Source organism: Marmota flaviventris, chromosome 19 (genome assembly GCF_047511675.1).
Source record: "Marmota flaviventris isolate mMarFla1 chromosome 19, mMarFla1.hap1, whole genome shotgun sequence".
Lineage (NCBI taxonomy): Eukaryota > Metazoa > Chordata > Mammalia > Rodentia > Sciuridae > Marmota > Marmota flaviventris.
The window spans coordinates 38,560,496-38,629,597 of NC_092516.1; the positions used below are offsets into that span (position 1 = coordinate 38,560,496).

Consider the following 69,102-nt stretch of genomic DNA (forward strand, 5'->3'; position numbering starts at 1 on the left):
GGGCGGGGCCTCAGTGGGCGTGGTCTGCCTAGGGGCGGAGCGGGAGGCCCGGCCGGAGCCAGTACGGGAGTGGGGGTTGACCAAAGCGGGTGTGGCTTGCCGGGACGGGACCGACAGGAGGCGTGGCCTGCCGGGGGCGAGGCCTATCGGGGCGGGCCCTCGGGGTACTTGGCCCTTGGGGGCGGGGCCTCCGGGGGCGGGACAGGCGGCGGCGCGCGGGCTCAGGGTCCGGCAGCGGCGGCGGTGGTGGCCACGGCTCCTTATCCCTGCGGCTGCTTGCGTGCGGGCCAGCCGGTCCGCGCGTCCCTCGGTGTGTTTCCGCCGGCGGGCCGAGCGGGCCAAGCCCGCGTGGGGAGCACCCGCCGGCCGCATGGCCGCCATCAAAGCGCTGCAGCAGTGGTGCCGGCAGCAGTGCGAGGGGTACCGCGACGTGAACATCACCAACATGACCACGTCGTTCCGCGACGGCCTGGCCTTCTGCGCCATCCTGCACCGCCACAGACCTGACCTCATGTGAGTGAGGCTTGCCCTGGGCTGGGGCAAGGCGGGGGGAGTCAGAACTCAAGGGCATGCCCGGGAGATGGGCCACCTGGGACTGGGAAGGGCAGGCATCCACAGCACAGCCCACCCCCGCCGAGGCTGCACCCAGCGGCCTCAGTGCGCCGTCCATCAAGGGCAGCTGGGCCACGGCCAGAACAGCCGCCGGCTTAGTCAGTGGTGACTCAGGGCAGTGTCCTGGGCCCCATTTGCCACCCCCCTCCCTGGGAAAGACCCAGCAGAGCTACCCCTTTGGGCCCTCTGGGACTGGATACTCCCCTGGGGTCTGCAACAAGTCCCTGGCCCTTCCAGGCATCTAGTGCAGGTGCTGCCCCTGTCCCCAGCCTGCTCAGGCTCCTGGGAATACAGTCCAGCATCACCGCCCAGAGGGGCAATCAGAGCAGAAAGCCCTGAGACCCCACATCCTGTTGGCAGGCCTCTGCATCCTGGGGTGATGGGGACATGAGGAGACTGGGTCCCTGTTCCTGGGAACTACAGGAGGTGGGCAGGCCCTCTCTCCCAGGAGGGTCTTGGCATGGGTGGCTGGGAGTCTGGCCCTGCCTTGCTGTTGGATCTTGGCCCTCGCTGAATCTGTTCCATCAGTTATTCACTCAGCAAATGCTCTTTGGCTGAATGGCCGGGATGCGGGTGTGTTTGCCAGGGAGGTCTTGGGGGCTGGCTGAGGCCAGAGGCAGCACCTTCTGGACCCAGCCTCAGGCTCCCTGCTGTGCACACAGGGAAACTGAGGCGGAGGGAGGCGGGCCCTTGCCAGGGCACACAGCACACAGGCTGAGCCAGGGCTGGCACCCTGCTCTTCCCCTGTACCAAGCTTTGCTTTCCCCAGGAAGCTGGGAGTCTTGAGCAAGAGGCTGTGGCTCCTGCCCAAGGTTGTGATGTACTTTTGTGGAGCTGCCCAGGGGATCTCTGTGGGGCACGTTGCAGCCTCTGCTCCCTGCCCAGGCATGAGCCTCCTTGCCCTTGGAGGTGGAGATGTTTCCACGGTGTGGAGAGCCTGAGGCTGAGCTTTGATGGCCAGTGGGCCACGGGCATGGTGGCTGGGAGAGGGACCTGGAGTGGGGAGGCTGCAGGCTGAGCCCCACTGGGGGTCCAGGGTAAAGCTGGCTGGAGACTCACCCAGGCAGCCCAGATGGGCTAGGGGGCAAGTCCTGAAGCCTTCAAGTGGAGGGAAGATGGGCTACCTGCAGCCTTGGATGGGTGTCACTGGGTATCTGGGGCTTTTCTGACCCTGGAGAGCTTCTGCTCCCAGCTCTCTGGGGTCAGAGGCTGGATGTGCTTGTGCCCCTGGCCCAGCACACAGTGCCCACATGGAACAGAGGTGTGCACGTGATTATGTACACGCATGTGCACAAGCAGACACCACATACCTATTCATTTAACTGATGGCTGCTGAGCACCCGTGGTGTACCCAGCATTGTGTAAAGTCCCCAAAGACAGTGAGCCCCGCCGTCCTAGTCCCAGAGTCGAGCAGTGAGCAGGCCAATGACTCAAGGCTCAGAGTGACTTCAGAGAGTGGAGGCCACCACAGGCAGAGGAGGCTGGGTGCAGCGACTTGTGCACTGCTGGCTTGCTTGCTGTCTGTCCCCACTGGTCTGTCACTTGCAGCGGTGGGGGTATTCTTATTTACTGCGGTAGCCCCTATGCTTGGTGCCCTGTGAGGTGGATGTTGGCCATAGCTGGAGCCTCACGGGCAAGAGCGCACACCCGGGGTGCTGTGGATGTAGTGGGGGCCCGAGGAAGAGCCGAAGAGACAGATAAGGCGTGGTGGGGCTACGAGCCCAGGGGTGCTGGAGCCAGCAGGCCTGGCCTGGCCTTGAGGTTGCGCTTCTGGCCCCCTGGACTGAGGAAGTGCGCTCCTCAGTTTGTGGCTCTTTGTTACACAGACGTGGGTTACAACAGGGTTGGTGGCTATTGGCTAATGGGACACCAGAGGGGGGAGCACATGCCTGTCCCTATCTCCTGCCTTGCCTGGCCATGCCTCTGGGCCAGAGATGCCTGGGGCGAAGCACAGTGAAACCCTAAGCTGATCTTTCTGTCCCCAGTAGCTACCAGGAAAGGAGGCAACTTGTGAAGGACAGGTTCTTGGGGGAGCCCTGAAGTCAGAGTTCGGGTGAGACCTTGGTCTGGTGGGACCCAGCCCCCAGTACTCCTGTCTTCTTCTCCTTACATGAAGACCCTCTGGTAGCAGGAAGGTGGACATCCTGTCTTCATATCCCTAGTTTTGCCACCAGGAAGGCCTTCCTTTTGTCTGACCTCAGTCCTTCCTGCTGCATGCTGAGCATGTTTCCTTTGGCCCTCAGGGGAGAACAGCTGTGAGGGAGCAAGTATAGGGCACTGAGCCAGCCCAGGTGGGGCACCCGGCTCCTGGTTATGCCCGGCAGGTTGGGGGAGTTCACCTGAACTGTATCCCTGCTCCTCCCACCGGAAGGTGTGTGTGAATCTCCACTTGCGGATCCGGAAACAGGCAAGTGGGGCGGCTCCCTGCCCAGTCAGCTGCCCCGAGTGCCCCAGAGCTATAGAGTCTCTGCAGGCAGCTCTCTAGGGTGCGTGCAGACAGGGTCTGTTTCTACCATGAGCCACAGCTGCCAGCTGCCAGGTGACTCCAGAGCCACCCAGAGCAAACAGCCCCACCCTCCCCAAGCCTGAGAAGTGAACCTGTCAGGGCTGGCAGTGCTGCAGGGTGACCCCGGACCCCTTCCCCTTCTGGGCCTGACCAGGAGCCACCCCTGGGCTCTCTGAGGCAGGCGGGAGCTGGGTGGAGGGAGTGGGCAGCCACCCCGCACCTGCCCAGGGGCCCTTCCGGTGGTCAGGAAACCCTACAGCCCTCCTCTGGGGATCAAGGACGCAGGGTCCATTTTCAGAACTTGGGGGGCCCTGGGGTTGTGCAGATACCCCCTCCCCAGCCTCAGTCATGTGGTGGGGTGGCCTGAACATTCTCCAAGCCTCTCCAGCTCTAGAGGCTGGTGGCTGAGGCCAGAAGCAGCGGGTGACTGACCAAACCTTGGGTGGTGGCACCCTGTCTGGCGGGACTCCCCCAGGGTCCCCAAGGCTCTAACTCGCCTGTGGCAGGGTCCCCAGGGCTCTCACTCACATGGGAGGCCCTGCCTGGAAGCTTGAGAGGCTGCCCTCTCTCCCTCCCGGGTGCGGGCGCGCGGGGGTGGCTATCGTGGCTGGGTGACCTCCTCCCCCTCCCACACAGGCCCTGTGGTCACAGGAAGCTGCCTGGGGACAGAGGCCTTCTGTTCCAGGCCTGAGGGCCTGCTGCCCAAGCCCCTGCTGCTGCCTTCCTGCCCGGGCTCTTCAGAATGGCTCCCGCCCCTGGGGGCAGCCCTGGCCAGCGCTGGCCCTGAGGCCCAGCCCCGCTGCCGCCCAGTGCTGTTTGTCTCGGTGTCTCTCTGGGTTTTTGTTTCTGGATCCCGCGAGGTGGGGGCCTCTCCGTCTGTCTGTCTGTCTCCCTCTGCCCCCATCCTGGTAGGATTAACTCCAGATGTGCTGGAGGTTTCTGGAAGACACACAGCCGGGATCTTTCCCTCCCTGTCCACCCTGCATGGCTGCATTTGTCCTGGGAAACATGGGACCCGCCATCTGGGAGCGGGAAAGGGGGTTGACATTCCCAGAAGCCCTTCCCTCGGGTGCCGGAGTGGGAGCCATCGCCTTCCCTGGTTGAACTTAACACTCTGTGGGGCCTTGGTGGCCTGCGGGAGTCAGGGTTGTGCCTTGATCTGGCCAGGCTGGGCACACACGGGGCGTAGTTGGCAGACACGCGTGACTGGCCACTGTAGGCCCCGCGGACTCATCTGTCCTGCCAGTGTTCAAAGAACCGACGATGGCCGTGGAATCCCTACTCTGCAGACACGAGTGGACTCCTTCATCAGCAAGCATGAATAGAGCACCAACTGTATACCTGGCCCTGGGGTCCAGGTACCAGAAAAACCTGACTTTAAATGATGAGGGTTGATGCGACCACCTTTGTCAAGACGCTGTCCCCAAGCGAGGTCGTGTTTGGATGTCCCCGGGGTTTGCACGCCCACATAACTTTTTTGGAGGAAACAATTCAGCTCGTGACGTCAGGTGTCCTCCCCATGGGTCCTGGCCATGTGGACTTCCTGGAGGGATGGGTGGGGTTCCCACTCTGGGGGTTTCCGCCAGTGCACTGGCCTCTCAGTTCAGCCCCTTAGGGACTAAGGTGACGCCACCTGCACTTGCGCTGAGAGAGTGAGCTCAGGCCGCAGTGAGACACAGGCAGGAAGCAGCCTGGACGTGGTCCCGAGGGTCAGCAGTTCTCCTGTGCCCGACCTGTGCCTTGTGCCCTGCTCAGAGTGCCAGTCCCACCGTAGGGACCCTGGAGTGCCTGACCTGCCTGGAGCTGTGGCCGCTCACTCTGGGTCAGGGAGACAAGCTGGCCCTGCAGGAGGGAGCCTGGGCCCTGGTAGATGAAGGCAAATGCAGAAGGCTAGTGGCCTCCTGCTTTGTTTGGAGACTAAACAAATAGTTCTCCCGCCTGCCCCACAGTGAGTGGCCTCTGTGCTGGACTCCAGGCCTGCCCTTTGCAGTGACCTGGGGATCTGGAGAAGACTTGACTTCCAAGGGAATGTGGGGGGAGGGGGGACCGGGCCTCTGTCCCCAGATGCTGAAGAGAAGCGGGCAGGGTGGACCTGGGGAGCTGGGCCTCCACCCACATGCTCCTGGACATGCTTGGGGCCCACTGGGTGGGGATGGACCCCGTGGACAGTGCCCAGGCAGACTGGACAGAGGCCACCCAGCCTTGCAGGTGCTGAAACCCCCCCTCCTGCTGTCATCTGTCCAGCCGTCTCCTCACCGAAAGCCCCTGTGCTCGTGGGTGGTCTTGACATCTGGGACGCATCACCTGGGGGGTGGTCCTCGCCACAAGGGCTGGAGGCCTCCCCAGCGCTGGGCAGATTGATGGCTGGCTGGGACCCTGTGGTGTGGGTGGCCCGCGGCCTGCCTGGCCCGCTTGCTCATCCGAACAGTGGGCACAGCCTGGCTCTCTGAGGGTTAGCAGGGCCTGACCTCTGCTGCCGACTGGGCTGGGAGACAGGCTGTCCCAGCCAGGTGGCCCCAGGTGACCGGCGCCTCCCCTCCTCCACCTGACCTGCCAGCCTTGCTGTTACACGGCTCTTGTCTTCTTGGGGCCAGGGGAGCTGAGGGCCCCAGCGAGGAGGCCTTGCAGGTCAGGTGTGGGGCCTGAGCCTCTCTCATGTGCCAGGAGGCTTCTGGAACAATGCAGCTCCTGACAGTGGTCACTGACAGCCACTGGACGGGCCACAGTTTAACCAGATCACCCCGGCTCAGAGTGTCCCCCAGGCGTGGGGTGGGCCGTGGTGTGTGGTCCTGGGCATGTTGGGGAGGGCGCGTGCAGTCCTGGAGTTGGCCAGAGGTGTGCCTGTGTCCAGGCTGGCCAGGGCCTTGCCTCCAGGAGGCAGGAAGGGCTCTGATGGCCTCATTCCTGAGGGTCTGCCCTCCCTGGAAGAGTTGGAGCGCCTGGTGGGCACTTGGTCACGCCACTCCATCCTGGAAGAGGGAGCACCTAGACTCAGGAGCCGTGGCTTGGTCCACCTCCCACCTCCTGCTGTGTGATCTGAGCATGTCCTGCAGCCTCTCTGTGCCCAGTTTCCTCATCTGTGAGATGCAGACATGCCCAGGGTCCCCTCTGTAGGACAGGCGAGGGTGGGGAGAGCAGAACGGCACCCCTCTCGTGAAAACAGGAGCAAATGATGGGACTGACAGGCGGGCAGTGTGGCGGCCTGGCCTCCTGACTTTCCATCCCTCTCTTGTCTCGGTCCCTGGCCCTGGGACCTCTCATGTCCACCCCATCTTTCTGTCCTCTTGAGAACATTGTCCTCTCTGGCCCACCATGTCACCATGTCACTGAACTTGGTATTGGAAGCGACCTTATTCTGAGCTGTGTTTTTGGCTGGGCTGCCCTGGGCTGGTGGCTTTGCCTCTCTGGTCCTGTCTTCTGCCACCTCTGATTGGGGCAGGAGTGGTGGCAAAGGGCTCAGCCTCCCCAGGGACTGGAGGTGAAGGCTGAGCTGTAAAGACCACCCTGGGCTGTCTGCCCAGGTGAGGGGTGGCAGCAGTATCGTAGGTGCTGGGTAGCTTCACTGGCCAAAGCAGGCCGGTAGCCCAGCTTGGTGCCCCCTGCAGCCCCGAGTTCTGTCTGCTCTGGAGCCTGTGTTCCTGCCCCTCTCCTGGCCTTGGCTTCTGCATCTGGGGAAGCCCCGCTGGCCCCTGCCCTCCGGACTCTGAGCTGCTTTGGATACGAGGGTTTTTTTGTTTTTTCCAATCTTCCAGAAACTTCAGTGCCCTCCGGAAGGAGAACATATATGAGAACAACAAACTGGTGAGTCCCCCACCTTGTCCTGCCCTCCCAGCCCAGCCTCAAAGCTGGTCCTGACCCCAGCCAGTCTTCCCCTGGCTGCACGGGTCCCCTGAGGGCCCGACATAGCTGTCCAGCTCAGTGGCCAGCCCTCCGCTGGGTGACCCGGCATTCCAGGAGTGGCCTCTGATCTTGGAGCCCAACCTCTCTGGTCCTCTCTCTTCCTCAGTAGGGTGGTCAGGGGGCAGGGAGTGGCCAGGGGACCTGGTCCAGTCACCCAAGATGGAGAGGGGTCCCAGGAGGCTGTGGGAGGGCCAGGCCTGGTGGTCCTGGGTAGGCCTCGTGGAGGTCAGCAGGAAGGGCGTCCCAAGGCAAGGGACCAGAGGGGCAAAGGCCCTGAGCTGGAGGGCGCCTGGCTGGGCGGGCAGGCCGAGCAGGGTGTGGGAGGACCTGGGCCTCCCCTCCCAGCCAGATGGGACCCCGGGAGACGAGCTGGGAGCCGCTCCTGTGGGCTGCTGAGGAGGGGCAGGGATGGCCCATGGTGGTGGCCGCGGATGGGACTGGATCCTGGCCTGTTTGGAGGAGGGGTCAGAGGAGATGGGAGCCTCGGGTTTGAGGGCAGCAGGACGCCCTCACTGGGCAGCAGGTCTGCGAGGGGCAGGCGCCCTGTTTGGGGTTCGCATGGGGGTCGTGTAGGCAGTGGCAGATGGAGCCTGCCACACAGGGCGGCCGGGGACAGGGTCTGGGGCCTGTGGGTGGATCATCAGGGTAGACAGAGCCCTCCTGTCTGGGGCCCTGGCCTGGACTAAGTGAGGCCTGTGAGCCCAGAGGAGCTTTTGTGCGGCCACCTTTGGTGGGTTGGTGCTGGCCCTGGGGGTGGGAGCCACCTGCGGCCACGCCTGGGGGACTTGATTTCCAAGTGAGCCCAGGAGTTCGGGGTGGCGGTCAGCAGGTGCTTGGGGACAGCCCCTGGGGGGTTGTCTGCTGGAGGGAGGCAGTGGACGCTGCGGAGCTGGCCAGGGTGGCACTGAAGCTAAGATTGGCCCTGTTCAGTATGCTGCAGGTGGTCTACAATGCACATTTCCCGGCCCTCCCCAGTCCAGTTTCTTAGCCTCAAATGTCTCCTCCCCATGGTTCAGGCTGCTAGGACACAGGCTGCTCTTGTGTCCCTTCTTGGCCCTGGAGGCCCCGGATGGGTGTTGGCCGTGCCCACAGAGAGGCTCCTCCCCGACTGGACAGGGTCTGGCGTCACAGGGCCGAGGGGCCACAAGGCGCTCAGGGGAGGCTCCAGGAAGATGTGAGGTCCCCCAGCAGAGCCCACCAAGTCTGGTTCCCCTGAGCAGCTTCAGGAAGCTGGAATCCTGGTCCCTTACCCAGGTGGGCGGGCAGAGCCCCGGTCTCCCAGGCGGGCAGGGCTTTCTGGGCTCAAAGCCTGTGTCCTGCCTTGCTTGGGCCTTGGCTCCCGGGTGGACTGGGGCCAAGGACAGGGGCTCTCTTGGCCTGCTTCCTGCTGACCCCTGCCCACCTTCCAGGCCTTCCGTGTGGCTGAGGAGCAGCTGGGTATCCCAGCCTTGCTGGACGCTGAGGACATGGTGGCCCTGAAAGTGCCTGACCGGCTGAGCATCCTGACCTACGTGTCCCAGTACTACAACTATTTCCACGGCCGCTCCCCCAGTGAGTCCCTGCCCCCTGGCCTGGGCCTGGCCGCAGGAAGGAGACCAAGGTCTGGTCGGGCCTGGGCTCTCCCTGGGTCTCCTTGGGATGCCCTTCTTGGGGCCACCAGATCCATTTATGCTGTAGCCATGTGGCTGTCCCAGCCCCCCAGTGTCCTGACATCCCACATTGTCCCACTTTGGGTGGGGGGCTGTGTTATTGCCCTGACACAGGGAGGAGGCCTTTCTGGGGGTCACATTGTGTGGGGCCCCCGAGGCTGTGATTTCCTCTGAAGAGACTGTGGGCTTGTCCCAGTGGAGCGCCCTGGGTCCCCCAGTCCCCAACTGCTGTGCTGGGGGGGTGGCGTGGCTCCTGCTCACCCCTGTTCCCAGTTTGTCCTCCACCCCGGGCCACTCTGCCCATTCAGACCCCTGTGCTTCCATGCCCATGGTCCAGTGGCCCATCGGACCCCCCCCCCCGTGTCGTCCCGACTCCGGGGCCTGGGGAGGCTGGGCTGGCCCAGACAGGGTGGCAGGCCGGGCCTTTCCCCGGCCCTTCACATGTGGCGCTGCTCCGTCCTTCGCCCCACATTCCTCCTCTAGGCTCCAGAAATCCCCGGAATTGCTCTGGGCCCAGGGCCAGCCCTGCCTGGTGGAGAAAAGAAAAGTCCCTTTTGCCTGACCCCAAATTGAGCTCTCAGTGGGGACGGGGTGTGGGCCAGGCTGTCCTGGGAAGAATGTGCCCCAGGCCACCCCACCCAGCCAGGGCCCCAGGAGGTCCACCCCCCTCCTCCCTGGCACCCAGGCCTGTGCTGGACAGCAGAGCCTCTGGGGGACCCAGGACCTTTCAGAGCCAGGGTGGCAGCTGCTGGGAACCCCTGACCCCTGTGCGTCTCGTGTCAGTTGGGGGCATGGCTGGGGTGAAGAGGCCCTCGTCAGACTCCGAAGAGGAACCTTCTGGGAAGGCCCCATGCCAGCCGGCCAAGCTGCCCGCGCACGCCCCAGCCCGGGGGCCACCACTCTCTCCTGCTAGGACGAACCCCGTGGTCCAGAGGAAGGACAGGGGCTCCGAGGCCCCGTCCCCGAAGACTGTAAGCACCCAACCAGGCCTCCCTCTGGTTTCCCGCCAGCGCTTGTGGGGCTGTGTGTGGCCCAGAACCACAAGGCCCGTGGGGGGCGGCTCCCCGGGGTCCAGAGCATGGACAGCTGCTGCTGTGTCTGTGGCACCTCCTGGGGCTGGCTTCCTGTTCCCCGCCGCCCCCCTCCCCGACTCCTTTAAGTCTGCACAGCTGAGATGATCACCCCCATTATACAGACTGGTAAACTGAGGCCCAGAGAGGCCATGCAGGTGGAGCAGAGTCCAAATCCAGACCTTTCTGGGCTCACGCAGGCTTCTCGCTTCCCTGCGGGGATGGGAGGGGCCGGCTGGCCCTTCATTCCCAGGCCAGCTGGCCTCTGCGAATGGGCTCCACCCCCAAAGGTGGAGCCGAGGGGTGGGTGTGGGCGCCCCCTGCTGTCCCCGGGTGATCCCTCGGGCTCTGAAGAGCTGGAGCCCCACATGCTGGAAGTGGGCTTGGACCCCTGTGCCCCAGCTGGGAAAAGGAGGGACTGGCCTGGTCTGTGCCCTGGTCCCTGTCTCTTCCCCAGGACACTGAAGCCAGGCGTCCGCTCCCTCCCAGGGCTGGGCTGGAGGCCCTGAACTCGGATCCTTGGCCGGCCCCTTGCTGGCCGCTCTTCAGGGGCTTCCCTTTCTGCTCCGTAAATGGCATCTCCAGGTGCCAGGGGCGGCTGGCGCGGGGACGGGAGGGTCAACGTGCCCTGCTGGGTCGGGAGCCTGGAGAGACTCGGCCGAGGCTCAGCAGCTGCTGCACCTTCCCAGGGCCCCGCGGCGGCAGGGAGCTCGGTCAGCAGCACCTGTGGGGTCTGCGGCAAGCACGTGCACCTGGTGCAGCGGCACCTGGCTGACGGGCGGCTGTACCACCGCAGCTGCTTCAGGTAGGCCTGCCCCGTGCCCAGGTGCGCACCGCCCCCCTCCCACACCTCCCTGCCTCCTGTCCCTCCCACCCGGCCACACCCTCCTGCTCAGTCTCATCAGTGCCTGGTGGCCAGAGGCGCCCAACTGCTCCCGGGCACCCAGGGTCTGATGTAGTCCCCCCGTGTCCCCTGGGAGATAGCCTTTGACTGCCCTTGCAGACAGGCTGACTCCATCTGCCTAGACCCTCGCAGACCTTCACACTGGGCCTTTCTGCCATGTGGCCGTTGACAGCGCCCTCTGCAGCCACCCTGTGGCCCTCAGGCTAGGGACTCCCAGCAGGCAAGCCCCAGGGGCCTCCATCTGCAAGATTGGGGATGGGTCAGCCCCCAAAGTGGGGCATAGGGTGGCTTGTGTGTGTGCTGACAGGAACACTCTCTGGGGCTCCCACACGCCCCCAGGGAGATTCTCAGTGGAGCCTATGACTCACGGTGGTTACGGACATGAGAAGAGGGTTTGTTGAATGACTCAGTGACCTCATGTGTAGACATGTGGAGTACATCTGTGTGTGCTCTTGGGAAAGCATGAACAGTGAGCAGCTGAAGGAGTGATCAGAGCCCCTGTGACCTTCTCCTGCAGGTGCCAGCAGTGTTCCAACACACTGCACTCAGGGGCCTACCGAGCCACAGGGGAGCCGGGCGTCTTCGTCTGTACCAGCCACCTCCCCAGAGCCGCCTCTGCACAGCCCACGTTGCCAGGCCCAACCTCCAGACAAACGGGGGCCGTCCCTGGGCCCGCCTGGCCCCCCAGTGCCCCACAGAAGGCCCAGGAGACAAATGGGCTGAGAGAGGCAGCCCCAAAGGCCAGGCCAGTGGCCCAGGGGCCTGTAATAGGCAACGCGACTGCCAAAGGTTTTGTTCCCGCTGCACGGGACCCTCCAGCCACCTCCGCTCCCATCCATGGGAGGAGCCCAGCGGGGCCCAGGCTGTCCACGAGCCGAGTGACCTCCTCTGTGGACGGCAAAGTCAGCACATGTGTGACCAACAGCTCCCCAGTGGGGTGGTCGTCTCCTGCTCAGGGTGCAGTGGCAGCCAGCTCGCGTCCTACTGTGTCCCCAAGTGCCCCGGACCTTCGTCCTGCCACACCGCAAGGCCGGGGAAGCCCCCAAGTGGCATCAGCCCAGACCAAGCTGCTTTCGAGCTCAGGGTCCCCAGGCACAGTGGACGCTCCAGCCTGGACCCCCTCGGCCTCCAGGACCCAGCAGGCCCGGGAGAAGTTCCTCCAGACGCCAGTGTCCCCGAGCAGTGGCCCAGCAAGCAAGGGCCCCGCTGCAGCAGATGCCTCTCCCTGGGACAGCTGCAGAGAGCAGGCCCTGAGCTTCCTCAGGAAGGCCCTCCCGGGGCTGGAGCAGGCTGGCACCCAGGCACCCAGCAGGTAGGTGGAGGAGGGGACCTAGGGCACAGTCACTGCTGTCCATGGAGGCCAGAGGGGTTGGAGGGCCGCTGGGGGTTCTGGGCCCCGCCCTTCCTGGCCTTGTGATCACAACAGCTGCATTCCCCAGCCTCAGTTTTCTCTTCTGGGAAATGGGGAGAGAATTCCAGGAGCGGCTGGGCTTGGTGATGGGCTGTCATTGGCACATGCTCAGGGTCTTCCATGCGATGACATTGCCACCAGCGTCTGCTGTGGGGCACACACAGGTCGGTTCAGAGGACCCTGCACCTTTGTAGATGAGAAAACAGGTTGGGTCCAGGGTGTCCCACTGGCCGGTCTGAACTGGCCGTCTGACTGGCGCATGTGCAGTGCCTTCCCCAGGACCTTGAGCAGATGGCAGAATGTGGACGGTCACTGTTAGTGTCTGGAGTTGCTCACTGGGCAGCTTTAATGGCACAAGTGTCCTCTCAGTCCTGGAGGCCAGCAGCCTGGCTTTGGGCTGTCGGCAGGCTGCGGTCCCCGGGAGGCCCCAGGGCAGGAGCCTCTGGTCTTTGGGTGCAGGAGGCTCTCGGTGTGCCTGGGCCTGCGGCCACATCTCTCCATCCTGCCCGCATGTCTCCTCTGTCTCTCAAAGGACCCCACTCCCGCCAGACCATCTCGTAATGTGACCACATCCACAAGGCCCTTTGTGCACATAAGGTCCCCCTCTGAGCGTCCCTTTTGGACGTGAACTCCACCCAGCACAGTCTCCCAGTCAGTAAGGAGACCCCTCCCAGCTGGTGACATGCTGTGCCTGCCGCCTGTGTGACCCCTTTATGCATTTTTGGCCTCGACCTGCTTGGTTGCAGCCCACACTGGTGCCCAGACTCCCAGGGTGGTCACGGGGATGGGAGGAGGGTGGGTCCACCTGCCTTTCCTGGGGACACCTCAGCGGAATGGAGCTCCAGGCTCGGGGAGGTGCCTGTGTCCCCACCCTGGGCTCTGCATGCCAGCAGCCTGGGCTTCCTGCATGTGTCTGCGTCCGAGGCAGGGCACGGTGGCCCCAGGCCATGCAGCCCGTGTGAAGGCCTTGTGCCCCTCTGGCCCACGCAGCTCTGAGTGTGCAGCTGGGCAGCCCAGGCCAGCCGTGGCTCTGGGCAGGGCCTCCACAGGGCAGTCCCTGGTGCTCCTGGGTCCTGGCCTCCATGTGGGGTGTGTTTGGGAACATTTTCAATCTCAGCCAATGCTGGCTTTAGTGGCAGATCAGCCACCAATGTATACGAGTGCCCGAAATCGATGCCTGTGGCCCATCCTTTGCCGGGTGGACTGTGCTCTCGGGGGTGGACGTGGGAATTAGCTTTGGGAGAGGCTGTGCAGCTTCTGCCTGGGACACTGAGAGAGGATCCTGGATCCTCCCCTGCCTGAGGCCTAATCTCTTACCCACAGGCCGTCCCCAGTCACCACTCCTGCCTGCAATCCCCATCCCCAAACTGAAGGGCCACAAGCGATTCCCGCAGCCCGAGCCTCACATTCAGCGGCTCCCCAGGCTCGTAGCCCCCCTTCAAGGACGGAGCTGCCGCCCCCACTGAGTGTGGGCAGCACGTCAAGGCCATCGCCCCAGGCTGGCAGAAGGAACTTGACCGTATCCTCTGGGGTCAGCTGGACAAGTGCTGTCTCTAGGCCGAAGCCGGAGGCCCCACCTGCAAAGGGTAAGAGCCTTTTTAATGTGGGGTGCGGAGTCGAGGGGTGAGGGCTGCTGGACCCCCTGCCCTTCTCCCTGAGCTGCATCCTGTGTTTCTGCTGTTGCACAGCCCGGCCCTTGCTCTTGCTCCTGGACCCTGTGATTCTCTTGTGACACCAGCCTCATAGCTCCCCTGGGTCCTTGCTTGCTCCCATGTGGCTGTGACACGTGTCTGCAGGGCCTCACTGTCTGTCACCATGTGCCACCCAGTGTCTGCTGCTCCTTGCTGGTGCCCAGCCCAGTCCCCATGCTTCTGTCCTCAGTCGTGATTGTGGGTGGTGCCCAGTGCCGGCTCTGTCCCTAGTGTGAGGCTCGTACCTGTCCTGATGTCCCCCATGGAGATCTGCTGCCCCAGGCCCAGCCCTTCCTGGAGGCTCGGGGACACGCACTGCTTCCTGTCTCAGGGCCGTGAGACTCTGGTCCCGGAGCGTTTTCCAGACATCTGGGTGGATCTCGGAGGTTCCTGTGCCACCATCAGGCAGGCTCAGAGCTTTCGGATTGCACTGTGCAAATTGTTTTTCTGGATCTTTCCATCCCTTTGGCTGAGCCCCCCTGATAAAGCCACCGTCAGGTCAGAGCCAGGAGAGCCGATAGATGGACAGCTCAGCTCAGCTGTTCCCTTCCATGGGCACATGAGTGACCAGGGCTCCCCCCACACACCCCTGCCCCGATGGCAGAAGAGGAGGCGGGGCTCGGGGTGGCCAGGCTGGAGCCCCACTTCTAGATTCCAGCCCAGGGCTCTTCCTGAGTGCCCGGTGGCTCTGGGGGCCTTGGAGGGTGGGTGGCTGCAGGAAGACAGGAGGGGGAGGCCCTGTGTTCCCAGGACAGGGCAGACCCCTCTTATGAATTGTCTCCTTGGCCCTTGACCCCCTTTGTCTGCCCAGGCCCAGGTGCCAGCCCCCAGGAAGGCCAGGAGGACAGGCCAGAAGAATGGAGGGCCCGCCTGAAGCCTGTGGACAAGAAGACCCCCGCTAGCAGGTGAGGGGCTGGTGGGCGGGGCTCAGCCTGCCTGGACCCGCTCCTGTGCCCGGTGTCTGCAGCATGGGACCGAGTGGGCACAGGGTCTGGGCCAAGGTGCTTGAGGGCACACGCCAGCAGATGCACGCACCATGGCACCAACAAACACACGTCACTTGTGCCCCTCAGGTGTACGTAGCAAAAGCCGACTCACACCAGACAAATGACAGGCACCATTTCACACCACCTGAGTGACAGGGGAATATTCACACCACCTGAGCCACAGAGACCGCTCACACCAGTTGAGTGACAGGGAACAACTCACACCAGCTGAGTGACAGGGGTCTGTTCACACCAGCTGGCTTACACCTGCTGAGTGACAGGGGACAACTCATGCCATCTTGAGTGTCATAGAATAACTCACACCAGCAGAATGACATGGGGACACATCCCAGATATCAGGCAACGGGGCAGATGTCCACTCCTGGACATGGCAGCTCACGTGCGCGTGCACACGGGGTCCTGGGCTCGTGTCTGGTCCCCCGTGACTACCTGAGCCTGTGCTCACATCTGGGGGGTTCACAGGTGAGTGTGCCCCGAGGGGTCTTGAGGTGGGAGGCAGGTGATCACCCAGAACATTCCAGGCGCCCTCTCTCCAGGCTTCCTCCCTCTCTCCTGTCCGCCTGTCCTTTGGGAGGCTCTCCCAGGGGCCCAGGCCTGCGCTGATGGGGCGGTGGCTGACCCTGAGCCTTCTGCCCAGGTCTTTGGATCTGAGGGAGCCGCGGATCCCGACAGAGCTGAGGGTGGGAGAGGCCCTCAGGAAGGTCTCAGGCGACTCCACTGGGGGTGTCTGCATCACCCTGACCCCTGTGCGGCCTGAGGGGACACCAAGACCAGTCAGCCCCAGGTCTGGCATCTCAGGTAATGCCAGAGGGACCCCGGGGCTCCAGGCGCTTTGGGGGTGGGGTCCGTGGACTGTGGCGGGAAGGGCAATGGTGTCCTCAGCTGGAGGAGGGCAGGCACGGGCGTGTGTGTGTTCTAGATGGGACTCGGGTGCACGGCTCAGGTGTGGGGAGTGCGTGCGTGTTAGTCAGGATGCTGCCCTCTGTGGGTGGACATGGCCAGTCTGGGCAGCATGCGGTGGTCTTGAAGGTCTCTGTGTCTGTCGGAGGGGCCCGGGGTGTTGTGATGTCAGCGCTCCTGGTGGCTCAGGAGTGGCGGCCTTCTGGCCTGACACGTGGCTCTGTCCCCTGCCTGCGGGCAGCCCCTCCCCCCTCCCCCACCCTCGTCCACCGCAGGAGACTGGCCATCCCTGCCAATCTTGATGTTTCTGCTGACTGGCTGCAGTCGGAGCCCTCTGGGCAGGAAGCCCTGGCCGGGAGCTGGAAGGAGGAGAAGCCCCATCCTGGGGGCAAACCAGGTCAGCCCCAGAGCCGTGCTCCTATTTGGGGTGTAGACCAAGGAGGCTTCCTGGGGAGGACACGCTTCCTGGGGCTCTGGAGGATGTGTAGGAGCTCACTGGGCCGAGGCGGCCTGGAGGACCAAGTCTTTTTTGTGAATAGGGTGGCAGCACTGTCCTGGCAGCCTGAGAGTCTGGGGAGGCCAGGGGTGCTAGAGGGGTGTGTCTGTCACTGCTGATCCAGAGGAAGGTGGGGACATGGCGGGATGGGTTCTGGGTTGGCCTGTGCGAGCTCTTGACCTTTGGGCACCAGCAGGGACTGCCCAGGTACCTGTGGCTGGGGCAGGCAGCTGGGTAGCAAGTGATGCAGGGGACATCCAGGAGGTGGGCCTAGCAGCCCTGGGTCAGACCAGTCCAGGCCACGTCCAGGTCTCCCTGGGCCTGGTGCCCTATGGCCCAGGAGTTCAGCCTGCCCCTTCTCTAGGGAGGCCCTTGGGCCCGGCCGGTGTGCCCACTCAGCCCGGCAAGAAGGTGACCTCCCCCGTCAGGGTGAGTAGACTCTCAGTGGTGGCCCTGGAGCCTGGACCCCACGTCCCCCACTGCACTTGGTCCTTAGCTGCACCCAACTGTCCCCCTCCCTCCCTCGGTCCCTAGCTGCACCCTGACTACATCCCCCAAGAGGAGATCCAGAGGCAGGTGCAGGACATCGAGAGGCAGCTGGACATCCTGGAGCTCAGGGGCGTGGAGCTGGAACAGCGTCTGCGGGCAGCAGAGGGAGGTGAGCGGGCCCCGTCCCTCCTGAGTGCCCGCCTGGCGGCCAGCTCTCCCCTGGGGAATGTCCTGGCCCTGGGACCTGAACCAGACGGAGACCCCTTGTGCTGGGCGGGGGCTGGGAGCCGGCAGTCCCTCCGTGTGCAGCCAGCTTCTGTCCCCAGATGACACGGAGGACGGCCTCATGGTGGACTGGTTCCAGCTCATCCACGAGAAGCAGCTGCTGCTGAGGCTGGAGTCGGAGCTGATGTACAAGTGAGCGTCCCGCAGCCCGGGGCCAGGGGCCTGTCCCAGAAGGCGCCGGTGGGGCAGCCAGGCCAGGCCTCAGACCTCTGTGTCCGGCAGGTCCAAGGACCAGCGCCTGGAGGAGCAGCAGCTGGACCTCGAGGGTGAACTGCGACGGCTGATGGCCAAGCCCGGTGCGTCCTGTGTCCCTCCTGCCAGGAAGGCCAGCCTGGGGGCCCCAGGGCGCGGGCCAGCAGGGGTGGGGGGCCTCAGCCCCAGGCCGGCAGGAGGGGTGCGGGCTCCCCAAGCCGCCCTGCTGCCCCCGTGGGAGGCCGGTGGTGTTGCGAAGGGGCCCGAGCAGGCAGGGCTGGCTTTGAGTCCCCTGTCCTTCCCTTCCTGGCCGCGTGTCCTTGGCCACGTCGCTTGGCTCTGCGCCTGGCTGCCATCCTCCCCAAACGTGGCCACATGGCACCCTTCACAGCTGGTGTGGACAAAAAGAGGGCAGTGGTGAGGCGCGTCCCCCAGCGGCCATGACTGCCCTCCCTGTCCTTGCCGTGGCTGTGGCCTGCGCCTGCCTCTGTGTCCCACTGTGGCCAGCACTGGGGGAGGAGGCTCAAGGGACAGGGTCCAGCATGCAGACTGGTCGGTCCCTTCTCCCACTCGCTGGCCTGGAGCCTGCTTGGGGGCTTAGCACCCACCTTCCCTCGAGGGAAGAAGCCCACACCTGGGCAGGTGACACTGCCCCCCAGCGGGGTGGGGATGCCTCTGACCGGCTGTCCTTGCAGAGGCTCTGAAGTCACCCCAGGACCAGCAGCGGGAGCAGGAGCTGCTGAGCCAGTATGTGAACACGGTGAATGACCGCAGTGACATCGTGGACTTCCTCGACGAGGACCGGCTCCGGTGAGGGCAGGATGTGCCCAGGGGAGGGCAGGGCTGAGGGGCCGGGGAGCGTCGCCCCCCGAGTGCCAGGCCCCTCCCAGCCAGGCTGCCCTCACTGTGCACCTTCTGCCCCCCAGGGAGGAGGGAGGCCTGTGCGCTCAGGCGCGTCCCTCAGGCGCGTCCCTCACGCGGGCCCCTCACGCCACACAGGCCTCCCGGGCCACCGCCTCAGTTCCTGGCCACAGAGCTCCTTCCTGCCCCAGGTCCCCGGCCTTCAGGGTCAGCGTTGTCCAGAGGAACTTTCTGCTGTGAGGGAAATGTCCCCTTACCAGAGCTGTCCCTCATGAGCCCCTGGCCGCGTGGTCATTGGTCGCTTGTCCTGTGGCCTGCGCAGTTGGGAGCTGGATCTGAAGTTTTGTTTTTGATGTGAATTTTCACAGCCGTGTGTCTTCTGGCAACAGCGCTGGGTCGTGTGGCCTCGGGGCTGTCCCCAAGGACCTTTCCTGTCTCATGTCCCAGATGAGGGCCTTGTCCGGTCCACACAGGGTCAGCAGCCCAGGCTGAGCCCATGAGGGAGCCTGAAGGCACCTTCCCAGGGCCCCCTGCTGTCCCTGTGTCAAAGTTGGGGTCAGCCTAGGGCCCCTGCCGTTCCCAAGCCACTGGTGTGGTCAGCCCAAGGCATCCTGCCATCCCAGGTCACTGGTGTGGTCAGCCCAAGGCATCCTGCCATCCCAGGTCACTGGTGTGGTCAGCCCAAGGCATCCTGCCATCCCAGGTCACTGGTGTGGTCAGCCCAAAGCCCCCTGCTGTCTCCAGGTCACTGATGTGGTCAGCCCAGGGCCCCTCTGCCCTAGATCACTGGTGTGGTCAGCTCAAGTCCCCTGCTGTCCCAGGTCACTATTAAGGGGCTAGGCCTGGAGAGGGCAGGGGTCCACCTGGTGGGGAGAGTGGTGTCAAGCTCCGGCCTCTTGGTCTGAAGAAGGCAGGTGGCCCCAGTCAGGTGGCGCCAGGGCTCTGGTAGGAGGGGACCAGAGACAGTGTGCCTCCCCTGCCCTGTCCAGGGCCTGTCCCTCATGGCCACCCCATCTGTGTTCCAGGGAGCAAGAGGAAGACCAGATGCTACAGAACATGATCCAGAAGCTGGGTACCTCAGGTCAGCAGTGTGGGCGCAGGGGCTGCCGGCACTGGGGGCTGGGTCCAGACGGCAGCCTGGCCAGGCCGACTCCCCAGGGAGCTGAGTGGCTGATGGCTGGGGATCTGTGTGGGGCACTGGCCGGGGCTTTCACCGTGCTCAGTGGGGTGGGCACGCTGAGGATGGGGTGCAGTTCTCCTCTGGGCCCTGGAGGACCCTGGTGGGTGGGAGGGAAGGACTTCCCACAGGGACTCGTGTGGGCAGCGGCCAGCATGGAGCACAACCTCACTCTCCTTCTTCTCCTCAGGCCTCCAGAGGAAAAAGTCCAAGTTCCGCTTTCCTAAGATCTGGTCCCCTAAGAGCAAGACTGGTCACCCCGAGTGAGCTGCCCAGCAGGGGCTGCAAGAGCCTCCCTGGACCTTGGCCCGGACCTTGCATCTAGGCTGGAGGAGGGACTGACCGGAGGGGCACTCTGGCCACAGGGCCTGTGCCTCCCTTTCCTCGTGCCTTCAAAAAAGAAACTAGATGGGTGCAGTGGCGCACGCCTGTCATCCCAGAGACATGGGAGGCTGAGGCAGGAGGATCACAAGTTCAAAACCAGCCTCAGCAAAAAGCGAGGCTCTAAGTAACTCAGTGAGACCCTGTCTCTAATTAAAATACAAAACAGGGCTGGGGATGTGGCTCAGTGGTCGAGTGCCCCTGAGTTCAATCCCTGGTGCCAAAAAAAGAAACTGACGGATGTCCCTGATGTCCTCCTCCACATTCCTTAGGTGAGCTGGGGGCCCAGCACCAGGCCCAGGGGCCCTACCTCAGTCCAGCTCTACCCAGAGGGGATGAGCTCTGTGGCCTTGAGTAGCAGCTGACCCTCTCTGGGCCTTGCCTGCGCTCACTGAGAAGGGTGCTCTGCCTCCTGGCTGCATGGAGAGGCTGGACATGAACTTCGTGGGGGGGGGGGGGGCGCTGTGGAACTGAACTCAGATGTGGCCCCCAGGAGACGTGCATCTCAGTGGCCTGACATCTGAGACCTTGGCTGTTCCAGACACTGGTGGCCGGGCCCAGGAATGGAAGACCCCTGGGTAGGGCAGGGTGTGACTGGCCAAAGGAACCGCAGGACCACGGTCTGGGAGCTTAAAGATGCCCAGTGTGGGCAGAGAGGCCAGAGGGAAGAGTCAGGAGGCAGACTGCCCGAGTGGTCACCAGGCCTGGGCCAGGTGCTCCAGCGTGGCCTGGTGCCCTGGGCCCTGGGCCCTGGGAGCAGTTCTGAGCAGAGGCCCCGGAGCCTCTGTGTATTAGGGGGAAGCAGGAGGGGCTTGGGCGGTGGGCTGACGGTGCAGCTGAGCCTCTGGGACTCCCCAGACCAATGTCCTTAGATCTGACCCACCAGGGGACTTGTGGCAGTGTGGCATCTTGGCCACCAGGGGGAGGCAGAGTGCCACGCAGCAGGGATGGGGCAGCCTGGCGCACCCCCAAAGCGGCTCCATTTTTCAGATAAGGAAATCGAGGCTCAGAGAGGTGATACAGTGTCCTGAAGCTGCACAGCACATTATATGCAGGCTGGGGACTAGAACCTGGGGTCAACCTCTGGGCTTCTGGACTGTGCCCTTGAGGGGCCGTGAGTGCTCCTGGGGGGTGAGTCAGGAGGGGAGCCATGGGGCTTTTGGACAGGGAAGGCAAGGGTGTCCAGCTACTGCCTTGGCCACCTGGGCTGGACCTGCTGGGGCCACACAGCTCCAAGGTTCCCCACAAGGAACTGAGGATCCAGCCATCAGGGGACCCCAGGAGCAGCTGTGGGGTGCCTGGTGGCACTGGCTGGACACCCCAATGCTCAGTAAATGGGGCCCTGAAAGTCAAGTCCCCCAAGCACTGACCAGCACTGACCAGCACTGACCAGCACTGACCAGCACTGACCAGCAGGACATATACATTGCTGCCTGCCAGGGGCCCGGCACCTGCAGCCCCATGTGACACTGGCCATTGGGATGCAGAGTTAAGGTGCCCGACCTGGCCAGATGCTAGGCTCTAGCAGCCACTGTTGGAGCAGTGAGGCCTGTGGGGCCCTGGGGTGGCCCCTTGGGGACAGGGTGGCGCTGGTTCACCCTGCTTGCCCCCAACTTGGAAGTGAACCGGCCCCCCCACAGCTGACCGGACAACTTGCCCTGCACCCCAGACTGGACTTGGGGCTTGGGCAATCTCCAGAGGTGCCCCAGGGCCACCCTCTCCTGCCTGTGTACACAGGAGGCACTTAATGTGTGCTCAGTCCTCTCTATTCCCAGAGTGGCCTGGAACAGCAGTGTTCATGCGTGGATATAGGGTGGGGGATAATTAGAGAGGGGCTGCCTCTGTCCCAACCCAGCCCTGTGTCCATGGGTCCCCAGGCCTGCAGCCTCCAGGGGCCTGAGACAGAGGCTGGGTTGAAGGACAGTCCAGGCCTGGGCTCAGCCAGGTGGCCCATCTTCCCAGGGCCCTGTGGGGACTCCAGCCTCACCCCTCTCCACTGCTCCCAGCTCCCTGGCCTCTGTGTTACAGGCCCCTCTGCCTGAACCCCCAAGTCCCCCGTCCAGGTCCCTGTGCCCTCCTGGGAGAGGGGCCCTGGTCCCTCAGCCCCTGGAGCTCACCTGGCTTTGGCTGTTGTCCAGTCCCTCTCTCAGGTGGAGGTTCTTGAGGTCAGGGGTCGCCTGTCCCTGCACTGTGTGTGCGTCCCCTGCTCTGATATGGTGCCTGGCCCCGAGCAGAGCTTGGCCGACATCCCCTGGGGGGTGGGTGAAGGAGCGAGGAAACTGGGTTCCACCTGTGACGCAGGTTGTCCGCGCCCTGTGGCCTCCAGTTTGTCACCTGTGCACCAGCAATGGAGACCGACACTGCCTGAACCCGACTCAGCGCCCTGGTGAGGGCTTGAGGTCCCCTGGGGGGCCTCCTGGGGTGTCCCAGAGCTGAGGGCCACACCTCTACTTGGGCCAGACCCCCACCCCCAGTCTCTGCAGCAGCGGGTGTAGGGCCCAGGGTGGGAGTTGAACCCACAGCCCACCCCCGTTCCTGAGGGCCAGGGCCTGGTCACCCACACCTCCGTGTAGGCCTGGGTGTCCTCAGGGGGGTCAGGAAGACCCCAAGGGACTCAGGGGCCGGGGAATGTGGAGCAAGGTGTGGGAGTGGACACAGCTCTGGGTGGCCCCCTCCCCCTTCCCTGGAGACTCCTAACCCCGCAGGAGGGGTACAGCCAGAGGACAGGGGCAGGGCACCGCACCTGGTCACCGCCTTCCAGGGCCCTGCTAGCAGAAGCCTTTGACCAGGTGCGGTGGTCAAAGCACATCTGTCTGCTGGTCCACCTAGGGGCCTCCCCCGGGCTGGCCTTTCCCGAGGAAGCCCAGCCTGGAGTTTGGGGTTCTGCACTAACGAGGCCTCCCAGGCGGCCAGGAAGCCCTTGATGAAGACGGATAGAGCGAACTCGGCCCATTAAATTGTTAATAAAGAATATCCCACACACACCTTCATCCGCAGCCGTCCTGACACTTTATAAAGCACATTAGGATGTAATCCAATTGAAACCGCAATATCGAGAACATCTTATCTTATCACAAATTGAAATTATATCATATTCCTCTTTTCTTAAATTAAAAAGCTAAAACCTTTTCGTTTGCTCTCACGCGGTTGTGTAAAACTTAATCAGTGGTTTTAACAACATTACGTATCCATATGGGCCATTTCTAGTCTCATTTATTTACGAGGGAGAACTTTCCAGAAAGTGGCGATTGGATTTGTGAGCGGAGGCACCGGGCAATGGGGATGCTTCCCTGGGGAGATGTCCTTGGTCTTGTCAGCCGGTGGCTGGGGTCAGGGTCCAAGGGACACTGGGACGATTTTGGTGTATGCGTGTTGGCCTTTGAAGAATCTCTGCTGGGCAGAGAGAAGGCAGAAGGGGCTGGTGGCCGGGTCCAGCGGCGTGGGAGGTAGCGTGGGCCCGGGTCTAGGGTGCCCCCAGGGCTGGAGGCCCAGGTGTGGGCCCAGGGGCAAAGCTCAAATGGCCACGTGAGACCTTGAGGACAGGGACCAGAGCCCACTGGGCTGACTCGGAACTAAATTTCCTGCTTCAGCTCAGGTTACCATGAGGCCCTGGCAGCCAGGGCAGCTGGCCAGGCTTTCAAGGGACGATAGATGAAGAGGGACATTCAGGTGAACAGCTGCTGGTGGGGAATGGGATCCTGTGACGTGGGCACATGCTACAGTAGCCACTGGCCACAGGTGGCTGTCCAGCACCTGAAACAAAACACACCGGGGTTTCCAAAGGACCTGTGGCATCTCCCTACCAATATTTTGTACTGATTCCTTATTGAGATGGCAACACTTTAGGAATATTGGGTTCCATAAAATGTCATTAAATAGGGGCTGGGGTTGTGGCTCAGCGGTAGAGCGCTCTCCTGGCACAGCGGGGCCCTGGGTTGGATGCTCGACATCACATACAAATAAAATAAAGATGCTGTGTCCACCAAAAACTAAAAATAAATATAATAAATAAATAAATAAATAAATAAAAGTATTGTGTCCAACAACAACTAAAACAAAATACATTTTTTAAAAATGTCATTAAATGAACTTCACCTTCACCTTTTTTTTCTCTTTTTCGTACTGGGATCGAACCTGGGGCTGCTTAACTGCTGAGCTACATCCACAGCCTTGTTTGGATTTTGATGAGAGTCAGGATTTCGCTAAGTTGCTTACGGCCTCACAAGTTGTTGAGGCTGGCTTTCAACCTGCAGTCCTCCTGCCTCGGCCTCCCGAGCTGCTGGGATCGCGGGCAAAGCCTCTTTCTTTTTTGCTGATTTTTAAAAAACATGTCAACTAGAAAGCTCTGAACGAGGCACGTGGCCCCTGCATTCACAGATGGCCTTGTGATCTGTGGTCGGGTGGCTCATTGGGATCCCACTGGTGTCCTCTTGGTGTCTCCTGAGGGCGTGGGCACCACTCCCCTGCCCTGTCCACTTTCTGTCCACTCTCTCTCTCCTGGGGCCGTGCTTTCCTGTTCCGCATCCTCCTTCCCCTTCCTGGCCACCGTGTGTCTGGGCTGGTGTCCCCCACCCTGCTGGAAACCCTCAGGGTTCTCCTGTTACGTGCAAGGCTAAGTCCTGTGTCACCCTGGACACGCCCCCCCCACCACGTGCCCAGCCGTGGGAGAAAGCTGTCAGGGGCTTGTCAGAGGGAACATTTGTCCTAGGACGCTGTTTCCAGTGACATCATCGGCGGAAGCACCCGGTGACGTCGACAGTCTCCCTAGACTGCTTGTTCCTTCCGTCACCTCTGTCCACTCATCAAGCGCCTACTGACCGCTCCTGGGGGCGGGGCTGCTTGCTGGGTGCTGAGGGTCCCACAGCGGACAAGATGCCCACAGGTCCCGTCCTCAGGGACTCAGGGGCAGGGGACAAACAAGCAGGCAGAGAACTGCAGCTGGGGAGGGGCTCTGTGGGGGGGGTCTCAGAGGAGGGTTAGCCGGACTGGGGGCAGTCGGGGTGCAGCACCTGCAAAGGCCCTGTGGCAGGGGCAGGCACGGGATCTGGCTGGAACTAGACTCTGATGGCGCGTGGGGTGGCCGGGTGGACAATCAGGACAGGGGCCATGGTCAGCCTCCAGGGGAGGACCACCTTCACAGTCTGCTCTGGCTGTGGTGTGGAGGGTCACAGGGGGCAGAGGCGTGGGGCAGCAGGAACTTGGATACACAGCCCAGGGCCAGGTGGGCCTGCTCTCCCCTCCTTGGCCAGAATTTAGTCACATGGCCCCACAGAGCTCCAGAGGACACTGGTGCGGGTGGCCTCTCTCTGGTCCTCCCAGCAGGCCTTGCCCTAGAGGAGGATGAGGGGTGGACACTGGGGATATGAGTGTCCTGTGGCTGCCGTAACCAAGTGCCCCAGACTGGGGCTTAAACTAGCACATCTCGGTTGCCCCCAGACCAGAGGTCCGAGACCGAGGTTCAGGGACAGGCTCCCCGTGACGGTATCAGGGGACAATCCTTCTGGCCCCTTTTAGCTTCTGGTGACTGCCAGCGTTCCTGGGCCTGTGGCCACATCCCTCTAGTCTCTCCCCCCATGTCCCCGTGGCCGCCTCCCCTGGGCCTGTGTGTCCAGATTTTCCTCTTGCTGTAAGGTCACCAGCCGTGGAATCAGGGCCACTCCCTGCTGGACGAGCTCCTCTCGCGATCTTCAACCCGTGACATCTGCAGAGACCCGTTTCCACACCAGGTGACGCTCCGAGGTTCTGAGTTTGGGGCACTGTTGGCCCCACCTCTTGGGGTCTTGGTCTCCCGCTGGTCTTTCTGTTTGCAGATGGCAGAGCCCTACCTGAGCGGGGCTTGGGGCCAGGAGGGGACACAGGGCCACCAAAAGGTCGCCAATGCTGGGGTCAGGGCCCCACATTCTTTGAGGGCGTTGGTCACTGCTATGAGTAGACTCAGCTGCATGGGTGGCCTCGCATCCCAGAGGCGCGTTTGTCCAGGCTGGGGACATGGGGACTGGTACAAGGCTGGCAGAGGTCTGCTCCTTATTGTGGCTTTTGGTAAGGACTCAGAGAGTGATGAGACTCTGTGCAAGGCAGCCACTCTGAGAGCGAGAGGCAAGATCAGGGATCTGCCAGGATGATGTTCTGTCAGAAGCCGTCACCTGCACTGACCAAGGGCTCTGTGCTGGGTTGAGAAAGCCAGTTGTCGTGGCCCAACCGGAACTAGTACCAAAGGAAGTAAGCAGTTGAAGGCCCAAGAGGAGTATGTCCTGAGACTCTAAGTCTCCCCTTAAGGAAACAGTCTGATTATTATCTTTGCTGGATGTGGGGTGGGGCACAGGGTGGCATGTGGAATGTGAGACTTATAGAGCCACAGCAGCCAGTTTGGGACCCTGAGGGATGAGACTGGCAGGTCAGAAAAGAAAGGCTCCTGGGTCTTCGTTGATGTTTTGTTGAGCCCTGAATTTGCCAATCTAGAACCTTCTGGTACAGAGGGTAAAGAAACCCAGGATTCTTTGACTTGAGCATTTGGACAGTCGAGTCAGAGTCCCAACAGATTTCACCTGCACCGTGTAGTCCTTTCTCCCCACTCCCCAAGGATGTGAGCTCCTTGGAGATGTGGCCCTCAGCCTGACGGACAATCCCACAGGGATTTGGGGACCAGTGAGACCATCTTGGGTGCCCTCATCATCTAAGCTTGCCTTGGGTGGCAGGGGCACCATCCCGTCCACTCCTTGAAGCAGGGGACACCAGGGCTTGCGAGCAGGGTTGTGTCCCAATCCCATCCAGGATGAGGCCGGCTCAGCTGCCCCCAGCTCCTCGGTCCTCTGAGGGGCTGGCATTGGGTCATGTGACCTCCAGCAGGGCCCTGGCTTCCTCGTCATGGAAGGGGGACACCGTGGGGATGATGTGCGGCTCCTGGTTATTTCGTGGGCAGGAAACTCTGAGGGCTACTGGCCCAGGGACAGGCTCTCTGTGGGTGGGCAGAGAGCGGTCTTGGGTCCTTCCCTGGGTGGGAAGCAGGACTCTGAGGGCTCCAATGTAGCCCCCCATCAACATCAAATGCCCCAGAAGGACAGACTCTCAGCCCTCCTGCTCCCAGAATCCACCCCCACACGACATTTTTTTTTTTTTTTTTGGTCCTGGGGGTTGAACCCAGGGGCGCTTAACCACTGAGCCACACCCCCAGCCCTTTTTCCCATTATATTTAGAGACAGGGTCTCGCTGAACTGCTTAGGGCCTTGCAAGTTGCTGAGGCTGGCTTTGAACTCGCCATCCTCCTGCCTCAGCCTCCCCAGACCCTGGGATCACAGGTGTGCACCACTGTGCCCTTTATTATTTATCTATTTATTTTTTAGTTGTATCTGGACACATACCTTTATTTATTTATTTTTATGTAGTGCCGAGGATCGAACCCAGGGCCTTGCTCGTGCTGGGTGAGCGCTGTACCGCGGAGCCACAACCCCAGCTCATCCCCCACCCTTTTTTAAAGAGGTTTATTTTGGATCATGGTTTTGGAGGTCTAAGGTCGAGGGACTGTGACCTCTCAGCAGAGGCGGTTCAGGGCATCACCTGGGAAGAGTCAGGGAGGACATGTGTGTGTATGCCTCTCTGGTCTTTCTCCCATTATTTTTTCCTATGTGGGATCATCGATTCTGGCTTCCGACAGGCCCAAGAAGTTCCACTTCTTATCTGACCACTTGCAAAAGGCTTGGGTGCTGCCCCTTGACCCCTTGGGCTTGCATGCTGGATCTGCAAGGGGTTCCCTCCTCCTTTGCATGACCCCAGGCTACAGCTCTCAGGTAAGGCTGGGAGGGTCCCCAGAAGCCAGCGGGACTGTCACTGCTCCAAGAAGTAGGAACGGAAGGGCCCCATCAGCCAGCAGCGCTTGGCGAGGCTCCAGACTGCAGCCAGGTAGCCGGCTGCGCTGTCTCCCTCCCCTGGAAGTGGGGGGCCCTCGGGGGACCCTGTGTCACATGACCCATCAGCTGACAAAACAGGATGACTCAGCCGGCAGCTGTCGGCCCCTGAAATAATGACAAAAACAATTAGCAATCCAAGCAGTAGCCTTTCCTTAATTATCTCCTCCGAGTTTAATTAACTAGCTAAATTATCAGCAGTAATGTAGGCATTAATTATGTCAAATTACAGTGTAAAACTCACAAAGTGTGGAAATGTCAATTCAGCTCGGCTCACCTGCCAAGCGGGGCGGGGAGCGGGTGCGCGTTACCTGGGCGCGTTCCCGGGTGCCTACCTGTCTGTGCGGAGGGCTGAGGGGGCCCCGGGGGCCAGGGAGGAACCCAGACAGGGGCCGGTGTCCTCGGGGCCACAGTGGGAAGGCGCAGGGGACAGGGAGGCTGGGGCCCGGGGATGCTGATGGGGGTGGTGGGGTTGCTTTGGCTTGGACTAAGGGAGGCAAAGAGCTGACTGCCCGACCAGATGGCCAGGCTGCTGAATTATTAAATTATGAATATTAATACGAATCAGACACAAAAGAGGTAATAATTTTGCTGCCCTACAGAAATAATTAACATAATTTTGATAAATTACATGATAAGAGAATCTCAAAATTGAGGTAGATTTATCTTAATTAATATCTTGGACCAGCTCTGAAAGGTAAATTGTTCCTTGGGGGTTTTGGGGCAGGGTGAGGCCAGGGTGGGATGTGGCCTGGACCCAGGACCTGGGTTTCTTGCTGTCATAGACCTGGGGGGCAAAACGTGAGGTCCCCGTTGGATCTGGAGGTGCCACTGTGTCCTAGGCCAGGGGACAGGGCTCGCCGTGCCTCGGTCTCCCTTTCTCAAAACCTGGTTGGTGTCCCAATGCCTTTAGCTCCTACCAAAGCACTCTGGCCCTGTCGTGGGCCACCTGCCCAGCAGGTGAGCCACACCTGCCTACTACCTACCTGGATACCCCTGGCTGGGGAGGCGGGGCCCAAGAGCTATTCCAGACACTTGTCCCGAGATTCTAAGGGTCTGAGCCAGGCTTCGCCCTCCCCGGGCCTCAGTTTCCCTGAGGTGTGATGGCCCTGGGCAGACCACACAGACTCCCAAGACTCTTGGTCCCTCCTGCCCTGCTCCCGGCCCTCTCATCTCCCTAGTGTCAACCAGTCTGTGGGGGACATTTGCCAAACCTCTCTGAAGCTGGTGGGCCAGCGTTGTGTGGCTGGCACCAGGACCCCAGGGCTCCCCCCAGCCCTGGCCAGTTACCTGACTCCCAGAAGCCTGGCCCTCTGTGGCCTGGGACTGTGGGTCACATGGAGCCCAGGTAGGCCCTCGAGACCCCTTTTTACTCTCTGTTCTGTCCACTGCTGAATTCCCAGGTTCCAGCACATAGTAGGTGCTCAGTAAAGCCTTGCTGAATTCATCAGCTAACACATCCTTCACGTGACAGATCCGTCACCTCCAATGCATTGGGCACAGGGCACGGTGCACCCGGCACAGCCTCGGCACGCTTCAAGTTCTGCAGTGAAGACTGGCCACACCCTCATGTCCAGCGCCACACCCTGGCCACCAGGCATTTTATAGCATGGATGCAGCAGGAGACGGCTCACTGGGCCACACAGAGGTGACACAGAGCATGTCACCTTCAGGCATGAGGGTATGTCTCGCTGTGACTCCTGGCTCAGGACACTGTGGGACACACCTCACACATGTGCGTGATAAGCCAAGGAGGCCTGGCTCCGGCCTGGCTCCCCCCGCCCTGGTGTGTGTGTGTGCACTTCAGGACACGTGTGCCTGCCTCCGTGTGTTCACACGTGTGGGCTTTTATGGGTGTGAATGCGCGTGCTCTCACCAGACAAAGGGACAGCTCAGCTCTCCCAGAACCTCCCGGGGTCCCTGTGAGGCTCTTCCTGCTCCCTGGGCCTCGGTTTCCCTGCCTGGGTCAGAGTGCAGGGCCCCCCGGGAGGGCCTGGGTGGCGGTCACCCTGGTCTGCAAAGCAGGGGGTGATGACGTCTCTGGATCTGTCCTTCAGCCCAGCGAGCTCTTTCCAGGCCTGTGCTGGAAGTCAAGGCTCTGGGAAGATGTGGGGACCCTCCAAGGCCACAGGGAGCCAGGAGCCAGGCTGTGGGCAGGTGACATCCGTGTGTCCCCTGGGGTCTGGCCAGCTCTGGCACTACAGCTGGGATCGGGCCACAAAAGCTGAGGCAGTGGCCTGGCCAGAGAAGGAGACCTGCCCAGCCCTCGGCCACCATGGGGCATCTTGGGCTTGGTTTCTCCCAAGAATGGGGTGCTCCGGGAATGGGGTGCTCCGGGCAGCTGCAGCAGTGGACAACAGGCCTCAGTTCACTCAAGAGCAAGGCCAGCTTCTGTCCCAGCGCTGGGGACGGCTGATGACAGACACTCAAGTAGACAGGACGTGAGGTACCATCCAGGGCTCCAAGCCAAGGTGGCCCATCAGGGACAACGCCATGCACGGGTCAGGGATGCTTTGAGGATAGAGCATGTGATGCCAAGACCCGGGGACAAGAGTCAACAGGGCCACCAGGGCCACAGGGGGCAAGGGGGGTGTCCAGACGGGAACACAAGGGGGCTTGAGGGTGCGTCCCATCCGGGTTGGGTGCACGGTGGGATGGGAGGGCAGCCCAGGACACAGCTAAGCTCAGGGCTCGGGTCCAGACGCTTCCCAGCTCCAGTTGGCTCTCTCTGAGAAGCCTCGGTTTCCTCATCTGTGAAATGGACGAGCAAAGCCCTGCTCACAGGTGGGCCCAGGCCTTTGTGGGGTGGAGGCGGCCTCCTGAACCCCAGGGCAGATATCTGGTGGGACAAGCAATGGTGACTCCCTCCCTGCGGGGGACCTTCAGGAGTGGCAGACAGAGAGGGCCCCAGCTCAGGATGATGTCAGAAGTGGCAGAGCGCCAGGTGCTAGGGATTGGCCAGGCTGGGTGATGTCAGAGGGCACAGGCAGTTGGCAAGGTCAGCTTGGAACGTGGCACTCAGAGCCGTGCCTCTGGGGGGTGCCAGACCACTCTTCCCTCCCTCCTCCCTCCCTCCTCCCCCTCCCTCCTCCCTCCCTCCTCCCTCCTCCCACCCTCCTCCCTCCCTCTCCTTCCCTCCTCCCACCCTCCTCCCTCCTCCCTCCTTCCCTGCTCCCCAGTCCCCCTTTTGTTTCATATCTTATTTTGAGACAGGGTCTCGCCAAGTTGCCAGGCTGTCCTTGAACTTGCCGTGCTACTGGGACCGCAGCGTGCGCCACCACACCTGGCTAAGCGTTTTCTGAAGTGCCTCCCTCGGGGACACTGCAAGCACAGAAACCAGCATGAGACGGGCGTCGGGCGTCGTACCCACCACCAAGCTGAAGCACGTGCTAGCCTTCTGCTGGGGTCTAATGGGACCGGCTAGGGAACCCTCCATGTCCAAAGTGACCTCTGATTATAGAACTTTTAGCTTCACAGAAAAGTTGCAAACAGAGTCCTCGTCCCCCGCAGTGTGCCCCCCACCCGTGTTCCTGTCTTCTGGGATTTGGACGGAGGGTCTGGCATCTGCACACTGTATTCAGTTTCCCGGGTCCCCTGGTGTGTTTTTTCTGTTCCAGGATCTCACCTGACTGTCATCGACTTGCCGCTCTGTCTTGGCCGCTCTGAGGGGTAGCAGTCGGGGAATTTTTGCAGATTGGGGTTCGTCTGAGTTTTGTTCTGGTTATGCTGAGGCCCTGGGTCAGGGAGCCGAGGCCAGGGTGAAGCGCCCTCTGTGCTGGGCTTTGGGATCAATGTGGCTGCCTGGGGAGGGTGGTCACATCTGGGAGGGGCAGGACGTGGGCACGGGAGAGGCCAGTGGAGGGAAGGGGTGCCACCAGGTGGGTGGGGGACGTGCTGGGTGTGGTTGAGATGGTTGACCTGGACCATGTGGAGTTGGAGTCTGCAGCTCCTGGGGAGTGGGGATGTGGGGAGGAGGCTGGGTGCTTGGGGTGGGGGCCTGGAGGAGGGCCAGGGGAGGGCTGTGGGCAGGAGGCGGCGGTGGCTGGGTCTACTCCCTCCTCCCCACGCGGAGGCTCGGGGCCACCCCTGCACGCTCAGTGAGGACGCAGACCTGAGGGTCTGGCATCCTCGTAATTAATTCATCAGGCGTCATGCTGGGATGTCTGACGATGCTCAAGTGTTTAATTACAAACTTCTCCATAACCATGCACTTTAATTACCTCGGGCTGGGAGAGCTCGCGGGCATCAACCCGCCGCCCTACCTCGGCGCCGTGTCCAGCCCAAGACGTGAGGGAGGTCTGGACCCCAAGTGGAGCAGGTGGGGACTGAGAGGTGGGCCTGGGGCAGGGTCAGCAGCAGCAGCCGCAGGATGACCTGGATGGGACAGCAGGAGGGGCCGGGCAGATGCCTCAACACCAAAACTGGGGTAGCACCTGCGTATGAGTGGTCTGAGCCCAGAGCCCCATCTCAGGTCCTTGAGGTGTGTTGACAACCCTGTGCCTCCTGAAGACGGGGTCCTGGTTTCAGGAATGAGAACTTGATGTGTGATCCCACATCTGTCACTGCTCACCCCTGCCTCAGTCTCGTCGTCTGTAAAACGGGGCACACAGCAGGCCTTAGCCTGACCCATCTCCATACCGAACATCAGAGGGTGCACTTCATCACTTGTCTGTCTGTCCCTCCATACAGCTGTCATTCATCCCTCCACCTGCCCATCCGCCCACTCCTCCACTCACTCATCTGTCTCTCCATCCACCCTTCCAGCAGGGGATTCTTCGAGAGTTAAATGGCCCGCCGGGCATCTGGGCATGCACAATCAACGGGTTAGCTCAGCCTGGCACACACCTGCCCAAGTCAGGGCAGATGGGCAGGTGGGAGGCCGGAACACCTGTACGTGTGTGGGGAGGGCGATCAGGCAAAACCAAAGGGACACTGCTGTCGGATCAGAGCTCCGTAGTCTCAGGCCTCCTCGCCCTGGTCACAGTTGACACCCCTCTTGATTCAGGCTCTTGACTCCTGTGTCTGCTGTGACCTCAGAGGGGCACGTGTGTGCGTCAGTGCAGGGAGAGAGAGGGGTAGCGGGTAGGGCTGCCCACCCTGGCATGTCTGCCCTGAAATGTCTTTGGAGGTGGACATTCCAGCCACCCAGCTCTCCCTCAGCCTCAGGCTGTGTCTGTCCCTGGGGGCATGGGACAGTCTGCAGGTCAGTGAAGACACTGCACTTTCTTCCTACAGCTACATGACTGGGGCCCTGGGCCTGAGGATGGGATGAAATTGACCACTTCCGTCCCAGTCCATGCCGACTCATCAGCTGGAAGTCTGTTTCTACCGAAGTTAGGTGTGGTGGCAGACACCTGTAATCCCAGCAGCTCAGGAGGCTGAGGCAGGAGGATTGCGAGTTCAAAGTCAGCCTCAGCAATGGCGAGGTGCTAAGCAACTCAGTGACACCCTGTCTCTAAATAAAATACAGGGGCCAGGGTTGTGGCTCAGTGACAGAGCACTTGCCTAGCATGCGTGAGGCACTGGGTTCCATCCCCGACACCACATAAAAATAAAAACAAAATAAAGGTATTGTGTCCATCTACAACTAAAAAGAAAAGACTTTTAAAAAATAAATAAAATACAAAATGACCTGCTACCTGGTACCAGCACACCCCTAGTCTCCAAGGTCCTGCTGGGGGGCGGGTCCCAGACTGCAGATTCCCTCTCTTCTGCCCTGAGCTCTGTTCTAGCTCCACACCCGGGCCAGAGACAGCACACGGTGTCAGCCCATTTTCCAGATGAGGCTAAGGAGGCTCAGAGAGGTAAAGGAATTTGCTGAAGGCCACACAGCCCATCGGTGGTGGTGAGAATGGAGCTGCGTATCACTGGGTTCTGGGGTCACGTGGCAGAAGATGAATGGAAATCATGACAGCAAGAGACCTGGGAGCCAGGAGAGGAAGAGGCCAGACAGAGACGGGGAGGGACTTGTCCAAGGTCACGCTTGTCAAAGACATTGCTGTGCCAGGCTGCTTCTTCCACCGGGTCCCCCCAGCACAACCTCCTGCCTACCAGGTGCAGCCCGAGTTCAGGGCCTGCCACTGTGCTTGGCAGAGGCCCTGGACAGCAGCAGGTTCTGCCCGGCTCTTGCTGGGTTGGCACCCGGGCCAGTGCCATCTGTCCCTGGCAGCCCCTTACCCTCCGCCCAAGATGCCTCCCACTCGGAGGGAGACCCTGGAGGAGGTGGAGTGGGTCATGGCTGGAGGTGCTGGAAGTGGCCAGCGGAAGCCCTCGGCTTTCCATTGGGGAGGGCCACAGGCATGGGAGGGCCCGACACAGGGTTGGGACACCCAAACCCCCACTCTGTGCCAGAGCAGTGCTCAGGAATTCCTGGCACCCGGTACTGTCTGGGGAGGGGGAAGAACTGAAGAAAATGCCTGTTCTAGCTTCCCCCCAGCACACACAGGGAAACCAAGGCCCAGAGGGGTCAAGAACTTGCTGAAGGCTGCTCAGTGGGGTGGCAGGGGCCGCCCAGAGCCCTGGGAGGGCAGACCCTACTCACTTGCCCTCCCCCCACCCCTCCCCCACCATCCTCCCGCCTCCCTACTCACTTGGCCTTGAAGTCCTCTCCTACTCCAGATTCCTGTCCTTGGAAGAGGCTGGTGACCCCTCAGAACCCTGGGGGTGGAGTTCTGCCCGGACACCTACTCAAGGCTGCGAGGGTTGAATGGGTTTAGACTCATAAATAACTATTAATTAATCGTTGACTAAATATGAGTGTACTGGCCACTGGAAGGTGTTGAGTGTGCCCGGGGTGCTGTGCCACTTCCTTCTCTCGTGACCTTGAGCAGGTTACTTGCATTTTTCTCCCCTCAGTTTTCTCCTCTGTAAAATGGAGCCACACAATGGCAGGCTTAAGTGACCCAGGGAAAGCTCTTGGGGCCCTCCTGGAATGTGGTCAATTGGGCCCGTGGGCTCTGGCTCCGGGTACCCGCCTCATTGGCCACGCCCTAATGGAGGGCGGGCCCCGGAACGGGGCGGGGCCACGGCGGGTGGGGCCTCAGGCCTGCTCTCTCCAACGGCCCGCGGTGAACTCGCAGCGCACGGCCGGCAGGTGGCGCTCCGGCGTTGCTGAGCGCGCTGGGAGGGCGCGAGCCCGGGGTGCGGGGGGCAGATGCGGACACCGGTGCGCACGGATTCCGAGTGGACACGACTCCACGTGCGCCCGGCTGCACAAATGCTGGCGCATCCAAGGCACACGTGCACATGCGCGCAGACCCTTCCGGCCCGGGGGTCACTCCTCGCCCAAACCTCGGCCCGCTGGAATTCCGGCTTCAGCCTGTGTCCGGGTCTTTCTCACCATTTCCTGCTACCAAGACTCCCGGCACCCCCCCACCCCGACCCTGCACCCCGGCCCAGAGCTTTCCCCAGTGGGCGTTCAGCACCTCACCCCTGGTGCTCAGCCCAGGGACATTAGGGGCAGAATCACCCTGCAAGGCCTGGTGGGAGCGCACTGATGATGGCATGGTCTGGTGCCACTGACCTTGGAGCTGAGGGCACAGCGTCCTGTTATTTCCCAGGGAGGTCACTGAAGTTGGAGAGGGACACTTGTCAAGGTTCCCCTTGGGTGAGGCCAGGACCTAGGTCTAGGGGTTCCTGTGGCTGCCTGGACATCTGGACCTTCAGAATGAAGGACACTCATCCTTGGCTTCTTGGTCCCTCCTGGCCCGAGTGATCCCCTCTGGAGGCTCCAGGGTCAGGAAGGGCCCAGCTCTGCCCGCCAGCCTCCACCTGTGCTGGGCAAGTGCCTACCTACTCCTGTCCTCAATTTTCTGTCTTCCCAGGGGATGACAGCTATCCTGGCCTACCCGTGAGGACAGACTGCAGGCTCTGTCCCTGTCATTATCTGGGGTGAGCCCAGCACCTCCCAGGTGTGGCTTTTGTCTATTGCCCAATGACTGCTCAGAGACCCCCACCCCACACAGCACGGGTCCTCCGCAGGCACCAGAGGCCTCAATCCCCAATCTGTGCAGTTGGGCATCTCTGCTGGCTTCTCAGGGTGTGGAGAGGGAAGACAGACACTAGGGCAAGGGCAGCGGGGACAGGAGCCGCTGCCCAGGGAGGCCTGGCGCATGCGTGCTTGTGTATATACAGAGGTGCCCAAAAAGAATCGCTGCTACCACCCCCTCACCCCAGCCAAGATGCCCATACTGCCAGGTATGGGCCACACGCAGGCGGGCAATGCCTGGTACCCCAGCAGAAAAGAGCAGTTGGGGCACCCCCACCCGTTGCCACCCCCGAATCCATAAGCACAGTTTATCTGTGCAGGTCAACAGCGCGCGCGGTCTGCTCGGCGGAATTGTTGGAACACCCTGGATACGCCGAGAACACTCCTTAATTAGATTCCGCAGAACCCTGACACACAAACAAAAGATATTAATATCAAGCGGCGCAGCTTCAATTGCAGTTTACACAGATCAGAGAACATTTTGGGTGCAAAGAGGTTGTGTGTGTGACAGGTTGTTACTTTACAAGTTGGGGATGCGGGGCACGTGACAGGCCTGAGTGCCACCGATTCCAAGCAGGATGGGGGGCGGGGTTGGGTGGCCAAAAGACATTCGAGGTCAGAGCTGAGGGTTGGAACTAGGCTGGCCTAGATAGGGGCCTGGGTCATTCAGGGCCGGAGGGATAAAGGCTCAGCCCTGGGAGGTCACCGGGGGTTTTGCTCCCTCAAACATTATTCCAGTGCTGGTTATAGGAGCAGAGGGGGTGACAAAGAATTGGGTCTTCTCCAAGGTCACTGTGCTCCTGACTGTGGGGTCTGTTTCCTCCATCTCTTTTTTTTTTTTAATATATATATATATATATTATTGCTCAAAAATTGAAAAGCATCTTTAATGAGATAATGTGATGGATTGAGGGGTGTCCCTCAAAAGATGGTCCTAATCCCATGGGCCAGTGTGACCTTATTTGGACCAAGATCTTTGCAGATATCATCATGTGGAACTCATTCAGGTGGGTGACCCAACACCTCTCGTCCCCCGCCAGCTCCTCCACGGCAGACCTCTGGCCTCTGCAACTGTAAAATGATACATTTTTGTTGCTGAAAGCCACCCCCCCCCCCCCAGCCCCAGTCCCGCCACCAACCCTACCCCGTTTGTGGCACTTGGTTAAAGGCAACCCCGGAAAAGTAACGCGAGGTTTTCCAGCAAACTCGCCCCTTCCCGGGCACGGTTCAGTATCTTCCCATATTGTGTGACTTACCACCCATAGTAGCTGTTTCCAGAAGGTTCTCATCACCTCCCAACAAGGAAATCACAACGATCACCACTCACCTCCTGGTTTCCCCTCCCAAGGTTCAGCCCTCTCTGTTGCTATGATTTATTTGCCTTTTCCAGACACTCCACAGAAGTGGGGTCCTCAAGGTCCATAGGCCCTCCATTCCTTCATGGGGTTCTGAGGCGTTCTGTTGAACCCATGGACCACATTTGGTCGATATGTTCATCCACTGATGGACATTTCTGTGGCTTTCAATCTTTCTTTGACTGTTGTGAATAACGCTGCAGTCACTGGGCGCAGTGGTGCACACCTGGAATCCCAGCGGCTGGGGAGGCTGAGTCGGGAGGATCGTAAGTTCAAGGCCAACCTCAGCAACTTAGCAAGACCCTGTCTCAAAATTAAAAAAAAAAAAAAAAAAAAAAAAAGTCCTGGGGATGTAGCTCAGTGGTTGAGTGTCTGTGGGTTCAAAAAACAAAAAGAGTAATGCAACTATCAATATTCGTATGTAGGTTTTTGTGTGCACGGTTTAGTTTTTCCTTGGGTATGTATGCCCACAAGTGCTTAAAACCTTTTTCTAAAGCAAGGGCTAGGGGTGTAGCTTAGTGGCACAGCATATGCTTAAGACTAAGTGCAAGGCCCTGGGTTCCATCCCCAGCACCACAATAAACAAACAAACAAACAAACAAACAAATAGCTAGATAGATGAGTGAATGAATAGGTAAACAGTTACATAGATGAATAAACACAAGTACACAGTTTAAAAAATGTCTCTTCCTCACATGGTACAAAAGGGATGAGCACACACCGGTCGACCCAGCAACTCAGGAGGCTGAGTCAGGAGGATAGCAGGTTCCAGGCCAGCCTGGGAGACTTATCCAGACCTGTTGTCAAAATCAAAAAGGACTCGGGGTTGGCTCCAGCCAGTGCCTGCCCAGTAGGGCTGAGGGCCTGGGTTCCATCCCCAGCCCTGAAGGAAAGGCTGAGCCGTGAACCCAGAGCTTCCTGAGGCTGCCGCTCAGCCTTCCCCGTGGTGATGTCAGGCCACGGCTGCTCCTGTCCCTCCTTCCATGTGACGTGTGGCTTTGCCAGCTGTGCGGTGGCCCCAGCAGCCCCCTGTGTGCATGTGTCCCCCTGGTGGACACAGGATGTCTCTGGGTGTTTACTGTACTGCTTTGGCACACCCTGTCTCTGGAGCATTCGAGCATCAATCGGGTGAGTTTCCCCAAGTGCAGTGGCCAGAGCTCTCCTTGCTGTACAAATGGGGACACTGGGGCCTAGAGGCGGGGGCAGGGGCCCCTCTGGCTCACCCAAGAGTGCTGCTTACTGGGCACCTATTAAGTGCTGATGCTCCCCAGGTACAACCTCATTAGACTCTGACATAGCCCAGGAGCCACCCCATGTCCGATCCACTGGTCACCCCCTCTTCTGGTCTTCAGGAGCCCACAGTTCCTAACCTTGTACCGAGGGGACCTCGACCTGGGCCCTGCGTGTCACTCCAGGCTGGTCTTCACCCTGGCCCTGTCCCTGTGTGGCCTCGGGAAGCGGGTTTCCTTTCTGGGCCTCAGTTTCCTTGTCTACACTGCAGGGCGGGCACACCCAGCCCAGCCCCAGTGGGCAACTGTGGCCATCAAGCAAGGTCACGAAAATGCCCAGTGCCTACCGGCAGGACCAGAGCCTGAACCGGCAGCTGGTGTCCGTCGGATTCCTGTTTCGTCCGCTGCTCTGACATTTGGGGTGGGATGCCTACTTCCCTTTCCCAGGTCAGTGACAATGATAAAAACGTGTCCCTTCGTGACAGTCACTGCCATGTCTGTGTGTCTTACCATACCTGGTTACAATGCATCTCAGGCCCCCTTCAATCACCATGTCCTCTGTCCCTGCTCTGGGCTGAGCGAATCCACCTGGCGGATGAAGACGCTCCAGGGCACTACCTGGAGGGCATCAGCCTGTGACGCAAAACAGAGACTCAGAGAGGTTAGGCAACTTCTCAGAGGGCACACAGTACACCCATGGCACCCCAAACCAACTGCTTTCAAAGTCTCTTGTCCCCTCTTTGGGTGGAGAGATCAGTGTAACCCAGAGGCCTCTCTCTTCCTCTCAGGGTCAGGACATTTCCCCATTGCAACACTGAGCAGAATTATTAGGGGACAGTGGCCCCGTCGTCGGGGAAGGGAAAACATGATTGTTTAGAAAAAAAACTGCCTCCAATGTATTCAATTAGACGTAATTTATATAATGGCTGCTGGAGTTTCCAAAAAAAAAATAATAATAATAATTGCATGACTTTCCTTCCAAGGCTCCAGAGACAAATTAAAATAATGTAAAGTAAGTTCCTAATTGGTGTGGGCCGTGGGCGTCTGGGCAGCCTCCAGGTGTGTGCCTGACACGGTGGTGGCCGGCTCCCCAGGGCCCAGCCTGCCCACCCCTCCGCTGGGTCCTCGTGCCTGTGCACCTGTCCACGTGCATTCTGTGTGCGATGGCCTGCCACAGCCACAGGCTGGGCTGTCCCCGCCCGGCCCCCTCCTGAGTTGGGGGCCAGAGGCTGAGGGCCTGGTGATGGCTGCCAGGTGCAAGGTGGCTGGAGAAGGAGACCATTCTTCCAGTCTCCTCCCAGCCCCTCCCACCTGCTGTGGGCCCCTGGGACCCCGGGCTCCCCGCTCAGGGACCACAGCGCTCCCTGGGGCATCTGCCAGAGCAAAACAATCCTTTCTTCCTGTGGGGAAATAAAAGCCTGTGACAACATCCAGGGTGGCCGCCCTGGCATTCGGGAAGTGAGCGGAGAGGCCTGTGCTGACCGGTGGGATCCTGAGCCCCAGCCCCAGACCCCGCCCTCGGCCCTGGCCTCCCTCTCCCCATCTCTACAAAGCAGAGTGTGTCCCCGAAAGGTCAACGCCTGGTGGCCTTGGGTGGCTGCAAGGCTCTCCTGGGCGTGAACACCTTGGGCCTTTTCCTTCTCTAGAAGCTCAGTTTATGATGTCCCCATTTCTCAGATTTAACCCTGGAGGTCCCACAGAATTTACAGCTGATTCTGGCACGTGGGGTTAGGATAGACCCCAAAGCCCCAGGCAGGGGTCTGATTGGCGCCCTGGCACCTCCCTTAGGATTCTTCAGCCCCCAGTGCTAAGGGAACGTGGGGTGCCAGTCCTGGGGTGCGGTGGCATGGCTCAGGGTACATCAGCCCCAGGGCTCCTGCACCTCAGCTGTCCCGCCTCAGAACGTCCCTGCACCCCAGCTCCCACCTGAGCGCCCATCTGCAACCTCCCCAGCCAGAGCCACCTCTGGGACTCTCCTCTGATCCTCTGGTGTTGCTTGGCGGTGTCCCCTGCAGCGCCCACGTCATTGGTCAGGTGTCACAGGCTGTCACGGTGCACGGTAGCTCTCTCTCTGCAAGGCAGGGACAGTGACCCATCATCTCCGTGTCCCTGGGAGTGGTGCCCAGCTCGAGGTACCAAACTCGTGGCCAGTGGATTAGCGAGGTGGCGACACGTTGCTTCCTGTTAGCAACCAGGATGGGAACAGACATATTTCAACTGAATCACAAGTTAAAAAGCCAAATGCAGGAAGACATCTGCACCTTGGGGAAGAAATGCACCCTGAGACTGAGGAAGGGAGGAGAGGGGAGGGGTGGGGGTTGTTGGAGGAGGACAAGAGGGTGGCCTGGCCCCCTTGTCCCCTCTGGGAGAGGCACCCGCCACAGAGCTGAGGCTCCTAGGTGGCTGGGCTGGGAGGGACAGAGGTGGTCACCTCCTTCTCTCCAGAGTCAATAGCCCAATCTGAAATGAACAAAATCACCCTTCACTTGGGGGACTGGCCTGATCGTGGGGTGCAGGCAGGCTCCCTGTCCCAGGGCATCCTGGGCCTCTCCACCTGTCCAGACTCCTGTCCACGGGAGCAGCCGCTCCAGCCCGTGTTGGTGCTGACTGACCAGCTCTGGCCTGCTCCTGCCCCCTGGGCTCTGGGTCAGAGTTAGTGATGGGGACTGCCCCACTTACAGACAGGAGGGGCAGACTCCCTGGAAGTGGTACTGCCTGGCTGTAGAGGCCACTCGGGTGGGGGTCCTCAGGGAGGACAGTCCATGGCTGGCCAGCTGGATAGCCTCTGATTTGCCCCCTTCCTGCCCCTGCCTGGTGCTGGGCGCCTCCCTCAGCCTCAGCTCACCTGGTCTCCCTCTGACTCCATGCCAGGCCCCCAGCCTCCGTCCTCCCCCACCCTCCTCCTCCGCTGTCCTCACCCCCTGCTCATCTCGAGCTGCAATTACAGCTAATCAGATACCTGAGCCGCTTGCGAAGCTATTAGCAGTTCTCCCTGCCCGGTGGGAAATCAGCCGGGCTGGACAATTAGCTTTTTAGTTCCAACTCGGATTCTGATGCAAGCAATAAACAACTGGCTGCTCCCTGCCCCCTCCGGCCCACCCCCCTTCCTGCTCCTCCTCCGCGGGGGCCTCCCCACCCAGATGCCCAGTGGTCCCGGGGATCCCGCAGCCTCCCTGCAGCCTGCGGGCCTGGTCCAGCGCCCTGGCCATCACCCACAGCGATGGACCCTCCCAAACCAAGCACCCTCGATCGCTTTCTATCATGAGGTTTTGGAAAGAAAAAAAAAAATCGGAGAGGAGGGGCAGTGACCTGGGCTATTTTCAGGGGGTCTGCAGCCCCTGCACCCCCAGGCTAACTCCTCCTGCCTGCTGAATTCCTCGCCATGTGTGTGAGTGCGTGCAAGCCTGCGCGTGTGTGTGTGCGCGCGCGTGGGTGTGCGCCCGCGCGCGCGCGCGCCTGTTTGTAATTAAGCAGTTAATTGCGCCGGGTTCTTGATTAGCTTTGGGGGATGGTAATGTTCTAGCGAGAGGAGGTGTTGTGTACAGTTCAGAATCATTTAGAGAAATTGGAGCTAATTTTGCTGTCTGCGCTTATTACTGCATTAATTTAATTTGGGTTGCTTTTAGCTCATTAACACATCTAATTAATTCGTTGACATCACTATTAAGATGTCTCTTTGAAATTGGCGTCTCCAGATAATCAGGATGGAAAGGCTGACACGCCAGCGCGGAGCTGCCTGGGAACATGGAGAAGGGGCGGGAAGGAGACCAGACCACTAATGAATTTTCCATCAGCAGCGCGCGCGGCTCGTCGGAGGGGGTGTGAGGCGGGCGGCGGCGGGAGCTGTAAGACAAAGGAAGGGGGAGCCCGCGAGCTCGCGGCCGGCCGGGTCTTAAATATTGAATTGCTTAGGAAAACAAACAGACCGGCCCGGAGCTGCAGAGCGGGGGCGAGGCTGCCCGCTGCCCGCCCCGGCTGCGCTGCTCCGGGCACTTCCTGGGTGACCCTGGAGGGGCTGCCCATCTGGGAGGGGCATGGCAGAGGCCTGGGGGGGGAGGCAAACCTGCCACCGGGAGATCACATGAACTGGGAGGGCATCTGTGGACCCTCTTGTTGGACAGATGCGGAAACTGAGGCTCAGAGATGGGAGCTGTGTGGTTCAAGGTCACAAGAAGTTTGGGGGCTGTCCACGGAGACAGGCACAGCCCAATGCATGCTGTGCATCATTCCCGTCTCCCTGGGGCTCCTGTGGGGCTCTCAGGGTGGCGAGGCTGGGGCTGCCGGGCCAGCTGCAGCTTCTCAGCATGCGTCCGCCAGGATTGGGGTCCCCTGGATCCCTTTAGGTCCTGGGCCTCACAGGCTCACTTCCTCTGGAAGGTCCCCTGTCCTTCTCTTGGGCAGAGTCACCTATCTGTGTGTCCAAGAGAGTCCTCAGGCCGCCCCTCCTCCAGAGGAGCCCCTGGATTCCTACCTGGAGGCAACGCTGGCCAGCACGTGCCTGCAGCTGGACCAGAAGGTGAGGACCCCCTTGTCTCCTGAAGTGCAAGCTCAGTTCCCTGGGACTGAACCCACAAGGTCAAACTCTGCCTCGCTCAGCAGATGCTGCCCCAGCACCCGCCATATTTAAGGTCCAGGCTGGCCAAGAAGACGCCTGCTCTGCATCCACAGAGAAGCAAGGCTCCCAGGGTCTCACGCTTCCTGGGAGGGGTCCATGCTTCCTGGGAGGACCTCCTGTTACTGTCACTCTATTTGGGTGGCAAATAAGAGGATGCCCAAGGGCTTAGGTCCTGCAGGGTGATGGTCTCACACTCTTTCTGGGACTTGAGGCAAGGAAGCCTTCAAGGAGGAGGTGAGCTCAAGTTGAAGGACGAGTAGGAGTTCGTCACCCGTCATGTTGGAGAGCAGGGGGTCCAGGTCCAAGGAGCCCCGGGGGCTGCTCTAACAAAGCTCTGCCCACCCAACCCCTGCCCTGTTCTAACCTTCAACATGCGATTGGGGCAGGGCTCCAAGGGAGGCTCTGGTGGGAGCCAGAGAGTCCACTGCAGTCAGCTTGCCCGTGCGGCGGTCCCCAGCCCTGGACCCTCTCCACCGGGCTTCTCCACTGGATGCCTGGGCTTCCTAAAGCCTGGCACCAGGATCCAAGAGCAAACTTCCCAGGAGAATGAGCAGAAGTTCCCGGCATTTTTATGACCCAACCTTGGAAATTTCTCAGGCTCTGAGTGGAGGCAGTCACTGAGGTCTGTCCAGTTTCCAGGGGAGGGGGGACCTGGTCTCATTTCTTGATGGGGAATGTCTTGGAAGAACACGGGATGGCAGGTGCAGCTGCAGCTCTCCTTGGACAATGCAGTCGGCCACCTTGGCTCTCCTCTTTGTCCACTCTGCCCTGCCGTGTTCCCTAAGACTCAGATGCTGAATAGCCCCCCAGAACCTCAGCATGTAGCTGGATTTGGAGACAGGTTTTGTGCAGAGGAAATTACTAAGCCTTCCCCCTCATCTGTGGAGGATGCCTCCCAAGACCCCCAGTGGAGGACTAGAACCATAGATAGTATCGAAAACCCGTACAGACTGTTTTGTTTTGGGTAGTGGGGACTGAACCCAGGTGTGGTGGTTTACCACCAAGCTGCATCCCCAGCCCTTTTAATTTTTAAATTTTGAGACAGGGTCTCACTAGCTTGCTCAGGGCCTCACTAATTTGCTGAGGCTGGCCTCCAACTTGTCATCCTCCTGCCTCAGCCTCCTAATTTGCTGGGATTACAGGCATGCACCACCCCTCCTGGCTATATACTGCTTTTTTCCCCTTCCTATACACATATGCCTGAGACTGAGTTTAATTTTAGGCACAGTAAGATACTAACAATGATAATTAAAAATAAAATAGAACAATCATAACAATACACTGTAACAAAAGTTATATGAATGTGGTTTTGCTCTCTCAAAATATCTTATGTCCTGTAGATCTTAGCAAGCTCTCCAGACGATTCTCGTTTCCTTATGCTTTCCCTTTCATTTTATTTTTGTGCTGGGGACTTAATCCAGGGGTGTCCTACCACTGAGCTTCATCCCCAGGACCCCGTTTTGAAATCAGAGCTCCCAGCCCTTTTAATGCCTTGAACTTGGGATCCTCCTGCCTCAGCTTCTCGAGTGGCTAGGACGATAGTCATGGGCCCCCATGACTAGCTTCTTTTTCACTTTTAAAGGAAGCACTTCATGGCTTCTCTTTGGCATATCTGAATTGCCAGCATCGTGACTCTTGTGCTTTGGCCATGGATTAAGATCAGGGAGGGCCACCTGACACCCACCGCAGTGATGAGCCTGATAACCAGGATGGCTGCCGAGTGCCTCATGGGAGGGTAGCACATACAGCACGGACACGCTGCACAAAGGGATGCTTCCCAGCCTGGGCAGAGCAGGAGGGAGAGAGATTTCACGGCGCTACTCAGAATGGCGTGCATTTAAAACACGAAGCACTTATTTCTGGAATTTTCCATTTAATGTTTTCAGACGTGGTTGACCATGGGTGACAGAAAGGGATGGTTGTAAGGTGGATGAGGTCACGGGTGGCCCTATACCATCTGAGCCGTAGAAGTAGAAGGGATCCGTGCACAGATGTGGAGGGACGGTCTTGTGGGGACTTGGGGACAGGGCAGTCTCCAAGCGGCCTCAGGAGGAGCCAGCCTGCTGCAGCTGACCTTGGACTCCAGTCTCCTGAACAGTGAGGAATCGGTGTCTGAGCTGAGCTGCCAGCAGGCTGTGCCTCGTCACGCGGCTCGAGCAGATGAAGGCAGAGGCTCTGCTGTCCTGTGACTTTGCGCACCGTTCTGGCTCCTGGGCCCGTCCTTGTCAGCCCCTGAGTTAGGCTGACACGGGGTTGGTGAGCTCCCTTGCCCTCTGTCTCCCCAGGAGGTGAGTCCTGAGGGGACTAATCCTTGTCTTTGGTCCACAGCTGTCTCTGTGGCTAGGGCCTCAACCAGTTGGAACTGGGAGCAGGGCCTGGGAGGCCCTTTGGGGGGCTGGATCATGGGGGAAAGGATGGGGGTCCTAGGAAAGGGGTCGAGGCAGCTAGGGTGGGGGGTGGCACTCAGTGGCCACGGGCCTGCATGGCATCACCTCACCGTTTTAATAACCAGTGCTGCTGCATGGATGCAGCCTGTGCATGGTGCATAATAGGTGCTCATTAAAAACCCAGTGAATGAACCAAGATTTTGCTGTAAAGCCAGGGCAGGTCTTCACCAGGACCAGGCGTCCAGGCCCATCCCTTTCTGGCACAGGACCCGGGGTTCGCCCTTGCCTAAGACTCAGCCCTCCTGTTTTGCAGCCTGGTCCAACCATTCCTCACCCCTCACCTCTACCAGCCAGCGGGCACTTATGGAGCACCTACTGTCTACCTCACTGTGAAGGGCTCCTGGTCTCCCCAACACCCCTCTCCCAGGCCACCAGGGTCTGTCAGTGTGAGCCCCCAGGACATCCCCACTTACCTCCCGGCACCAGTGAACAAGGGCTTGCGGAGGGAGTGGCTCAGCCCTGGCCGTGGGGAGCAGGCCTCTCGGTCTCGGCCCTTGGCCCAGGGCCAGGATGCAGAGCTCTGCCCAGGCCTCTCTCCACGGCCAGGCTCATCTTCTCAGGAGGTCCCGGGCCTGGCCTGCTGTCTCACCTCAAGTCCTCTGGGTTGTCCCCTTCCCTGGGGTGTCCTTCTGTGCCCGCCTCAGTCAGAAAGGCAGAGGGACCCAAGTCCCTGGCAGAGCTGGGTGATCCTGAGCCTCCCGTTGGTCTGGGCTGTGTCCCTCGAGGGCAGGCCAGGTGGGCGGCGGGCAGCCTCCCCAGCCAGGGAAGCTCTGGAGAAGGGCGGGCGGGGCCCAGCAGAGGTTGTCCCTGGATATCTCCCATGGTGCACCTGGCCACAGGGGGCCGTGGGGAGGAGGGACAGGCAGGGCCAGTCTCACAGGCAGGGGCCACGCAGGCACCCTGCACCCTGAGCTCAGAAGGGCCCTGAGCCCGGCTTAATGCTCAGCCCTCGGGGCCTTGAACTTCCTGATAATGGTGGCTCGAAGCTCATGTTTTGGAAGCAAAATCTGAAGGTGAGGATCAGCAGGTGAGCAGAGGTGTGAGCCTGGCTCCTGTATCTGCATTCAAAATGGACACCGTCATCCGGGAGGGGTGGCCACGCCTGTCATCCGAGCTACTTGGAAGACCAAGTCAGGGGCAACCCAAGTTCAAGACCAAACTGGCAGCATGGTGAGACCCCCTCCCATCTCAAAAAAAAAAAAATTGATATCGTATGACATCCTTCATGGCCATAATTTAAATTAGATTTCTTTTCTTCACTTAAAATTACATTAAGTAGCACATAGAAAACTCTATGGTGCTGGGCACAATGGCGTATGCCTGTAATCCAGCAGCTTGGGAGGCCGAGGCAGGAGGATCTCAAGTTCAAAGCCGGCCTCAGCAAAAGCGAGGTGCTAAGCAACCCAGTGAGACCCTGTCTCTAAATAAAATACAAAATAGGGCTGGGGATGGGGCTCAGTGGTCGAGTGCCCCTGAGTTCAATCCCCGGTACCCAAATAAAACAAAACTCTATGGTGCCAAGACCACTCCATGGGAAAAGGATAGTCTTCTGAACAAGTAGTTCTGGGCAAGTGGAGACCCACATGCAAGAGAACCAGGTTGGACCCCTACCTCACACCACATACAAACAGCAGCTTAAACTGGCCCAAAGTCCCAAACATAAGAGCAGATCCATAGTTCGCTTAGAAGAAAGCTTGGGGGAAAGCTCTGTGACCTTGGATGTGGTGGTGATTTCTTGGCCATGACTCTGGGTAAAAGAAGAATTGACAAATCGGACTTCTCCAAAATCTAAGACTTTTGTACAGCAAAAAGATACTATCAAGAGACTGGAAAGGTCACCCACAGAATGGAAGAAAATATCTGCAAATCACATATCCGGTAAGGAGTTAATATCCGGGATATATAAAGTCCCTTACGACTCTTGACAACAGCAGAACTCGATTAACAAGGGGGCAAAGGACTCCAGAGAGAGTTCTCCAAAGAAGACATGAGAATGGACAACCGACACTGGATCCTCAGGGAAATGCAAATCAGCACCTCTGTGAGAGAGTACTTCGCAGACATTCAAATGGCTATTGTCAAAACAAAAAAATCCAGAAAAGAGCCCAGTGAGTGGCACAAGCCTGTAATCCCATTGGCTCTGGAGGCTGGGGCAGGAGAATCGAGCTCAGAGCCAGCCTCAGCAAATTAGTGAGGTCCTAAGCAAGTTAGTGAGTCCCTGTCTCTAAATAAAAAAAATAATAAAATAAAAAGGGCTGGGGATGTGGCCCATTGGTAAAGCACCCCTGGGCTCAATCCCCAGGACCACAAAGAAAAGAAATTTATTGTCCTGAGACCCCTTGACTTTCTTTCCTACTTTTCGGCCCTTCTTAGAAATCCTATTTTTCCCTCTGTTCCTTGACTCCGATTACCAACGGCTCCACACATGGGGACACAGGTGTTTTGTGTGTCAGGACATCTCTGGAAGGACTCCCAGCAAACCGTGACATTGACCTTGTCTGTCAGAGAGAAGCTGGGTGCTGGGACAGTGGGAGAGGAACTTTGCCTCATTAACCCTTTAGAAATTCAGGCGCCCTGGAGAAGGGCGTGCACCCCCGGAAGTGCAGCTCAGTGACCACGAAGTCAGCACAGCCTGGTGGCCTGTCTGTCAGAGCAGGGGCCCATCCGCAGCCCACACGCTCTGGGAGACGTCGCCCTCTGGACCCCTCCTGCAGCCCTGGGTGCTCGGGGTCTTCCTAAGCAGGACATGCAGCGCGTGCTCCTCTGCTTCTGAATCCCTGTCCCGTGCTGTCCCAGGGGTCCCTGGTGGAGGGGCCTCTGGTGCTCTCCGCCCCATCCTGCTGACCACCAGACGTCTGCTCTCTCCCGTGGCCCCCGGGACTCATGTCCAGTTACTGTGGACACCTGAGCGCAGGCATTTGCTCTTCGGGGCGCGAGGCGAGGCCCTCCCTACGTTACAGACCCTAAATATCGGGGGCACGTTGCTGTTTAACAAATAAATTGAAAAATATAACGGTCGAGGCCCAGGCCTCTGGACTTGGAGGTTCTGGACCCCGGAACTCACTTCCCGGGGGTCAGGGTCTGGGAAGCCATCCTGGGGGACGGCCCAGGGCGGAACTGGCCGGTGGTGGGTCCTCTGGGGTCCTCGGGCAGCCCCGCCCTCCAGCAGAGGCCCACCCAGGACCCAACCCCAAAGCAGCCAGATGGGGACCTGGGTGGGCCCAGCATCAAGGGGCACCGGGCAGGCCGGTGGGCAGCGCCGACCCGCACGGTCTCCGCATGGGTCCCCGGGCTCCAGGGGGCATCCCGCAGCTCTGGGCCCACTCTTGTCCCGTGATTTGGATCCTTGGGGCGCTCGTTGGAAACGGTGTCTTTAGCACTTCATTAAACACTTCAGTTTAGCGACACCTTGGGGGGATTCCCAGCCCGGGTCCCGTGGGCGGGGGACAAACAGCGGCATCCATTAACCCAGCTCCCTCTCCGGGGTGCAGTTGGATGGCCGAGCCCCTCAGAAAGCGCATGTGCCACAATTAGACGCCAGGCTCTCGCTGCCATGGGTACCCGCCATTCCTCCCGGTGGGTACTGGCTGCCCCCCAAGCCACGCAGAGCTGTGCTCCCTGAGGTGGATCAAGGATGGCACAGACCCCACCTCCCGAGCTGATCTGGCTCCCTGGAGCTCACGTCCTCGTGGGACCCCTCCCCCAATTGTGGGCAGGACCCTGATGCTTCTGACAATGGAGGTGGGACAGGCGAGGTGTGGCACTCCAGTGATCTTGGGAGTCCCAAGGACCTCGCCTTTGGTGTCTTTGAGAGGCGGCTCCCCTGTCCCCAGAGGCCAGTGTGGTGGAGTCACCACCTCCAGCAGAGCAGCCGGGCACCAGCCCTGCTGCAGGGCCGAGCAGAGCCCGGCCTGAAGGAACAGCTGGGGCAGAGGGTCCCCGGGGAGCTGCAGGTGAGAACTCGGCCCAGCACCAGGACTGCAGCCCGAGAGAGCCTGCAGAGGACCCTCAGCCCTGACCCTCAGAGACTGAGACCTCAGGTGTGTGTCACGCTGGGCAGCGTTAGAAAACCAGTGCGATCCCATGGGGTGGTACACACCTGTAATCCCAGCAGCTCGGGAGGCTGAAGCAGGAGGATCGTGAGCTCAAAGCCAGCCTCAGCAAAAGCGAGGCGCTAAGCAACTCAGTGAGACCCTGTCTCTAATAAAATACAAAATGGGTGTGTGTGTGTGTGGCTCAGTGGTCGAGTGCCCCTGAATTCAATCTTCGGTACCCTCCCTCCAAGCCCCCCCACCCCCCGCATCTGTAAAACAGAAAGCGCATGTGCCACAATTAGACGCCACTTCCCGGGGGGTCAGGGTCTGGGAAGCCAGAATGAGCACAGGACCCGGTGCCTGTCATCAGTCTCTCTTCTCAGACGCAGCCAAAACGTCACCTCCTGGAGGAAGTCTTCCCAGATTGCTCTCACCACACAAGGCAGAATGATCAGGCCTCTTGAAGGCAGGGCAGGCCTGCACCGCCCCTGGCTCAGCCCCGGCTGGGGGCCTACAGAAATGAGCTGGCGGGGTTGGAGGATGGGCGTGGACGTGGCAGCTGGGTGCCCACAGCGGCGTCTGCAGAGCTTCCCTAGGGCAGAGTCTTGGCTGGTAAAGCGCACGGCTGGAGGAGGACTGTCCCCAGCTTGAGCTCAGGTGGCTCCCTGCAGGTCTGCCCAGCTTTAGGGACACCCCCCCCCCCGCAGGAGCCCCAGCCCACTCGCAGCAGAAATTGTGTGAGCCAGGGCTCCCTGAGTCTGCCGGGGACCCAGTGGCATTTCCTGAGGACCCGTGTGACTCCATTTCCTCCCCTGCAATATGGCAAGCAGCTGAACAGCCCGAATCTGAGCACTCAAACCCCAAAATGCCCCCAAATCTGAAGGTTTGGCGTGTTATGTCAGCGCTAAGACATTTTGGATTTCAGAACATTTTTGGATTTCCAGATAAGGGATGCCCAACTGGTCTATGCAAAAATCTAAAAAAAAAACCTCTGAAATCTGAAACACTTCTGGTTCCAAGCATTTTGAATAAAGGATAATCAACTTGTACTAGGATTTTTTTTTTTAAATAGTTGAGAAAAACATAGGCTCAGAGGAGTTAGGCAGCTTTACTAGAGACACACAGCAGGGCCAGGATCTAAACTCTGATCTTGCCTGACCCCTTGCCTGTCTCACGCTATGGCCCCTGGGGCCTCAGGACCATTGACTGGGGCCCCATTTCCCACTAATAGGCTGGAGTGGAGGGAGATTTCAATCCAATAATGCAAAACTGCAATAACCATTATAATTAATTTATACAAAAGACATTATAAAATTACACTCTGTGCATTCCAATCCCATCCATGAGGTGCACGGGCTTCCCAGTTAAGCTACCGGGCCTCATGAAGACAGACGGGAAAGAGGTATTTCAATATTTCTTATAATTTTATATTCTCTCTAATATCTCTCATGCTAATTTCATTATGCAACGCAGTCGGCACGGTGATGTAATTATTGAAAAGTAATTTTGCAATAAATGGATTTAAATGTGTTGGAGTCCGTTGTAAATTCAATCTCGCAGTGAGGGTGACGGGTGCAGGCGGGAGGTGGTGAGGGGGCCGGGCCGGGGGTGGAATCAGAGATGTCCTGTGGGACCCTGGCCAGCCTGGAGTCTCCTTACACCTGCGAAGACCAGGACTGACACCTACCTAGGTATTGAGAACCCTAAGCCTGGCCCACCCTGCCCTAAGCCCCCTGGCCTCAGGGCCCTCAGCTCCCTGTGACCCTCTCTGTAGCCCCAGGGACTGAACTCAGGGACACTCGACCACAGAGCCCCATCCCCAGCCCTATTTTGTGTTTTATTTAGAGACAGGGTCTCACTGAGTTGCTCAGGGCCTCACTTTTGCTGAGGCTGGCTTTGAACTCATGATCCTCCTGCCTCAGGCTCCTGAGCCGCTGGATTACAGATGTGCACCACCATGCCCAGCTCTGTGGTCCCTCTTGTGTCCCCTCCCAGACAGATTCACATGGCAGCCAATGGGCCCAGGCCACATCATCCATACCTTGCATGAGACCCTGGGATAAACTCCAGCTCGGCCCAACTGACCTCCCCTCCTGCCTTCTGACCTTTCCACTTTGACCTGTGCCCCCTCCCATCCCACCTCAAGGTCATCTTATAGGCTGGTCCCTCTGCCAGGACAGCTATCCCTCCCCATATGCCCTCAGCCCCGAGTGCCTTGCTGAGACTGGCCCAGCCATGGGACAATGACACTCATGAAGTCGCTGCTCGGAGTCTCTGGACCTCTCTGCTCCCCTGAAGGACTTTCCTCATGAAGGGACACAGCACCTTCTGGCTTGAGGCAAGCTGAGCCAAGTTGGGGGAAGATTGGGGGGACCGTGGCAAAGCCTGGTCAATGGGGAATGCTCAGACGGGACCTCCCCCAGGGAGCCTTCTGTGCCTGGCAGGGACCACAGTGGCTAATAAGCGGAGATGCCCACTGGGCAGGAGAGAGGGCGACAGGGGAGCTGGATGGGATCCCAGTGTGCAGAGCCGGGAGGTGCAGCTTGGTGTCCTCACCTGTCAAGTGGGGAACCCCTGTGCCAAGTCGGAGGGAAGGAAGAAGTGTGCATACAGCAGGTGCTCAGTAATTGCCCCGCTTGCTCCACAAAGGCCAAGAAGAAAAGGTTGGTCCATCTCCTCGGCTCATGCACGGCTCATGGGTCAGGCATCCTGTTTCTACCTGCTGACCACTGACCGGCCTCTCAGCTGTGCTTCCGAGGGGACATGTGTCAGCTCAGGCACCACTCGAGACCACCCAGAGCCATCCCTGTTGGAGGGGCCCCACTGAGGGGTGCTGCCTGGGTCCTGCTGCGACCATCTCACATATGGGGAAGAACGAGGCCAGGCCCCTGTGGTCACTGGCCCTCCCAGGCGGGGACACCTTTGTCCTCTGACAGGTGTCTGCACCTCCCCACCCACTCTGCTCCAGCCACCCCTCCTGTCACTCCTGGAGCTCTCTCTGCTCCCCAGGCTGGCACCAGGGCCCTCCCTGCCACAGCCAAACCCGAGCTGCAATTTGTTCTTGGGCGATGTGTAAATTGGCACCTCATTGATTATTAATGAAGTGCTAATTGCTCTTTGCAACCAATTCTGATGCGCAGGCAGCTGGGGCTGTTTGTACAGGTTTCAGGAGTCCCTGTCCCTTCCACAGCTGCGGGGACCCGTAGCACCGGACAGGGGCAGGACCCCGGGCAGCGTGCCGAACCCCCACCCTGTCCCCACAGAGGGGCCTGAGGGCAGAACAGAAAGCCCACGCAGAAACCAGCTGTGTGTCTTCCAGAGAGGGACAGCCAGGTCACAGTGCCTGTTCTGGTGGCCTTGGGCCCCGGGGCCTGGCTGGGGTCTGGGTGGCCTTTGACCTCACCGTCTCACTGCCCGGATGCTGCAGGCCCCTCCCATGAACTGTGGCCTGGGGAGAGGTGGCCACGCCATGTCACTCTTGGCTTCCACCCTGGGGTCTGGCTGGGAGGCTGAGGACTGAGGTGGTCCTGGCCCAGGTGGCCTGGTCAGGAGGGCCTGTCCAGGGGCAGAGGCTCTGACGCAGTGGAAACGCCAGCCGCCTGGAGACTCAAGATGGCTGTGGCCCAGTTGCACCAGGCGGTTGCCTGGCAACAGGGGCTCAGGGATGTCCCCAGCCGAGCTGGCTGCTCTGGGGACCAGGTCCCTTGGGACGGGGCAGGAAGTGTGATCTGGTGATGCTCTGGAATCGGGAGTGAAGCCTCCCCAGGGCCTGGTCATCGCAGGACCCCCCGGGTCTCCTACCTCCTGGCAGGAGCTGAGGTCCCAGGCCTGAAGACTGAGGAGCGGCCGTCCCTCTGCCCCACGTGCAGACAGTGTCAGGGAGACGTGCACGAGGAGCTTCCTGAGGGGACCCGGCACCTGCGCCAGGTGGGCGGGGGAGGCAGTTATGGAGGCTTCTTCCCAGGCTGGAGCTCGGCTTGCTCCCCAGTTCCCTGCGGGGCTTGTGGGGTTCTGGTCTGTCCCTTGATGTGGGCGGTGGGCCCTGCTGGCCTGGGAACAGCTCCCCCCAGCAGCCCTCGTGCCTTGGGGTCCAAGGCTGGGGTGGGGAGGTGGTGGGGCTCTGGGACTGACCTGTCCCCCGGGGGGACTTCGGCTGGGTTGACCTCCTGGGTGACATCCCCCGGGGATGTGGGGAAGGTCTATGCAGCCCTGGTGTAGACCTGTCCCATGTCAGGCCAGGAAAGAGCTGCCACCTCCCCTGTCCCATAGACCGAGAGGCCACACAGTGAGGTCAGCACTTGTCTGTTGAGCTCTGTAAGGTGGAGACCCTCAAGCCCGAACATACAGCCGCCCAGCATGCCACGGCTCTGGAGGGAGACAGCAGGAGGGTCCCCCATGTGGCCTCATGCAGGAGGGAACAGGGACAGCAGGGATCAGGAACAGGGACAGTAGAGATCAGGATTGGAACCCAGCCCTGCCCTGCTGAATTCTGGACTTGAGGCCTGCTTTACTTCTGTCCATGAGGGGACTTCTGAGGTCCCCTCCACCCTTCTGAGAAAGGTCTCCCCAGCGTATTTCCCACAGGCAGCCTGGGGCAGTTGGGACCCCCGGCACCTCTGTCCTACAGTGCCCTGCTGCAACCTCGTCCTGCCCGAGTCCCCAACCTCCCAACAGCAAGGGCCCTTCCAAGAGGTGTCCCCGCCAGGTCCCTGTGGCCCCGGGTTCCTGGCCTTCCCCCAGGCCTGTCGTGCCTCAGCCGGACCTTCTGGTCCTGAGCCTTCATGCCCGAGCTCAGGGCTGGGGGTGAGAGGGACCTTGGAGCTCCTCTCATGGACAGAAGTAAAGCAGGCCTGAGTCCAGAATTCAGCAGGGCAGGGCCCGTTCCAACCCTGATCCCTAGATCAGGCGAGAGGGAGTCTCCTGCCTTCCCTGTCCTGCAGGTCAGGCTGAGCATCTCCCAGGACACCTCAGGGCACCTGTGGCGGCAGGACGGGGGTCTCTCCCTGGGGGTGAGCTGCTGTGAGAAGCCGGAATGAGCATGTGGCCCAGGGTGCTCTGGCCCTGGAGCAGCAGAGCAGGAGGAGCAGAGCTTAGTGGGTCCTACCTCCCAGCAGTGAGCTATAGGGGTCCATGGGGGGGGGAGAGGAGGGAGAGGGGGAGGGGGAGGGAGAGAGGGAGGGGGAGGGAGAGAGGGAGGGAGGGGAGGGAGAGAGGGGGGAGGGAGAGAGGGAGGGAGAGAGGGAGAGGGAGGGGGAGGGAGAGAGGGAGGGAGGGGGAGGGAGAGAGGGGGGAGGGAGAGAGGGAGGGAGAGAGGGAGAGGGAGGGAGAGAGGGAGGGAGGGGGAGGGAGAGAGGGAGGGGGAGGGAAAGAGGGAGAGGGAGGGAGAGAGGGAGAGGGAGAGGGAGAGGGAAGGAGAGGGAAGGGGGAGAGAGAGGGAGAGGAAGGGAGGGGGAAGGGAGAGAGGGAGGGAGAGAGGGAGAGGGAGGGAGAGGGGCAGGGAGAGAGGGAGGTGGGTGGAGAAAGAAGAAGAAAAAGAAGAAGGGGGAGGAGGAGAAAGAGGAAGAAGGAGGAGGAGGAGGAGGAGGAGGAGGAGAGGAGGGAAGGGAGGAAGGAGAGAATTGGAGAGCCCAGGGGCAGGGCTGCTGTTACCCGCCCCTCGAGTGGGTGGGCGCAGGCTGCTGGGCTGGGAACCAGGGCACCTGTCCCGCCCCAGCCTCTGGCCCCTGTGCAGGCCCAGGTGGCTCCCTCCGGGTCATGCTCTGGCTCAGCAGAGCGTCCCAGGGAGGTGAGCTGGAGGTAGCATCTTGGCCACCAACTTAGCAAAGCACTCGTCTAATATTTTAAGGGCTTTGAGGGGCTGGGGCTGGGGCTAGTGGCAGAGCGCTTGCCTCGCATGTGGAGGGCCCTGGGGTTGATCCATCTACAACTAAAGAATATTAAAAAAGAAGAACTTTAAATTAGTACAAAACGTCCGTGAGGAACAAAATACCAGAAGGCCAAATGAAGACAGGGAGGTGTCCTACATCTCCCTCGGCCTTGCACTCGGTGTGGCCAGCAGGGCATCAGGAGAGCTCTCAGGGGCTTGGTGTTGAGGGCTGGAGGTGGACGATGGGGCTGCACCTTTAAGGCAGCACGAGACCCCCCACTTTCCACGCCAACAAGGCTCAGGGCCCAGCAGAGGTCCTGGTGGGGCCCCTGGGCAGCAGCAGGGACGGGGACAGCCTGGGGGTGTTTGAGGGTATCCACCTGGTGGGTGGGTGGGGAGGGGAGGTGGCAGAGAAGGACTGAGCAGAGCTGGGCCTCACCTGCATGGCTTCCTGAGGTGGGGACCCTGCTCCCAGGTCAACCCCACAAGGAAGCAGCAGTGTCAGGACTTCCAATGGACATCCAGCCCTACTGCCACTCATCAGCAGCATCTGGAAGAAACACACCTGCATTTGTCCCTACCAGTGAGCTGGCCTGTCCAGACCGGCCATGATGTACATGAGCTCCCTGGTGCCATCTTCTCCTTATCAGGGTCTGTGTGATTCCTGAAGGGTGCTTTTTCCTTGTTGTGTAGTACTCCACCACAAAGGTCTCTTATCACTCTCCTGCAGGGAGTAATGGAGTTGATCATGGCCTAGTCACCATGGATGTTCCAGTTAGAATGTTTCTGTCCACATCTTTGGTGTACACACACACATACCAAGAACACACTTTGTACCATGAATAGGTGTTCCTGCTCAGAGAGCCATGTTGGGGCTCCCTGGGCTCAGACAGACAAGGGAGATGTAGCTTGTGGCCCTAAGCACCCAGATTGGGGTGACTCCCCAGAGGGGCTCTGGGTGACCCAACCCTCATCCTGTTCAGCACTTTCTGCTTTGAGTCCCTCAGTCCTAGGAACACACAGTGGCTGCCCCCTGCTGGGGCCTGGCCTAAAGTGTCTTTTCTCTTTTAATTTTCAACCTCTCTGTTTATTACTTCCGTAATCAGGGGGGGCAGACTTCTAACAGTAGCGGTGGGGGGGAAAGGAGAGAAAGGGGCTTCCGCTAGGAGGGTCGAGGGTGGCAGCCGGGAGGGCCGAGGCCTTAGGCTTCTTGTCCCCTCTGTGTTTCTGTTGCACCTGGAACCCAGCCAGGCCTCCTGACTCCTGGGACCCCCACCAGATCCTCTGAGCATGACATCCCTGTGGGTCATCCGGGGTGGGGGTGGGGCGGGGCTGTCTCAGGTCTCCCGACCCCAATTCCACCTCTGGCTTCCTCAGTGGGGCCCGAATGGGCTTGGCCTGGGCTCAGAGGCCTTTTGCGGGGGAGACCCGCAGAGAAGAGAACGTCCCACCACCTGGGCACACTCACCTGGCACAGTCTCCCTCCCTGTCTGTGCCCTCCCTGGACGCCTGGTGTCTCCCTGTCCCCCTGCCTCTCATGTTCCCACGAAGGGCCTCGGCCTGGCCTCTGTCGCGGGAGGCAGGAAGGGGCCTCCCCGGGCTTGACACCTGGGGGGCTGGGAGGGGGTGGTGAGGGCGACGGATGTGTTTCAGATACGATGCCTACCCAAAATGTAATAAATATTTAATTTTATTTTATTAAATACTAAATTGGTGACGGCTGACACTTTATTAAAGCGTCAGGGTGAGTGTTCGTACACTCTAATTACTTATTCTAACAAGGAGGGAGCTGGGCGCAGCGGGCGTCTGGGCGTGCGGGCGGTGCGCGTGCTCCGTTAAGTAACACCTATTAAACTATTATTTGCACCTAGAGGCATCTCATTAATACCTCGACTGGTGCCATCGCGCGCCTCCGCAGGCTGACCCCGGGCTGCGAGCGAAGAGGCGCCCCAGGACTTCACCCCTGGCACCGCCTCCTCCGACCAGGGAAGCTGGTAAAATTAATAACGACTCTCCACCTAATTGAATTCCTGACAAATGGGGCTTCTGCGGCCACAGTCCGGTGCATTCTGGGATTCTGGGGGCAGGGCCTGGACCCCAAGCCCAAGGCTTGCCTGGACCTAGCCTCAGACCCTCGGGACAGCCTGATGGAGGCTGCCCCTAACCACCCCAGCTCCTTTTGGGAACTTGGGGCGTGAGGACGTTTCTGCCCTCTTCCTGGGCACTTCTTGGGAGTGACCAGTTGCCTGCAAGCCCCTGCAGTCCCCAGCATTGTGCTGGTTCTGTCCTGAGTTGGCCCCTCCCAGCTGTGCTAGCATTGAGGAAGCCCTAAACTTCTCTGAGCTCTTCTGTGAATGGGGACAACTCTGTGAGAAGGGAGAGCGAGAAGGTGGCCGGGCCACTGGGCTCCATGAAGCCCCTGCTGCCCTTGACGCCCAGAACCTGAGCCTTGGAGAGGAAGCCTTGCTAGCTCCGCCCAGCCCCCTGAGCTCCGCCCAGCCCCCTGAGCTCCGCCCAGCCCCCTGAGCTCCGCCCAGCCCCCTGAGCTCCGCCCAGCCCCCTGAGCTCCGCCCAGCCCCCTGAGCTCCGCCCAGCCCCCTGAGCTCCGCCCAGCCCCCTGAGCTCCGCCCAGCCCCCTGAGCTCCGGGCATCCACGACAACTTGGTGTTCCAGCCCATGTTCAGCAGGCCAAAGAAAAATCTATCAGTCATCTGTCTATCATCTATCTATAATCTATTTACCATCTGTCATCTGTTTATCATCCAGCATCATCTATCATCTATTTATCTAGCATCTCTGCCATCTCTATCATTTATCTATTATCTATCATCTATTGATTTATCTATCATCTATCATCTATTTATTAATCTAGCATCATCTATGGTATCTATTGTCTATCATCTATTATCCAGAATCATCTATCTCATCTATCATCCATTTATATCTATCACCAATCATCTATTATGTGTACCCTATCTCTATTGATGTCCATCACCTGTCAGGATTCTATATTATCTATCATCTCTGTATATCTATTTATCTATCTACCTACCTTCCTATTTAGCATCTGTAAAAACAACACATGTTCATTGGAAAAATTAGAAGATTCCAGGAAATAGACAAGAGAAAATAAATTTTCACCTGCAGACCGACTGTCCAAGGACAGCTCCCAGTGCTGCTTGGTGGAACATCAACTCGAGATATTTTGCTGCATTGACAGAAGGGCCGATTCTGACTGATTGAACTCTGAACCATGGGGATAAGAAAGATTCTGAGGTCTACTCTAGGTGTGGGCTGCTGAATCATAGCCCTCCACAGAGGTGTGTATCCCAACCCCCAGGACCTGTGAATTTGTCACCTCATGTGGCCAAAGGGGCTCTGCAGTGGCAAGTTCAGATGTTGAGATGAGATCACCTGGGTTGTCCAGGTGGGCCTGAAGTAATCAGGATCATCCTCATAAGAGGAAGACGGGAGCTCAGAGGGGCATGAGGACACCAGGATGCTGGCTTTGCTGAAGGAGGAAGGGCCAGGATCGAGGAGCGTTGAGAGCTGACAGAAGCTGGAGAAGCAGGACACAGGTGCCCGCTGCCACGGGGCTCTCACTTTAAAATGGCAAATATGCAAAAAAGCCTCCCTCTCCACACCCGAGGACCACAGCGCCCTAACAAATTACTCTAAACAAGATTTAACACGACTTTTTTTCCCTCTACACCACGTTGGGATCCCACCATAGCTGCTGATTTTCTTTTTCTTTTTTTTTTTTTTTTTTGGTGCTGGGGATTGAATCCAGCAGCCTTAACCACTGAGCCACCCCCCCACCATTTTCTATCTTATTTAGAAACAGGGTCTCACTGAGTTGCTTAGCACCTCACTGTTGCTGAGGCCGGCTTTGAACTCGCGACCCTCCAGCCTCAGCCTCCCGAGCAGCTGGGATTACAGGTATGCGCCACCTTGCCTGGTGTAACCTGCTGATTTTATTTTGCACTGTCTGAGGACCTTCAGAAACTCTTCAGCATCCATTTCAATGACTGTAAAATGTCCCCTGGTGGCGGGCCACCCTGATTTACCAGGTCCTCCAGAGGGTCCTCCAGGTGATTTCCAATTCTCTGCTGTTGTAAACAACACGGCAACGGACATCCTCGAAGCTCCCACCCCGCCCTCCCGTTGTTTCTGTCTTGGGATGGATGCCTGCAGACAAGGACCAGAGCTGGTGTGTCTCTAAACTGTCACTGTGCTTCCTATTGGTGCTAGGAAGGGCTCCTGTCCTGGGTCAAGTTCACTGTCCATTGGGGGGGGGGCAGTCAGATGCCAAGTAAGCAAATCAATGGACACCAGGGAGAAGCTAAGATGGGCACCGGGAAGGGGGTCCCTTCTCATATGGTTTTTGTCCTGAAGAAGAGAAAGCCACTATCTTACAATTGTAAGAACCTTAAACCACCGCCTTTGCCCAAGCTGAATCACCAATGGTTGGATCAGAACTTAAACATGCAGACGCCACATGGAGACCCGGAGGTGCCCACACTGTTCTGTGGACTGCTCCTGTTTCTCCTGGTGATAGAAGCAGCCACCCCCCCGCCCCCTAACAGGCCACCACCCACCCAGAGGGTCCAGTCAAGAGACTGAGGCCAGGAGACAGAGTATGCAGGATTTTTGACCTGGATCTTTTTGTGTCCTATCCTGGCTGTGGGACCTCCGGTGACCTTGTGGACACTATGAAACAACATGGGGCCTTTCTCTTTGCTTCCTGAGGCCACAGTTCCCAGGCTCCTTTGCAGGTAGATGCAGAAACAGCTGTGTTGTGGCCAGTGAAATGTGGGCAGAAGTGATGTAGCCACCGAGAGCGCGTCTCCTTGCTCCTGCAAGGTGAACTTCTGCTTTGTTTACTTACTGACATTTGATGGGGTTTATTTCACAGCACCTAATTATTTATCCTGACTAATGTACAGGATAGTGACACAATCCATTTTGTAGGGCAGCTGCAAAGATTCATGGAACAGCACGTGGCCCCTTCTCTCCCTTCCCATCCTCCCACTTCCCCATGCACACATACATACACATCCATGTTTAGGAATGCTTCTTCTTCTTCTTCTTCTTCTTTTTTTTTTTTGGTACTAGGGATTGAACTCAGGGACACTCAACCACTGAGCCACATCCCCAGCTCTATTTTGTATTTTATTTAGAGACAGGGTCTCACTGAGTTGCTTAGCGCCTTGTCGCTGCTGAGGCTGGCTTTGAGCTCACGATCCTCCTGTCTCAGCCTCATGAACTGCTGAGATTAAGGGCATGCACCACTGTGCCCAGCTAGGAATGCTTCTCATAGACAATAAAATCTTCTTGTGGACAGTAAAATCCTTGGAATGCAGAGTCATTTAGGTTGCTGAAAATTCAAACAGGCTTCTCAAAGAAAAGGAAGTGTTATCTCACGTTAAAATTCAAGGAGTTCTAGCTTCAGGAACAGCTGGATCCAGGAATTCACAAGATGCCATCAAGTCTCCTGTCATCTCCCAGTTCTGATGGCTATGTTGACATCTTTCTCAGTTTCCCCCACCCCTGCCCCACTCCATGGCTATTATGGCTCCAGGCCAGAACTGAGTCCAGAGGAAAAAAGAGGTCTGCCTTGCTTGCATGCATGACTGTCATTGGTTTGAAATAGGTCACATGATCATCCCTAACCAGATTGTGTGGCCAAGGCAGGGCGGGGCTTATTGCAGTCGGTCTGGTGCTTGGTCCTCTGAGCCTCAATGTCTTCCTCTTTAAACTGAGGGTCCTAACTACCCCTAATGTTGTCATGAGAAGCCTGAGGTGCTTCTGGCATGGCCTGGCCAGGCCAGGCTGAGGTGATGCTGGCATGGCCTCCTCCTGCTATCATTGGGGTGTCCGGTTGGGGGTCCAGGTCCTTGGTGCCCTGAACAAGACATGCAGATTTATTGAAGGTGAAGGTGAAAGGAGCCCTCCGTAAGGTGGGGTGGGCGAGCAGGAGGATCAAGGCCCCGACGTCTGGAAATTCCTGTCTTACCTGCTGAGCTGTCCCTACACGGACCTGATTGAAGACATTACCCCATTTGCTCCTGTTGGTTACCTGATGGCACCTGATTAGAATAATGTCCACTTTACCCCCTGGTTAGTCTAGAATACTGATCCCGTGGTATGAGTTATCATGGGCCATCGGTCCTCAGTGGTGGGAGTTGTCATGATAATGGGACTTTTTGTAAACAGGGACATGATGACTAATCTCTGTGTCTTGTCCCCCAGAGACATTTTACTTGTACCCAGCCTATGCCATCTTGGCATCCCTGAACTCCTACCTAAAACTCCCTCAGTAATGCCACGTTCTGGGGAAACAGCTGCACTCGGCCTGGTTCAAGCCTGTGGCATCAGTATCTACTCAGTCTCTAGTGCATAGTAGGTGTTCAATAAACATTCGTCAAAAGTCAGTATCTGTGGTGTGCGTGGTTCCAGAGGTCAATGTGGGGAACTGGGGGGTGGGGGTGGGGTGGGAGGTGGTGTGATAGGGAGAGGGATACAGCTCAAAATAAGAAAGTACTTTCTAAGTCATTGAGATGCCCAGAGACAAAGTAAGCTGGCTCGGGGCGGGGTGGGGTGGGGTGGTGGTGAGCTCCTCATCAGTAGAAGCATTCAAGCAGAGGCCAAAATTACCTCTAAGATCCTTGCTATGATTCTGTCCTTGGGGGCAGGCTGGCAATGGCTGGCTTAGCTGTGCTGGACCCCAAGATGGTCTAGAGTCTCTTCCCTGCCCTGTACCTTAGGTCTATGTGGGACAGACATATCCGTATCCAGGCTCAGACACCCACATCCGGGCCAAGAGGGAGGCCTGGGCCTTCTGGCTCTGCCTGGGCCACACTGTGGTCACTGCTGGCCATGGCAGGTTTAGACAGACTGGAAAGCCAGGGGGAAACTCAGAAGTCTCCCCAATACCTCTCGGGGCTTCCCCTTCTCTCCTCCCCATCCTCCACAGTTCTCTTGGGAATCTGCCTGTTTGTTTCTGGGTTTCTGTCTTTCCCTCCTATCATCTGTCTTTCCTTCTTCCCTCTCTGATCTGGCCGCTGCTCTCTCCCTGGGAGGAGTGGGACAGCCACAAAGTAGGTGGGGCATGGAGCTCACCTTGAGGGGTTTCCAGTCCCTCCCTCTTTCTGAGGGAGAAAGTTGGAGGTGGGTGGCCGGGCCTCCTAATTCTACTTCCAGGTACCCCAGGGTCCCTCCTCCCACACCCAGGAGCAGGGGTCCCATAGGCAGGGCAGTCTGTATCTGACCTGAGGGCTCCCGAAGCTGGGGGGTCTCCATCCCTGTCTCTACATCCCTCCTTGGTCCAGAGTGGTGCTCACAGCCACTCACACGCAACCTGTTCTGCAAACCCAACTCCCCCACGCACACAGCAGGGCCCACTCCCACTCCAGGTCGCCAGGGGTCAAACGCTGCCTCAGCCCCCACCGCACAGGGCAAGGTATCTAACTGCTCTGGGCCTTAGTTTTCTGTCTCTAAAATGGGACCAAATTCGCACAAGTACTTAGGATGTGAGAGCCTGTCTCGGTTCTGTCCCGACCTTCAGCTGAACCCATGGGGTAGGGGAAATGGTGGGCAGGAGGCGAGGTCTTAGTGGTAGACCATAGTGGGCAGGGTCAGTGGTGAGCGGGGGTCCATAGTGGCCGCGACCAGCAGGCGTGCAGTGGGCAGGGTCGCGGTGAGCCGTCATTCTTTGGTGTGGTCCTCAGGGGCGGAGTCTCGGGGGGCGGAGTCCGCAGGGGAGGGGCGGGGTCAGCAAGAGATAAGAAGGGACTGTGTGTGCCGGGTCTGGGTCTCTGGGGAAGGGTCTTTTGGGAGAGGAGCCACAGAAGAAGGTGGGGAAGGGGCGGTGTCTTTGGTGTCTCGGGCGGGCGGGGCCCGACGGGCGGAGTCAGGGCAGGCGGGGCCCAGGGGGCGGAGTCACGGGCGGGCTCGGTCCTCAGGGGCGGAGTCTAGGGGGTCCTCCTCCCTCGGCTGCCCGCAGGGGCGCCCGTGGGTGAGGCTGCGTCTGATTTGGGGGCGCCCCCCCCACCCGGGTGGCCCCGCCGCCAACCTCCCCGAGTCGCCGCTGGGTGGTCTCCTTCGCTTGCGCTGAGCAGGCGGGAGAGGGCTGCTGGCGGCACGGGGGGGGGGGGGGGGAGCAGGGTGGAGTCGCCTGCGTCCCTACCCCGCCAGCCTGCAATCCCCTGGGGGTCCCATCTGCCGCTCCTTCCCCCCAGTACCTGCGCCGGGCTTGGCTTTCTCACCTGCCTTGATTTTATTCCATCTGGCTGAGGCTCCCGGGCAAACAGGGCGTCATCACAAACGGGACTCTGCGTTTTCACCCGGGCAAGGGACCCCCGACGGCCAGCGGGGGCTGGTTAAGAGAGGCTCTGGTTGGTGGGGTCCCTTGAACGAATCTGGGTGTGCTCGGTCTCAATTTCCTCATCTGAAACGGATGCTGTGAGCCCCTGCCTGGGTGAGGACAAGGATTCACACAGTTGGTGACTTCGCAGGGGCCGGCAGGGAGGCTGATTTGCAAGGGCACAGTGTGCACCTGAGCCTTGCCACAGACATGCAGTGTCCTCCAAGTTGCATCCTCTCTCTGGCTCCAGGAAAGGAGCAGGTGAGGAGAGATGCAGTCTGGGGTCCCCCCTGCTCTGAGGCTTCTGCTTTCCTGCTTGGATTTGCAAAGCTGCCTTTCTCTCCTGGGGGCAAGCTGGGGCCCAGGAGACAGGGGAGAATGAAAACAAACAGACCTTAATCCATGCCCAGAGATGGATGGTCCTCTCTAGAGGCCCCCTCCTCAATTCCTGCAGAGCAGATGTGGCCACGCTAAAGTGGATGGCCACTGCTGGAGGCTCCTTCCCTCTGGAGTGAGGGCAGCCTCCACACAGGGGCGGGAAGAGGAGGCGGGAAGAGCTGTGCGGTGACAGGCAAGGCTGACAGCCGTCTTTGGGGGTAAACAGCACACACACCTGTGTCCACTCCAGTTTGGGAAACTAAGGGTGGGAGCCTGCTGGCAAGACAATGAGGTGGCCTGCGAGACCACCTTCCCACACACTGCCACAGCCCAGGGCAAGAGGGGCCCCTGCTCCAGTGACCTCTCTTTACAGCTTGCTCCCACCATGATTTATGAGGATTTCAACAATGTTGTGTCTTCTTGTAAAGCAATTTAGGATGGAAGCTTTGATGGTGGGACCTAGAGGCTGGGAACCGTCCTCAGAGAATGATCCAAAAACCATACAGTGCCTCCCACACAAAGATGTTCAGCGCAGTGTTTACAACCGTGAAAAATTGCCCCTAACCCGGGTGCCCAAGGAGGCCTTTGGGATAGATGTTTCTTGAGCTGGTGACAGCTCTGGGGAATTGCTAATGCTGTAAAGTAACGAAGAGGGAGAAGGTGCCAAATCATATCGCAAAGTGAGCTCAGCTGGGTGGAAAACGCATGCACCAGCCTAGCCTGGGCTCAGAGACGGGCCAGAGAAGGACCAGGTGGAGGACAGGAGTCAGGTACCACTGAGCAGGGTGAAGTCCCCACTCCTGCTCTGTGAGCATGTGCTCTGTTGATCATAGGAGAAACCAACATCATTTAAACAGCAAATTATTTAAAGCCCCATTTGTATACTCAAGTATTTATGAGTGAAACGATATGGTGTCTGGGGTTTGTTTTAAAACTCACTCCAGATGTGTTTGTGTGTTACTTGTGCAATTAACAAGGAAGTTTAATAAAAACCCACCATGTGTGTTGGGAGGATCTGTACCAGACCTTGGCAGAGGCAGGGGCAGTGTCTGCAGCAGGTGGCTCTGTCCTGAGCTGGGCATTCTGGGTTTCTGGGTTTCACCTCTTCCTGTTGCGGTGGCTCAGCCTTCTTTCCCACAGGGTGAGATCCTGGGACAAAGGGACAAAGCAGGACCCGCTGCAGAGCCTTTCTGGGAAGGGAGGTTGGAATGAAGGGACTCCCAGGGCAGGGATGGAGTGGTGGGTCTTTCTGGGTTGGCATCAGGACCCAGTGAAGGCTCTGGGCTCCCAAAGTCCAGGCACATGGGATAGAAGGGGAGACAGAGCTCCAAAGGAAGGGAGAATTTGTGTCCCAGGCCCCATGGGCATCCCTGGCAGGCAGCTGAGAGGGTGGGGGCAGGATGCCCAGGATGGCTCAGCTCCCGAGGGCCAATCTGAGCTTGTTTATCCTCCCTGGGTCCCTGAGGGTGCCCTTTCTGGTGAGGTGCAGCCGGCTAGCAGCAGTGTTGGCTTCAGGGCACACAGAGGGGCTTCTGGCTGAACGGGGGCTGCACATGCAGATGCTGCGCTTCATGGCTGGTCTGGGGCCACTGCCTGGGCCCCTCCCCCAGGCAGAACAAGTGCAAGAGTTTGGAGCCAGATGTCCTGGCCATAAGCCCAGCACTGAGACGGTGGCTGTGGACAGTCACCTCACCTTTGGAACCTTGGCCCCGTCATCTGTGAAATGGGGTGGTAGGGAGGACGAACTGGTACATGCCCACCTTGCAGAACTTACAACTCACCTGGGTGGTGTGAACCTAGTGTCCCACCCAATGGCCTAGCTGCTACCTGCCCACCTGGCCGCCACTTTTCAGGTAAGCAGAGGGACGTTTGATCTAATTGCAATTGAGCTAAGGTTAGTGTTCGTTCCTTGCAGCCTGGGGCACCCCAAGAGGCACAGCCTGGGGTAGTCTTTCTGCTTCTATGCTCCCTGGACACTCACTTGTGTCACCTTCCCATAGGAGCCTCCGCTGCCTTGACCTGTAGCAGGGCCTGTCCCCCGGCTGCAACACCACCTCCCATATTTTCACCCATCTTCTTCTTGGTTCCTTCCCATGGAGCCAGGGTCTCCATTCACTTCCCAGGCCCCGGGAAGGCTGTGACTTCAAGCCCAGGCAGAAGAGGCTCCCCAGGTCCTCAGGAACATTTGCACATAGAACCCTGCCGCCATGATGCAAGGAAGCCCAAGCAGCACGCGCAAGTGCCATTGGCAAAAGTCTAGGCCAACAGGCCAGGGAGCGTCCCTGTTGTAGCCCCGAGTATGAGGGGGGGGTGCTTGCAGGGGTCCAGCTCCAGGCTGAGGCCTCAACATCATGACATAGAGACAAGTCCCCCCATCTGAGTGGTCAGCCTGAGAGTTCAAAAGCACAGTGAAGCCATTTCACACTGGAGTGGTCTGACAGGCAGAGAGATGACGGGAATGTGACTTTTTCCTCAGTGTTTTCACGACTCAGGGTCACCTAACCTGTGGTCTATATATTCCTTGTGGATCTGCTGAAGGTGGAAGACCCTGCTGTGTTGCCAGGAGAGAGCAGCCCCTGGTCCACAGGAGGAGCTCTGCAGAGGTTCGCCCCGGGACTGGTGGAAGGGACTGGGCCACCCCACTCAGGTCCCTGCCCTGCTCCATCCCTTTCCTCTTGGGTTCAGGTAAAGTCAAGTGAATCAGAATCCGGGAGGCCCAGCTCGGGCCCAGCTCAGGCTGGGACAGAGTGACCCCAGTTACTGCTGGGACCCACTGAGGTTGAGGTCCCTTCTCTCAGGGGTAAGGAGCCCCAGGGACAGGCTGGAGTTTGGGCAAGCTGGTGAACTCTTGGTTGTTCAGTCCGTTCTGTGGCTACACAGAGGCAGGGATCCGCCTGCAGAGAGCCTTTGAGAGAGAGATGGTGGCCGGAGGTAGAAGGTGAGAATGGAGGACAGTTCCCAGAGGAGATGCGGGCCATAGGATACTGTTAGGAGTGACGGGCATACCCAGGACCCTCCTGCCATCCTTCCCTGGGTCTGGACCTTCACAGACAGTTCTGCTCCTGCCCAGTGCTCCGGGCCACGGCCTAGCCCCGTGCAGCTCAGGCTGTGAAGAGTTAAATGCTGCTCCCTCCTCCAGTCGCAGGCCTGCCTGATCCCAGAATCCTCTTTTAATTATTTTGTTCTGATGAAGGTGATGCTTCTCCGCCTGCGCTAGCTGCCCTGATTGGTATGCGCCTCTGGGTCCCTGTGGACACCCTGCCCAGGAAGACAATAAACAAGGCTCTATGTCCTGCCCAGAAGTGGGCCAACACCTTGACCATGCCAGTGGGCAGCGTTTGGCTTGGCTAAGACATTTGTGAATGCAACCCCAGCTGGCCGGTGCTGTGAGAGGGGGCAGAGCTGGTGAGGAGACTCGATAGCAAGGCCTCAGAGGAGACCCATTTTACAGAAATGCAGAAACTGAGGCCTACAGGGGACAGATTCAGCATCATCTCTCCCATCTAGTGGTGCTGTGGGGTCCAGTATGAGCCAGGGAGCTCAGGCCTGGGACCCACACTCCCTGCACACATCCTTTCTCCCAGAGGCTTGGGGAAATGCCCAGGAGGGTGGGTTGTTCCAACACTTGAGGGACAGTGCTTAAGGGGTGCAGAGTTTCTGTTTGGGAGGCTGAAGTTCTGGAGCCTCCCAGATAACCACACAAATATGTGTATGTGCTTAGTGCCACCAAACCGCACACCTCAGAGTGGGTAAGAGGATAGATATTGGTATGCATTTTGGCGGAGGATTGAACTCAGGGGCACTCGACCACTGAGCCACATCCCCAGCCCTGTTTTTGTAGTTTATTTAGAGACAGGGTCTCCCTGAGCTGCTTAGCGCCTCACTTTTGCTGAGGCTGGCTTTGAACTTGCGATCCTCCTGCCTCAGCCTCCCCAGCTGCTGGGATTACAGCACCCAGCCAGTATGGATTTTTATCACACACATACACACTTGTCATGATTCTGATATGTGGTGTCCCCCAAAAGCTCAGGTGTGACACAGCACAAGAAGTTCAGAGGTGAAATGATTAGATTATGAGTCAGAACCTAAAATGTGGATTGATCCACTGGTAAGGATTAACTGGGTGATAGCTGTAGGCAGGTAGGCTGTGGCAGGAGGAGCAGGGTCACAGGGAACGTGCCTTTGGAGTATACATTTTGTCCCTGGTAAGTGGCGCTCTCTCTCTCTCTCTCTCTCTCTGCTTCCTATTTGCCATGTCCTGAGCTGCTCTCCTCCTCCATGCCCTTCTGCCATGATGGTCTGCCTCACCTTGGGCCCAGAACAGTGGAGTCTGCCCTTTGTGGACTGAGACCTCTGAAACCATGAGTGCCAAATAAATTTTTCCTTCTCTAAAATTGTTCTCGTCAGCTCTTTTGGTCACAGCAACAAATAAGATGACTAAAACAATGCTATTTATGTACACCCCTACTGTCATCCCTCAGTATTCGCGTGGGATAGGTTCCGGGACCCTTGTGCACACCAAAATCCCAGGATGCTCAGTCCCTTGTACACAACGGAATAGTCTTTGCATATAACCGACCCACATCCTCCTGTGTATTTAAATCATCTCTGGATGACTTATAATTAACTCACCCAATGTAAATGCTATGTAAGTAGTTGCTATTCTGTATTGTTTAGGGAATAATAACAAGAAAAACAGTCTGTATGTGTTAACCACAGATGCAATTTTTTTTTTCCACATATTTTCGGCCAATGCCTGGTTGGACCTGCAGATTTGGAAGCCTTGAATATGGAGAGCCACTGAGTGTGGGCTCACTGATACAGAAACCAGGTTGCAGCTAGATGCACCCCACTCCCACGCCCAGCTCTATGGGATGAAGTAGAGTATGGTCCCAGCTCCCGAGGGATGGGAGATGTAATGTCTGACCCCACAACAGGACCCTGGCAAAGGTCATATACGCCAGAGTCACATGGGCTGGTCTTCACATGAGAGCAATCCTTGCAGGAAGGATTCAGGTGTCCTGGGAGGGGTCAACGTTCCAGGGAGGGAGCAGTCTGGGCAGTAGGGGGTAGAGGTGGGATTCGCCATGCAGGAGGTTGGCTGGAAGGATCTGCAAAGCCCCCTAGAGGGGAAGGCTGGGGGAGAGGAGGGTGGGCAGAGGAGAAAGGTCCTTTGGCTGCAAACCCCCTCTGTGAGGTGACCCTGGCTTCCAGAGTGGGGCGGGGGCTGGGGGACGGGATCAAATGGAATAATGTTTACAGAGCCGGTCCCTCTCCCATGGATCCTAATTCATTAACAAAAGGGAGAAGGGACATGGGCTCGCCTTATTGCCATTATTATTCAGTTGGAATTGAATTTTTTAATCCTATAATAAAGTGACAATTTCCATTTTC

At 59.1% G+C, this 69,102-nt stretch overlaps 1 protein-coding gene across 1 annotated transcript; it reads left to right on the top strand.

Moving 5' to 3' along the window:
• The first annotated feature begins 255 nt into the window (after window positions 1–255).
• Window positions 256–19,805, top strand: Micall2 (MICAL like 2). Its single transcript, XM_027922782.2, has 17 exons — window positions 256–513; window positions 6,871–6,919; window positions 8,428–8,569; window positions 9,451–9,638; window positions 10,427–10,542; window positions 11,159–11,953; window positions 13,376–13,638; window positions 14,555–14,648; window positions 15,388–15,548; window positions 15,892–16,047; window positions 16,511–16,575; window positions 16,681–16,804; window positions 16,962–17,052; window positions 17,143–17,216; window positions 17,808–17,922; window positions 18,999–19,054; window positions 19,341–19,805. Exons 1-17 carry the CDS (start codon window positions 371–373, stop codon window positions 19,415–19,417), a joined length of 2,709 nt encoding a protein of 902 aa, XP_027778583.2. The 5' UTR covers window positions 256–370; the 3' UTR covers window positions 19,418–19,805.
• The last annotated feature ends 49,297 nt before the right edge of the window (window positions 19,806–69,102 follow it).

What these genes read in the sequence shown, in the direction of transcription:
- Micall2 (XM_027922782.2), top strand. Translation starts at nt 371, where the DNA reads ATGGCCGCCATCAAAGCGCTGCAGCAGTGGTGCCGGCAGCAGTGCGAG. An exon ending in TTTCCACGGCCGCTCCCCCA is followed by an intron (nt 8,570 to 9,450) that starts GTGAGTCCCTGC and finishes GTCTCGTGTCAG; the next exon opens with TTGGGGGCATGGCTGGGGTG. An exon ending in GAGTCGGAGCTGATGTACAA is followed by an intron (nt 17,053 to 17,142) that starts GTGAGCGTCCCG and finishes TGTGTCCGGCAG; the next exon opens with GTCCAAGGACCAGCGCCTGG.